Source organism: Apus apus, chromosome 1, assembly GCF_020740795.1.
Source record: "Apus apus isolate bApuApu2 chromosome 1, bApuApu2.pri.cur, whole genome shotgun sequence".
Taxonomy (NCBI): Eukaryota; Metazoa; Chordata; class Aves; order Apodiformes; family Apodidae; genus Apus; species Apus apus.
In genome coordinates, this window is record NC_067282.1 from 108,592,622 (window position 1) to 108,653,569 (window position 60,948).

The window sequence follows — 60,948 nt, forward strand, 5'->3', positions numbered from 1 at the left end:
CCCAGAGTTTTTACAGCTTGTGCTCTGCAATCAACAGCAATTCTAGCACTAGCTGTGAAAAACCTCCAGCTTTACATCACCTCAGAGGACCAGAACTGCCCTAACCTCACCCAAAAGAGAAAGGAACTGAGGCACAGAGTAGCTGTGGAATTTCCCAAAGCTACACTGGGGCTTGTGCCAGAGTCAGTATTAACGCACCGGCTTTTCTGGCCCGAGTCATTATGGCTGTATTTGTCTATCTGTTACCCAATCCTGAGTGGTCCAAACTTTTCACAAGTGCTATTGCTCCTTTAAGAAAAAACAACACCACTGACCAACCAACAATAACACACATAGCTAGGTTCATATATATATATATATATATATATATATATGTGTGTGTGTATATATATAATATATTTATAGCTGTCATTGCATGTGCTGCCCCAGCCAAGGTGTGGCTTCTCTGCAACCAAAGCTGATCCAAGCACAGACTGCTGCAACTCCACCTCTCCCTCCCTCACCAGCTGCACATTCTTAACCCTTCCCAGGAACAACAGATTGTGCAACTGCCTTTTCCTCCATTTCCCAAACTCATTTATGGAACTGATTCACTGAAATCCAGAACCATCAAATTAAAGAGGTCCTCTTTGCTGCACTGCTTCCTTGGAGGAGCTTGCTGTGCAGCTGGAGACTGAGTGGTAGTGGATGCAAGTGAGGGGACAGGAGCCTGCAGCTGGGCAAGGGAGGAGGGATTCAGACAGGCTTAAAGTAAGTGCCATAGAACTGGAACCCTGGAAGTTTTGGGCAATCTGCACTACCTACACCAATTGCTGCATGCTCACTGTGATCCCTACTACTGTGTTTTCCCTCCTTTTTTACTGAACTCTCTTAGTAAATGCAAGAGGTGAGGCTAATAATGAGAGTCTGTGATACTGTCCTGCAGCGGGTTCCAAAATCATCCCCAAATCAACTGTGGAGTGCCCAAGGCCATGACATCCCCCTGCCTGGCTCTGTCTACCAGGGCTGCTCCACCACATCCAGAAAGCAAGGACCACATTTCACCATTCTTCTCTGTGCATGTCAGAGCCGTCACACTCGTACAGAAAGTGCTTTTATCAGAACAACTGCAGAACATTTCTACGTTGGTGTACTCATCAGAGGTTCACCTCTCACCACTAATAACAGACCTCTATGGCTCATCATTAGTAAAAACGCAGAGAAGTCACAGGTCAGAATCTCATTCCACATGACACACAGAGAGGGGAAAGAAAGAGCACTGCTTCAAAGCTCCTGTCAATCCAAGGGAGCAATTACATGCAAGTCACACAGGTCTTTCATACTGAGGTTCCCACTCTAGGGGACTGTAGTGCTGGGAACTGCTTCAGCACTTCCCACTTCCCAGAGAAAAGCTGCCAAGAGGTTTCTACTCAAACCAAAAATTACTAAATTGTTAAATTTACAAAATGATTGTGTTTACCAAGAGCAGCAATGTTTAAAGGGAAGACATTCAGGGTTTGGGGCAATGTCTAGAAAAAAGCAGAACACTCACATGGCTGCTGCAAAATCCGTAAACATCGTTGAGCGAGGAATCCACATGCCAATGCATGAAGTAGTAGCAATCACCTACAGAAAAAGGGAGGGGGGTTCTACAAAGGGCAGTGATAAAACAGGTTCCTGTGGATTTTCAGGGAAACCCTGTTTTCAACTGTAATTTTATCTCTTTTCCATGATGACTTACCGGAGCTGCAGCATTAACCCAAATTATGATTGATCTTTTGGACGTGGGGATTTTTCTGTAGATGTAGACTGCTTCCTCTATAAACACCAGATCAGCAATTAGTGTCATCAGAGTCAAGATTGCGAAGAGAAATCTCCCTGGTAGGTCAAGGCCTGCAGAAAGACAGAATTTTCTGACTCGTTTCATTAGCATTCCAAATGTTTAATGTAAAGGCACCATCTCTGAGGGTCTCCTTAGCCTGTTACTTGCAGTTATCCTTAGCTACATTGATCAATCACTGATTCCATAGGATGATTCAAATACTTACACTTAAGTTCATGACTAAAACTTTCCAGGATCCAGACAGCACAAGGGAAAAATATGCCTTCATGTTCTCAAAGCATTATGCAGAAGCCCCCTTCAGAAGGTGGAATTCCAGAACAAACGCCCTTAGATTAATGTAGGTATGTAACAGAATATAAATAAATACATAACACAAATACATAGAGTAAATACATACTGAGGGAACTTTTCCAAGCAGACTACCTGCAAAAATGTATTTACTCAATTATTTGCTTCCATTGTATGCTCACAGACATGTTTGTCCATAACTTCTTCAGGCATGCAAACTTTTTAGAGTCTCAGTGAAAGTTTGTGGGACACACAGCCAATGTCATGATGAACCCCCGATACACCTAGCCTGAGATAAAAACTTGATGCCTTCACCACATTCTTTTTTACTTCTCCCTTAATTCTGAGTATGGGTATCAACATTTACCTACGGTTGATGGTTTCGTGTCTCCCTTGGCGCTGGGTATGGATATAAACTTTTACCCGTGGCTGATGGGTGAACTTTCTCCCAAAGGAGGTGCTTCCAGAGACAAAAGCAAGCACTGCAGTGGAGTCGTGCTTGATCTAGAATTACGCTCATCACTGGTACTCACTCCCGCTGTGGCTGCAGCCCAACTACAAGCACACCAAGCCGTGCCCGCAAAGGAAAGCCTCTGCCCCGGCCGCTTAACCTCTCAGCAACCCCCATCACGTCCATACGGGGGCTGAGGCAGAGCAGCCCCATCTCAGCGGGCACCTTCACACCACAGACCTCACCCCGGGGAGAGCAGCGGCAGCTCTACCTGCGGGCGCCCTGCCCGCCCCGCCGGGCCCCGCCGCCCGCCCCGCTCCCTCACCCCGCCGCGGCTCCCAGCCGCGGGCCGTGCTCTTCCCCTCTCCCCGAAGCCAGAGGCAGCCGGGACTGAGCGGGGGGTCGGCCTGCCGGGGGTCGGCCCTCCTGCTCCTTTCCCAGCCTGGCGTCTCCCCCCCCGGCCCCGGCCCCGGCCCCGTCCGGCAGCCGCACTCACTCTGCAGAAACTCGTGCGAGTAGGGCGGCTCGCTGACGCCGCAGGGCGAGGGCAGAGTCCCGTTCGCCTCGTCCTCCATGGTGCCCACCCTGGCAGCGCCCAGGAGAGCGGGGACGGGCGGCCGCGGGGCTCGGTGCCCGCCGGCCGGTCCCTGGCGCAGGCGGGAGCCGCGATGCGCAGCCCGGTTGCTCGGGGCTGCCGTGCGACGTTAATGATTAGCCCGGGCCGGGCGGGCAGGGCCCGGGCTCCGCGCTGCCTCCTGGTGCCCAGGGCGGCGGGCAGCGGCGGGGCGGCCGGGCCCGGGGGGCAGCGCCCGCCTCGGTCCCCGCACCGTCTGCAAGGAGCCGCGTCCCGGCGGTCCCCGCAGGCCCAGCCCGGCCGCCGTGCAGGAGCTCTTGCAGCAGCCAGTGAGCCCCTCGCTGTCCCCTTCCTTCACGGGGGTGTCAGGGCACCTGGCGTCAGGTCTCGCACAGGTCAGGGCAGAGGTCAGATGTTCAAAGGACTTTTCCAGGGAGCCCTGCAGCAAACGCTTCCCGATAATCCTGGTGGCAGCGAGGTGAGACGCTGCACCGTCTTTTGCACTGGCTGAAGGAGAGGGTGTCAAGGGTGGGAATACACTGAGGGATTCTTCACTGCCCCACGTATGTGACCTGCTGGAAGGGTCCTTTCTGCAGCCTGGGCCCTTTCAGGCTGTTAACCAGGAAAGGGGAATAAGTAATGAAATGATGGAGTCTGGTGACCCACCGAGTTGTTCTAGATGTTCATCCTGAAAGCTGGCTGCAAGAAGCAGCAGAGTGATGGTTACAGCACGGGGTGACAAAGCAGCAGGTGACATGCAGTTTCAGGGGAAGGACAAGAGCCCTACTACCTATGCAAGGATGAGCTATTGCCACTCAGGAAAAAGCTCTTGAGGCCACAGTGGATAGTTGTCAGAAATGACAGCATGGGAGAAAATACAAAAGAATGCCAGGAGATAGTGGATGAAAAAGGCAAGACAGAAACCAGCTGAAGTAGATATGGAGACCTCCCTTCATTAAAGGAACTTGGACAAACTGAAGGGAGGTGGGGAGTTTAGGGACTCTGAGACATTCGTAGGCACCATGGGCCCCTGCGGTAAAATCTGCCATCTTGCAGTTTCTGCAGGATTCCCAAAGGGTTTATGGGAAGGCCAGGCTGGACATGGAAGCACTGCCAGCAAGAACGCAGGGATGCACAGGAGAGCTGAGCAGCGCGGTGGGGAGCATCAGCGGGTACTGGATTGAGGAAAGGCGATCCCTTCCCGTCTGGCAGGATTTGGGAGCAAGACAGATGAGGCTACTGACAGCCTGCTCTCTTATTCTCAGGAGGGCTGTGGCAGACCAAGGCCATTTGAGTCTTTCTTGGCATTGCTGTAGTTGTTTTGACTGCATTGAAAGGTGAAGAGGAGAGCTTTACAGTTTCACTGGGAGGGATGTGGCAGTAACTGGCTGATAGAAGGTAGTACCTGCCCAGTCTTCACAGGCTACCCAGAGCATCCTCCATCCAGCACACCTTCTGCTGCCCAGCTGTAGAAAGATCAAAAAAAATTCTTGAAACTTGGTTCCAGCTTATTATCTATTTGGAAGCCTGATTATTCATCCTGAAGAAACGGTTGCTAGTAGAGAAGGAAATAGCTTACTACACTATGCATTTTCCATCCAGTTTGCTTGTTTTTTTAAATCAAACTATTTGAAGACTATCACATATTCTGAAATGTGACGAAAACTCAAGTTAGGATTTGCTGAGATGGAAAGATGGCCCAAGGCCTTTGAAGGTTCTTCCTCAGCAGAGAGAACAGGGTTCCCCATCTGTTGCTATTTTGGTTGCCAGCTCCATGTGTTCCCTGAAAGCTAAAAATAAAAATCCATTTCCTGTGAATCCCTTTTTGCGAATGAAGCAGGTTTGTCAATGCTGTTGTTAAAGAAATTCAGATGTTAAGTACAGAAGTGACAAAACTCATGTCTATTTTACTGTATTTAAAAGAAATCCAGAGTCTGCTTAGACTTCAGAACACCTTGAAGAATCCACACAGTAGCAATTTTTTCTTTAAGTCAGATTTTAGTTATTCAGCAATACCAGTTTGGAGCAAATACTGCAGCATACACTGGACACGGTGTTAGAGAATTTTCTGTCTCAAACCTATAGAAAATTAACAGGTTGAGACTGAGCGGTTAAAGATTAATTCTCAGCTGCTGTTGTAGAGATCCATCCTACTCTGTCTTCTGATGGAGGCTCGTGCAAAATATCCTAGAAGCACAACCACAAGCCTACTGCAGTTCCTTTTTTTAGAAACACCATTTGCCATCTCAGTGACAAACATGAGACCCACTTCCTTAAAAGCTGCTGTGCATCTTGGGGGGGTGTGCATCACCCATTCCTCACATTCTGGGCTATTTCTTCACAATAATATCTGCCTGACAGTCTGTGAATTTAATAGATCAAACTGGACGACATGCCATGACCCTTCATCTACCATAGTTGGAGGTCTGCTGCTCTATGCACACTCTTTTTTTTGCCCAGGCTTTTCAGCAGTGCCCCCTCTGCACTGGCATCTACACCAACCCTTTAAATGCCCAGGAGCCTAAGTACATTTTCCGCTTCACTAGTCCAGTTTTTTGGTTTAACCTTTTTAGTCTAAGATTATACTCACCACAAAAACCACTTTCAGCCATAGAAGAGTATTTATAAATGGATCACCTATCCATTTAGATGCATTGAGAGATTTTCACAGTTCCTCAGAATTAAAAATACACCTGTGAACACAGTTCCCTGCCTCTGTTCACTGGAAACTTTGGAGTACTTTGTGATTTAGCCCCCTTCCAGACACTGCTTAGATTTTTTTCTTTTTAAGAAACATGCCTCTTTGCTTCTTCTAGCATGCTCTTCAGAAGCTTATCTGTCTTCCATTTTTATGACGACTACTTTCATTTTCACCTGCCTCACTGAAGGAATAACTGGATCCTCTGAGCTCTGTTGAACAGGGTGTTGAAGAGGTTGTGATCATTGTCCCCCCAGCTGCAGTCCAGAGGAGCTAATGCGATCTCTGCCTCCCTGAAGGAGACATACTGGCCTTCAGAAGGTGACACAGCCTCTCTGTCCCCTATTGGTGGGCCAAGCCGGTAAAAGAGAAATCCTGATGTCGACTCTGGCTCAGAAACTGAACAGCAGGAGATGCTGCAGGCTATCTCAGAAGACAAACTTAAAGCGCCATCCACAGGATATAGAACACAGGCTAACTTATTTTGGTTGTAGGGGAGTCAAGCAGACACCACCATCATCATCATCAGTGCAGATGGGAAATACAGTCAAAGACCTTTCCTGGAGGACAAATTATGTACAGCTGAATTCAAGCTAACAAAAAAAAATCATGTTAGAAGAAGTCGACTGGTTTCAGCGCCGTAGGATGGTACATCAGGTTTCTCATAAGTTTGGATACCTAACCAGTTAGGAAAAGTCAGCCAAAATGGTCAGCTTCCAAAGGCATGTACAAGTTTAATAATAAATTAAATCCTGTTTCTCAGCTATTGCATATTATACAGTTGAACTTGGATGCAATTTGACCTTTTCCATCATAAAGCCATTGACTTTTCACCTGCTGCTGGCAATAAACTACCCATTTCAGAGAAGGTGGCTCATTACTGTAAGAGAAGGAGCATCTATATCAATGTTAAAGAAATTAATAATGGGATCTGCATGTTATTTGGATCCTGGCAGCAACTGTAAAAATAAAGAAATACAGTGACTACAATGAGATAAATTAAGATAACAAAACCAAATTGTAATTTTCATACCTATTCAGATGGACAAATTTCTACATGAAAAAGAATATCAGGTGTGCCAGAAGCTTTACATCTGTGCTTTTAAGACAAAAGCTTAGACAAAGACTCTTATCAGTAGAGAAGCAATAAAAAAGAGAGAAGCTTTCATTAAATCTGACACTAACAAGTTTGATTTTATCTCACTTTCAAAGTAGCAAATCAGTTTCTGGCAGTCAATCCAGGGGAGAAATAAGAAGACGCAGAATCAAACTGTTATTTTTGTAATATATTGTTATCCTTTCATCCAGATATGAGTAATTATTTGCCTTGTCTTACCTTTTCAGAGTAATTTATGAGCAATTGGATGTGGCAGTAGAACAGCAGAAAGGAAACAGTACTTCGTAGTAGAACAAAGAGCTGAAAGAACCTTGTAAAATTAGGGCCCCGAATTGATGGTGAGAGGGGCAGCCAACAATCAGCATCGTGAGGGAGAAGTGAGGCAGGTAGTGCATTTTCTCTGCCATTGCTGTCCTGAAGTACATATATTTGATTGCAGGGCTTTTCAGAAGTGGAAGAAGTTTTTCCCCAAAGGTGTGTTGATGAGCAGTAAGACAAATATGTCTTAAGGACCAAGTAAGTGCCACTTTGTGAGGATCTCATATGTGTCCAAAGGCATTGATGGGCAAAGGCAAGCCTCACAGATCTTCAGCATCAAAAATAATAGATTGGGATTAAGAAGTTCTTTCCCTAGGGTGAATTTCTGTAGATTTTTCCTTCCCAGACTTGAGTTAAGATCCTCAACTTCGAGAGGAGGGCTGTAAAAATTTGGAGATGTTTTTGTGTCAAAAATGCCAGTTTATCTGAACCAAACCTTCTGATAAGAGGGGTAATTTTTAAAAGATTTATTGACAGAACACTATTTCTCAGCTTTGGTTTATGTGGTAACATTTAAATTTGACACTTCCTATGTGAAACATTTTGAAACTCAATAAAACAAAAAACTAAACCTCTTCACGGAATAGAATAAAAAAAGATGAAGACCTTTTCATGGAACAGTGCATATAGAATCAAGACGACTACGCTTGAGATCATGTTTCACAGCTGTTTCCTGAAGGGGAAAGTGGAAGTCTCTGTAGAAATTACTGATGTTATTCTGGCTGCAAGGCAGCATCTCAGGGACACTACTGTTGATGACTAAGTCTGCTTTTTCCACAACAGTCAGGTGCTGGGCAAGACAGATCATGCGTTTCTTCCCACAGGTCATGACATGACAGAAACGTTTTTTGCTCCTTCTGTATTGCTGTTACTGGGAAGGAAAAAAAAACAACCAACACAGCATGCACACACAAGAGTAAAACTGTACTATACTAATACAGTAAAGAAACCAGAACAGAACACCCTCCAAAACTAGAAACACGTTGTTTTGTGTAGCAAGCAGGGAGAAAAGAGCATGGATGTATGAGTGCAAAATGTGGTAAGTGCAGGTTTTAGTCATCATGGCAGCGAGACTGCCTGTGCCAGTAGCCTGGTACAGGCAAAATCTTGGACTGTCTACCTACAAAGTCAGTGCTACAGCCTGAAACTTTACTTTTTACCTTTATATAAACACAGCTTGTGAAATTCCAAAACTCAGCTATGCAAGTAATGTTACAAGCAAAGGCTGGGGAGCTTGGCTTGTGTGCTTATATTATCTGTTTCTTCTGTCTCCAAAGCAAACCTTGTTTCTGGCTGGTCATGCACTCCTAAGGTTTTTTCCTGTAAGTAATTAGTAGAAATTAGATTAAGAAAGTTACAGTCAGTTGTTTTCATATAGGTGTTACTTGAAAGCTGCCTCAATTCTGCAACTCTCCCTACATGTGTGGGAAATTCATGCTTTTAAAAACAGTGAAAAGCCACAGGCAATGTCTGAGTTTGCATTGAGCTGTAAAGGTGAAAGAAGATCACAAACATTCTGCAAATGACATTCAGTTATGAATTTTTGTCCTGAAGTGCATACACAAACAGAGACAACAGGAGCAGTGACGTGATTTTGGTAGAGAAGCAAGACTGTCTGGAGTACAGTTTGGCTGGAAAGGAAAAGCAAAACGCTGCAAACATTAGGCACATGTTTGTAACAGCTGAAAGATACACTGTCTGCAGATGAAAACTGGAAGTTAGGTTTCAGAAAAATAGCACATCTGGGCAGGAATAGCTGGAAGGTCTGAGATGAAATAATATACAGGTCACAGGAAACCAGAAAAACCCTTTGAAACTGCTAGCAAGAGTGAGAGGCTGCATGGCTGCTTCCAGCATGTCTCCCTTTCTTTGAACAAATGCTGTTTGTACCTCTGATCCACGTGTGTTGGACTAATGTGCTCCAGACATAAAACTGCTAAGTTAGGGGCAGCTCTTCTCTTGAGGCTGGGGTGCCCACCCTCTCCAGGATTTACAAACCTTGCTAAAATATTTGTAGTTCTGCAGAGCAGAAAAAATAACTGAAATAGTAACTTTAAAAAGACCCTGTGGCTTTCTTCTGTGCACCCCTGGATGTTTTTACAAAACTTGACAGCTTGTTGCAACCCACGAGGGGTTGGTGTGCTTGGTGTGCCTGCACCCCTGCCCCGGGGAGGTTTCACTGAGTCTCTTCCAGCTCACAGAGACAGGCAGGGGCAGCTCAGGCTGCCAGAGGGAAGGGGGGCATCGGAGAAAGCCATTAGGTCCTTCCCAGGGAGGGGGCCATTTTTTGTGTTTTCCTGTATCTAACAGCTAAATATTCTCATTGTGTTAGTATCACCTTGATAATGAATAACCTCTGCTGTTCTTGGGTTTTATGACATTGTTGTCTTAAAAGTCCAAATGTTTTGTTTCCATTGCATCTGCATTTGGACAGAAATAGGGGTCTTGTGAGCACAGTGAAATACAATCTCACAATAGCTGTGGCATCTTTTTGGTGCTGGCAAGGATTTCCTTCATCCTATTGCAGGAGTCAAGCAACCTGTCTGAGCGTCAGCTTTTCTGTCTGTGCAACGGCAAAACTGCACTTGCTGGCAGAGCAGAGTGGTGGAAGGGTCCCTCTGGCAATGGTGGCAGAAGGTCAAGAAACAGTGAAGTAGTTCTTGATCATCATACAAGTAGTCAAGTGAATTATTCTGATTCTTTTAATATTTGGGAATATATATTTGGAAGGACCTTTCAATGATTCTTTCAAAAGTAGTCACTGAATTCAAATGGTTAGCTTTGCTGGTCAAAACTGCTATTCCAAAATATAGGGTTAATTTACAGAGAAAGGGGGAGACTGCCAGAGACAGGTTCAGGTCAGCTTACTTCTTGACCATAATAAGCTACAAATTACTATAAATATTCACATCCTATCAGCAGCTGTCACATCATCTCAGCAGCTGTCAGGGGGTAGAGCTAGAAACCCGTGACTATCCAAAGAGCAAAGTGGTGTCTGAAGTAATATAAAAAGTTACCACCAAGTAATTGTAAACATGGGCTTGTACCAGCCTCAAGTAAACAGCATCACTCTAGTGAGCATGTATTTATATTTAGAACCTTCATTTTCTGTATGCTTCTGCCCTCTCAAACGTTTGAATGGAATCTGAGAGCTATCTTTTCATTTCTGATGCTTTAAACAAATACGTTACAGAAGTACTGCCTTCTCCTAATGCAGTTCTGCCTAGGCAGCACTGACATACTCCTGACAGCACTAACTCTCCTGATGCACTGATACGGAAGATTACACATTAAGCAAATTTGTGAAGACCTGCCAGAATTGAAAAGCAATTTGAAGTGCAATAGGTGTAATGAGCATTGCCATCTACTCCTGTGTATCTGGATTTGATCTGAATACAGTTTTCTTCCACTCCCCACACACATTCATCCTACTTAATTCAAAGTGTTCATGTGTCATCCCCTGCCATCTGGAGTGAATACACACACGGGACGTAGGCGCGCGTCCTGAGCTGAGAGAGGCTCCTGGGTGACTGAGTTAGGGCTTTCAGGACATTGTACCCAGCTTGACTCAGAAGGGGCTTCTCTGGCAAAGGCTCAATACCTGATTCATTAGGGGAAGCTCAGAGCCTGTCTTTCCATAGGGAAGCAAAAGTAGTATCTCCCAGTAGGCAGCTTGGGAGTCCCTAATTGTGTCTTTCAAGCTAACAGAAACGCCAGCTCTAAGTGTTAAGAGTTTTGGTTCTCCTGCATTTCCATCTGTCCCGGTGGGAGACTGAAGGAAAAAAAAGATTCATTGAGCTGACTTGGCTGTGGGTAGGGAACACCTTGCACATCCCACTTCTGCAGCTTTGGTGGGGGCAGGCTGATCCACCCCAGACACAACCTGGCAGCTCATCCTGATCCAACTGTTGGTGCTACATGTGGCAGAGGACACGGCAGCGAAGCAGTGTCAGCTGGCCACAGGCAGGCTTGTAGCTTGAGAGGTGGATGTCACCCCCACACAACACCTGGTGCTTATAACTATATGAACAGTTACTCTGGCACTTCTCAGCAAAATCAAGAGGGGTAGGAAGGCTGGGGCTGAAGAGCAAGAGAGATACATGCAATGTTTCTGGTGAGGGCTGTGACCTCGAGGGTGCAGGACTTGCTTTGGGCTCTCACCTAAGAGCCAGCAGCTGAGATTTAGTAGACTACCAGCCGTGTCTCTCCAGTTTCCCCACCATCAGGTGGCTCTGAAGTTAGCAAGCTGATTTCTGTGGCATTTCTGCATGACTGACAATAGCTGCAGCAGTGTATCCCAGATGGCCACCTTGTTATAGTATCAGCAAAGCCACTTGTGGTGCCTGTCGCCTGTCTCCCAAACGAACCTGTCAGTGTAAATGAACACACTTTATGAAGGTGAGTTTCATCAGCATCTGTTTCAGGAAGGAAGGAGATGCTTTAGAGCAACTAGGAACTGCACTTCTGGCCACTTTATTTTTTGAACCATTTTCAAAACAACTGTTACATACTCCTCTTACATTTTATAGTCTCAGCTCAGGACATGGAATAGCTATATTCCAGAGTTTCTGAGGGGAAAAAAGATCATAATAAAGAGATCGATAAAGAAAAAATCATAGGAAACGAAAAGAAATCCAGATGTTTTGCATGCTACTGAGGCAATTTTGTAGGAAGATAAAAGGATGGAGCCAGGGTCTTTTCAGTAATTCCCAGTGACATGATGTGGGGCAACAGGCACAAGCTTTACAGTGAGGGTGACAGAGCACTGGAACAGGCTGCCCAGGGAGGTTGTGGAGTCTCCTTCTCTGGAGATAGTCAAGACCCACCTGGATGCAGTCCTGTGTAAAGTGCTCTAGGGGATTCTGCTTTAGCAGGGGAACTGGACTGGATGATCTCTAGAGGTCCCTTCCAGCTCTGACAATTATGTGGTTCTGTCATTTTATTAGCCCGACTTGAGAAAGATGGGAAAAAAAACAGGAAAGCTTTCAAATGTGAGGAACCATCAGAAATAGCAGTGTATCGGTGACATTTTAATAGATATACTTGCTTTCCCAAGAAAATTTGTGACTCAAGTACAGTAACGTTAGGCAGCTTTTTAACTGCAACTAGGCTCAAGAAGGCAAAAGCAATTTTAACATACTATGAAGTAGCCCCTAGACAGATGTTTTCTGCACATCTTTTTCTTGGTTTGATGAATTGACTAAATATTTTTGGATGCTGCTTACATTCCTGCTAACCTCCTTCTCTCTTTGCCTCATTTTTTTGTTTTGTTATTTTGTTAGAATATCTTTTTGTTTTACAGGATAAATTGTCCATGTTAATGTGTAAGTTGCAAGGTGTGTGGTCTATCTGAGACCCAAGCAAGCTTTCCTACTCTTGCTCGGCAGTTCCCATGGCAGCATCTCTTAGCTCGTCCTTACTCTAACATCTTTCTGATTTACCTCCACTTGCCTCTTCTGTTATCTCCTCTTGCCACCAATTTCCTCTTTCCTAGCATTTGACAAGTTGACTAGCACCTTCATATAGCAACTATCACAGCTCCCCCAGCGTCTTTCAGCCCTTGCTGACAGCTGAATAATATGGTATCTGTCCAGTTTCAGAACTGTCATTCCCACATAATGATTTTCAGAGAATAATTTATCTGATGCCCTTTGCTTCTTTTTTTCCTCTGTCTCCCAATTCTGTATAGTCACTTTACAGTTTTGCCAGTATTTACTCCCCAGCAATTCATTCTGACTTTGCAAGTGGAAGCAAGAAGCTGAATAAGTTCTACACGAATGCTGAACTGTTTATTTGGGAGGGGCAAGGTGTTCAAGTCTCACAAGAGAAAATTATTCTCTTGTCTGACCGGCAGGTAATATTTAGGGTCCAGTTTCTGCAGTGCAAACATTTGTATGGTCTGAAAGTAATGCATATATAAACATTTGACAGCAATTGCTTGGAATTTACTGTGCCTGAAAACATTCACATCAGTAAAACTAATCCAGTGAAACACTTGCAAAAACCACATTGTTATCTCCCTGTAAAGTATGGAAAGTCCATAATGCTTGGCATTTTTCTTGAAGCCTCATTTTCTGCAAGAATCTCGGGTTTTGCTCAAAAGAAAAGTCCATTTTTGAAAGATATTTTTATCAGAAAAAATATTGGAAATGTGATCTATATCCTTAAAAGAGGAGAAAAAAACAAACAAACACAGCAAAAAACCCAAACCAAACAAAAAAACCCCAAAAAACAACAACAAAAACCCCCTAACAAAATACAAGAAAAAAGTATGCATCTCTCTAAATCTCATAATTCTGTGGACCAGGCTTGTAACAGCTTAACCCAATACGCTAGAATACTGATGAAAAATTATTTAAACCAAAAGCATGCTTTTAACGATTCTTGAGCTATTTTTGCAACACTTGAAGAACCTGTTCATTTTTTAAAAGTCAGATATAATGCCTCTGGTGTTTAAAAAAAAACAGACAGACACAAAGTGCAGTGTTGTTACATACTCAGTAGGGTTCCCAAATGCATTAATGTGCTTCTGTTTCTTGCAGTTCTGGAAGAAGGGGTGTTTCCTTGCTTTTACTTGCTTTCTGCCTGCATTTCCCAATGCCTGTAGTAGCCTTTGGGAAAGCTATTTCTATCCCACTGGAAAGTTGTTGACCTGTATAAAATTGTGTGGAGCTGATAGTGTCCCTGAGAAGCCATGATGCAGCAAAGTCAGTAACCATTTCAGGAGATATGCCTGTGCCTAAGGAACTCATTACCTCATGTACCAGTGGAAAACATCTCTCCCATCTGTATTCCAGTACTAGTTCTCCATCCATGCCTATGACCCATGTGCAGGACACCATGGGAACAGCAAGTGATGTTGCCTTAGAGAAACATCCCATTGTCATGCTGGATTACACAGAATTGCAGACAGGCTCCTGCTCAGGGCAGAGTCAGTGAGAGCAGGTTTCTCCAGGCCATATCCAGCTGAGGTTATAACATCTCCATGGATGGAGACTTCACAGCCTCTTTGGGCAACCTGTGCCAGGGCTTGATCAGCCTCACAGTGAAGACATATCTTGTCATGTTCAGTGGAACCTCTCATGTTTCAGTTTGTGCCTGTTGCTTCCCATATAACTGAAAAATCAAGAGAAAATTACATTGTATTTTGTGTATTTGATACAACTTCAGTGGCAAAAATCTAAAGTGAAAGTGAACTGCCATCCCTCCCCATTCCCTGCAAGGATTTCAGTGGTGAAGAAAGATAAAAAAAGGAGGGAAGCCCTATTGATACCTCATGGAAAAGAGGGGAGTCTGAAAGAAAAGACCAGAGAACAGGCTTGAGATGTGTGAGTGTGGCTGATGCTGCTTCATTAGGTCTGAGAAGTGCTTCTGTTACGAGTCATCCCTTAAAGTGATGTAGAGCTTTCAATGGCAACAGAGCTCAGGAACTGGGCCAAGTGGCCTGCTGAAATGTCTTCCAATAAATGGATGGGGAGAAGAGCCCCAGCTCTAGGGACAAGCAGTACAGCCTGTCCCAAGGAAGGAGGAGCTGAGGAAGCTCCCCACCTGTGGAAAAGGTGTCCCCACCACCTGTGGGAAAATGCCTGCTTGACCTGCTTCTTCTTATCTGAAAAACAAGAGTGGAGATGAGAGTTTTTGTCTCTGTTTAGGTGAGCAGGAGCAAAGGGTGGCTAATGGCACGAGGGCCAAGAGAAGGTCTCTTTGCACAGCTGGGGTGCCAGCCTAAGGCACAGCACCTAATGGTCCCAAACACTCGGGCTAGGGTTGTTCTGGAGGGCAGGTTGGCAGTTGCCCAACCAGAGGACAGAAGAAGGGAAAAAAGCTAAAACATAAACACAGATAACTTACATTGTCCTTTATGTTGCAAATGTTTTGGGTTTTTTCATCCTCACCTAAAATAATGTTGTAAAGGCAATTGATTTATGTCTGAAAGGAGTTGGGAAAATGAATTCCCTGAGCATAAGGATGGTTAAATGTAACTTTCTTATGGAGGATGAGAAGTGGAGGAAGGGAACCAAATGATCGCATTTAAACATGGCCCTTTGCTCTCCCAACCGAGCCCCAGCAGAGAGGCTAGGCAGGGGAAAAAAAAGGCACCTTTTGATTGCCTCCCTGCAGCTGTTGCCTTGTTTTAACATTGGCTGGTTCTTTGGGTCTTACAGAACAAAACCACTCCCTGCAGTCGAGGTTGTTCTGACATAATCATCCTAAAGCCATTAATTGTACAATCCTGTCTAGCTGCTTCTTTGGGAGCGTTATTTCACTGCACTAAGGGCCCATGAACAAATATTTCCTTTCAATTATGTAACCTGGGTAATGTTCCAAAATGAAAGTTGCTCTGTAAAGGGCGGAGAGGCTCAAACCTAGAGCAAGCTCCTTGCCAGTGACACATGCACCTCTGCCTGTCCCAGTGGGATTAAATCTGGATGAAGGGGAAGTCCCCCTGGGTGAACCTGGCTGAGCTGGCATGGAGCTATGCACACCCTTGAGTTCATGGCCAGGCTGTAGGGCTCTGCCATGACCCCTCATCTGAAGGAGACGTGACTCCAGGAGGCCAAGGCTGTGTCATGAGTACATTTCTGCCATAGCAGAGGCAGCACAAGGACACCTCCTTGCCCAGACTTTATAAAGTGGTGGCCACCACATGCATGCAGGAAAGGCAGAATGCCTCCCCCAGAGGGCATCCATCATGGTGATCATCACTTTCATCACGGTGATTATCATCTGGCATGGTGATCCACCATCATCACATTGATCATCATCCACTGGCAGCAGGAATGGGGTGGGGACAGAAGGAAGCAGGGATTTTGGCACCCTGCCATTCCCAGCTAGTTTGCACACAGGCGTGCACACACATAAAATGCCAGGAAGCTCCTTCTCCTCTCTTTCATCTCCTAGCCTCTGGCACTTGGATCCGAGGGTCCAACACCAGGGGTCTCACTTTTCACTGATGGAAAGACCCTGGGGGGTCTTCTGGGGAACAGAAATGGGGAGACAGGAGGTGCTCACTCCACCTAACCACAGTGAAGCACAATAAATAGCTACACAAAACTTGTCTCTAGAAGATCTCGTTGGGAAACCCAGGTCCAGTTTTCTCCTTTACTGCAATGTCTGTGAAAGTGGGAACACACTTCAACCTGCCAGGGCTTGGGCAAAGCTGTGCTCCCTAGTTAAGGGGTAAACACCTGCTTCTACTCAGGTGCTATCAAAGGTAGTGCCCTGCTTTATCATATGGTATTACCACACTCTGCCTCCCAGTTTTAATTCTGTGTGGGTATTTGCCGAATGGAGAGGGGTACAGTATTTTTTGCGGATGTCACCCATTTTTCCCTCACCTACTTTAATTAATACTTGAGCCTGTTGGCATTTCACACTCCTGTAGCCTTGCTGCACATACTGTTAGTCCTTGAAGAGTGCTTCTGTCTAATCCCATTTAACACATCTCTTTCTTTTCTAATCCAAAATTAGACCTGGACAGTAAGTGATTTCTTCTGTCTCATAAAAATCTTTTTCTATTTAAAAACAAAAATAATAATAATTAAAAAAAGCTTTGGAAAAGAGAGGTCTTTGAAAATAAGGCTGAAGACAAAAAAGCTAGCTAGAGGACAAATGTTGGGGAGAGACAGCATACAGGCTTTGCATAAAGCAGGAGCTCCACTGAAACTGGAAAACAGGGTTGCTTTCATGAAAGGTTTTCATTTTAACAAATATGCCACTTTTCTGATGACAAAATTATGAAGTAAAAAGCCCTAGTCACATGTACTTCCAATTCTCTTCTTTTACAACTATGCGGTACCTTTCTTTCATTTCTCCTCAGAACACCAGTATATTCCTCTGCTTGTTCTCCCTTTCTTAAAAAGAAATTAAGCAGAATAGTATTAATAATTTTGTAAAGAGAATTATTGTTATTCCTGTATTGTTTCTTCATCATCATCATCATCATCACTTTTGATCCTATTCCCTTCCATATTATTTTTGTCAAGGTTAGCCATAAATCATTCTCTCTTGTTGCTTTTCTTCTTTGCAGTGAAGTGGTAAAATGTGGAGTGCTGTGTAGCTAGAAATGTAATTGTCCACAACCATCCTATGGATACTTATCTCAAGATGTGTCTTTGTGTCCTTCAGAGCAATAACTGTAGCAACTGAGAACTGGACCGGGGAGCTTAAATGTTATGATTCATTTCTTTCCAGCAGATGTAATACACTTCAGAGAAACCATATTGGTTGTAACATAAGGGACACTCTAATGCACTGGAGAAGCTTTAAAGCCATTAAAATATAATACAAACCATTAAAGCTGTTCAGGTGTTTTTCAACTTCTTATTTAAGGCACAGACATCTAGATGGCAGTTGTGTTATTCTGATGTCTAGTGACTCTTAAAGAACTAAAAAGGCTGTGCTGTCAGGCTGCCTCTTCCACAGGAATAAGGACAATCAGCATTAAGTTGAGCAAACATTTTTGTGGTGGTGTGGTTTATAATATTTGTGCTGGGTAGTTCAGTTAGGAAGTTAAACACTTTTTACAGGTGAAATAGCAGCATGTTCTTCCCTCTTGCAGCAGAAGGATTTTTACCTGGTACCAAAAGATATACAACCTGTGGAGTAGACTTGAAGATCAGGAGCCCAGAGGTCTTTGCTACAGGAGGACCAGCCAGTGCCCAGTGCAGAAGGGCCAGATCTAGAGAAGGTGATGTTGAGGTGGAGCTGGTGGAGAAGGAGGAGTAGATCCAAGGAACACGAGACAAGAAAAGTGCACCATACATAGTGGGTTTCTGAAAGGTAACTTCTACGGCTCGAGACAGAGAATCAGATGGATTTCCAGTAAAGGAATTTGTTCTTGGAAACTGTGTGTCTGGAAATCAGAGCCCTTTAGGAACATGATGAATGTCTTTCCATGGGTATTTGCTGAGAAATAATGGCTTTGCTTATGTAGCACGGTTTATTGAGAAGAGATTTTTCTAAGGCTGCTGGGCTCCTTTGGCACGTTTCTCCTTTAAGTGTCTTACAATGACAAAACCCTGCATCGGGTATTATTCTTCACTAGAAAGCTATACTGTAGTTTAAATTAGCAAGGTGCTTCTCAGCCCTTGTTTAAAATGTGTTTGCTCTGACATCCAAAGAAAAGAGTTTCTTTATTTAATTGCACTGTCAGTGCGATGCTCTCAGCTCAAGCCATTCGGAGTTAGACCTTTTAATAGAAGGTGACAATTTAAATTGCCACGATAGCAGCATAAACGGTGCTTAAAAGTCACTACTAACCTGATGCTGCAGTTGGCTCCAGACCAGTTTATTAAAGCTAAAGAAAGGTGGAGGGGATAGGGGAGGAGTGGATAAGTGGTGAAATCACCAGTTCCTTTAGTACGAACTCTAACAGCAACAGCTACGATGAACGCACTTCCCTGTACGATGGAGACAACACAAAACCCCATCCAGGCGTTGCATTAACCAACACTCCCCGCCAGCAGCCCCGACCCGAGCTGGCTTTCCCACGGGATGGAGCCGGGGTCTCCCCGCTGCCTGCCGTGGCCCACAGGGTGGGCACCTTTGCTTTGCCCCTGCGCTGGGGGCCGGGCAGGGCACCAACCGCACAGAGCCTGAGCGAGAGCCCCGCGGCGGGGCGGGGCGGGGCGGGGGCCAGCGAAGGGCCCCGCTGGGCGAGGAGAAGGGCCCGCGGTGCCCCCGGGGGCTGGGGGGGGTCTCCCGGCAGCCCGAGGCCAGCGGCCTTATCCGCCACCGCCCCCTGCTGACACGGCCCCGGGGCCGCCACCTCGGCCCCGACCGCGGCCTCCGGGCGAGGAGGGCGGAGGGGAGCGGAGCGGAGGGGAGGGGCTGTGAGGGGCTGCCCGGCCGCAGACGGAGGCGGCGGGCAGGGAGCGGGACAGCGGGCTGAGCGCGGAGGTGGGCAAGGCTCGGGAGAGAGGGAGAGCCCGCCTCAACAGGGTGGCCCCGCACCGCAGCATCCCGGCGGGACTGCCCCGGCCCCTGGGGACGCGCAGAGCCACGCACCGTGGGCGGGAGCTGCCGTCCCGCCTGCAGGATCGTTTCGGCGCCGGCAAGCTGGTGGCTGCGGGGCTTCTGCCAGAAGGTCAGGGAGAGGTGCAGAAGATCATGGCAAAGTTGGCATGAAGGTGGCTCTCCAGCTCCACTGGACAAATTCCTGCTTCTCGCCCCTTCTGGCTCTTGCTCGAACCAGCTTCAAACTGAAAGGGTCTCAGCAGCAGTGGCCTGGCAGGTCCGGAGCACCATAAACTTTCTGAATGCACGTTGACCAAGAAGGGTGCAGACAGAGTCTTCTCTTCATTTGGAGACACCCCTCAACACCTCTCCCCCAAGCTTTCCCAGTGTTTGTGGGGTTGGTTTGGTGTTTAAACCCTGTCTCCGCAGCTGGGAGCTTCACATGCTGATGGGGCCTCCTCTGCAGTCAGAGGAAAAGCCACGCACTCCTCAAAAAGCTGAAGCCATCATTTGGCTGGTCAACAGGGCTGATTGGATGCCATTCAGAAGCACCTGGACAAGCTTGAGAAGTGGGTCCGTGTGAACTGAATGAAGTTCAGTGAGGCCAAATGTAAGGTCCTGCACCTGGGTCAGTGCAATTTCTGGTATCCACACAGGCTGGCAGTGAAGAAAGTGAGAGCAACCCTGCAGAGAAGAACTTTGGGGTACTGCTGGATGAAAAGCTCAACATGAGCCAGCAATGTGCACTCCCAACCCAGAAAGCCAACTGTGTCCCTGGACTGTATCAAAAGAAGCATGGCCAGCAGGTCAAGGGAGGTGATTCTGTCCCTCTGCTTCACTCCTGTGAGACCCCACCTGGAGTGCTGTGTCCAGTTCTGGAGTCCTGAATGCAAGAGGGACATAGAGCTGTTGGAGCGAGTCCAGAGGAGGGCCACAAAGATGATCAGAGGGCTGGAGCTCCTATTCTGCAAAGATGCTGAGAGAGTTGGGGTTGTTCAGCCTGAAGAAGGCTATGGGGAGACTTTATAGTGGCCTTTCAGTACTTTAAAGGGGGGTAATAGGACAGATGGGGTCAAACTTTTTAGCAGGGCCTGTAGTGATAGGACAAGGGGTAATGGTTTTAAACTAAAAGAGGGTAGATCCAGACTAGATATAAGGAAGGCTTTTTTACAGTGAAGGTGGTGAGACACTGGCACAGGTTGCCCAGAGAGGTGGCAGATGCCCCATCCCTGGAAACATCCAAGGTCAGATTGGATGGGGTTCTGAGCAACCTGATCTAGTTGAAGATGTCACTGCTTATTAAAAGGGGTTGGACTAGATAAGCTTTATGGTCACAAACCTTTAAGGCTCACAAACTTCATATGACTAACAAGCAAAGCACCAGCAGGTCTGGTGAAGCTTTGGATACAAGAATTTACTTAATCCTGGGATGGGGGAGGAAAACATGCCTGCAGGGAAACAAGGTGCTTGATGAGGGAATGCTGGCACATGGTGCACCATGCAGCTCAGGGGTTGAAATGGTGTCCCCAGCCCTGCAGAGGGGATGTTGCATCCCAGAAGCAGCCCTGGGCATCCAAACCATACAAAAAACACCAAGATGGCTAATGAGTGGACATTGAGCCCTCAGCATTAACGCTCTTCCTCTACAGGTCTTCTAGCAGTTCTGCCTGCTGGTTAATGTAGGCTGAACCTATGGGACTAGCTGTGTATTACCTGCCATTTGCATTACAACTTGTTGCATATGCTTTAAAAAAATACAAATAAATAAATGGGAAAAAAAAAAAAAGCTATTTTTAGGCACTTGAAACACAAGTTTAAGAGGTTCCTCTGTAATCTGAATTTTTTTGCAAGTTTCAGAGACAAGATCAAAGATGTTTATTTTTCTTTTAAATAAGGCCTGTGACACTCTGAACATGCATCACTTGCCAAATACTAATACCTCTCAAGCACTGCTGCATTTCATGGGCAGGCCTATGTTCTGGGGGACATATCTTACCTTCTCTCATTTGTATTTATTTAAACAGAAATGGCAAATCAAGTCCTTCCCCTCCCTGGGGAGCTGGGGACGTTCTGTCAAAGCACAGGGGTTGTCTTTTCTGGGAATGGGTCTTCTCCATTGGGAAATGTGATGCAGCCAGTGCCTAACTGCTGGTGTCCCCTTCCCAGCTTCCTAGCAAGGAAGCTCAGTGGGTCTGGTTAAGTGTCAGCATTGCTCCAGCTGCCCATGGAGAATTCACGTTGTGGCTTGGCAGAGGCTTCCTAGCAAAACCTATGTGTAGAAAGTCTAACAAGTAAAAAACTGCAGTGTTCTCTTAGTAGGTCCATCATAGACAGGCAAAATTGCATTAATGATACCATAATTACATGTAAAATATAGTAAATGTAGAAAGTACTGTTGCCTTTCGTGAAAGGCGTGACGACCTGGTTCAAGAACAGCACGGCGGCCAACCCCAGGCCGCTCGGTCCATCAGCTCACAGACACCAATGTGGTGGATGGCAAATGGCGTTTATTAGTGTTTACCGTGGTGTTTATATGAGTTAGGTTTGTGATGTCACTTCCATCTGCTTACATCGTGAACTAAGTGCTATTGGCTATTAGGAGAGGGGTCTTATCTTTCCATACAGCGCGAAATCTTCCGGCCGCCGGACCCTAACTACCCACAAAGTACATATCAATTTTCTTAGTTTCAAGTATTTAATTCTTAGCTCTCTCTGCTTTTGCCAGTCATTTGACCTGCTGTAACATCCCAGCTCCCATACCTGTGAGTGCTTGTTCGTTATGATTCATCCTTCCAGGTGGATGCGGTCCTGGCATTCCTTGTTTTCCTGGGCTGTGTCAGGCAAAACGTGTCCCAGACTTCTCAATGCTACCTTTATAGTACCAGCCTCAACAAAACTCTTGATTCATGCCAATGCAAGAGAAAAATTGTGGCTGTGTTAGCTCCTTTTTTGCATGTCACAAAAATGTCTTTTCATCTGTTACTTGTTTCCAAGGATTCATCTTGTCCATTGGGTGCAAGGACGATACCACTACCTCTGCATGGGCTCCAAGCACTGTGAGAGGTGGTCCAGGCACCACACCATCAGGCATGGGTTCCCCCTGGGGCCTATGGAGCACCTGGCAATCCCAAGATGATCACAGGTGGCTTTTGGTGCTTAGATATGAGGAACTGAACTGAGACAGAGTCGTCGAAATAGGATGAGGCAGGGCTTGCAGACCTGTGCCACTGTACTCATAGGTTGACCTCCAAGCTTCTAGCCAACCTGCTAGACTTTCGTTTAAAAGCCTCAGAATGAGCACTTTGTGTGACTTTCTGTTTCCTAAGACACTAACATCTCTTTGGTTTCCATTGGCAATGCCCTCATCAGGGCCGGTGCTCTTTGGTGACTTATTCTGGGCTTTGAGGATCGAGTGTAAGTTTTTCAATCAAAACCCTGATTTCAAGCACTTGACTCCTCAAAAGAGACTCCAGGCTGCTCAGTCAGGCACCTCAGGCCCTGGCCAGCACAGGGGCATTGGCATCCCGGGGCAGTGGGATGGACAGGCAAACCCCCCAGCCAGGGGATAAGTGGAGATGAGCACTCAATGGGAGTCACCTGTCCTGAAGTTTATGACATCTTACACTTGGCTCCACAGTGGAGGTGATTGAAGTCAGCCTCAATCAATGGTTTCACAGCAGCAGAACATGAGGTAAGAGCTAGAGCAGGGGGGGAAGCAGGGGTGGTGGTGCATGGGGCTTGGGTTGTGCTTTCACATCAGGGATGGCTCAGCCTATGGACTCTGCACTGCCTGGGTGTTGAATGAGCTTGTTCAAAGCTACTGCATATGCATATGTCCTGTATCTATAACACAGGGTGTGTTCATTGTGTTTACCTCTTCTCCTGTTCCCTTCAGGTTCTCTACTCGGCCCTAATGGCAGCAATTCTTTATCCTGATAAAGCCTGCACTTGTGCTGAGATGACCTGCTAAGTTTTGTCTTCAACACAACAGTAATGTTTTTCCAGATTTGTAGAGTTTCTGTGGAATCACAGTAAATACTACAAAAGCCTGTATGCTACACGGCCTCCAGATCACCTGTGCATGCAGTTTTTAAAGTGCTCATTGCCCATAAGAGTTACTAGCACTCTTGATTGCCAGAGGTCCAGAAAAAATATCCCCACCCTCCTTCGGTCCTTCTGCCACTTTTAGAATAGAAAAAACAACTAAATCAAAATGCTTGCCTTTTTTTGCACCAGCGTTTCGAGGAAACCAAAACAACCCACCCTTCAAACTTCCCCACCTAGGTTTTTTTGCGTGCCTGCCTTCTATGTATGTTGACAACTACTTCTTTGCTCCTGACCACCCTGCTGACCTGCTTATTGGCTCCAGTCAGCCCCTCCTTGGTCAGTTTTGTACTTGTCACTATGGTTAGTGCATTAATTGCATTCCCTGTTAATGATATATTACTTAATTTGAATTACTCCCTTCAGTAAGCCAGGGGAACTGCAGTGAGCTGCTAGCCAGTTGCTTCTTTTCCTAATGAGTAACACAGCCTTTTGGCTGGCAAATTAGGCTGTCAAAGAACTCTCAGATTGGCATCCAGGCTCTGGGTGCCTTTGCTGCTGTGTCCCAGTGAGAAGGACATCACCCCTGTAGGCTGCAGGCACCTGGGCAGGGCAGGGAGCTTTCAGCAGAGCCTGCCAGTGAAGCTTTCACAGCTCAGGAAACCCAAGAAGGGAGGACACAGATCTAAAGGGAGGGTGGGATTTGCTAGTCTGCTCGAGCTAGAACTGGTAACTGCTCCTGGCTGTTCCTCACAGCAGCCAGAAATGGGTGTATTTGTCCTCTGGTGCCCTGAATTTTTCTGATACTCAATGTGCAGTTTGATGATGAACGGTTGAGGAAGACCAGGTAGATAGAGCAAACAAGAAACAAATCAAATCAAAAGCAGATTGCTGGTCACGCGGCGTGACAGCTTCTTGCTTGCCCAACACCAGTCTGGCTGCATGACGAATGAAGAGGAGGAGTGAATGAGTCAGCATTTCCTAAAGGTATCCAGCAGGAGTGAACAAATTGGACTAACCATCCTGAGGTGCTTGGGCCAGCAGACAGGCAGCCTTCACATTTCACCTCCTCCCTCCTCAGGCAGGCACAGAGGGCAGCGACACGCAGCCGCACCTCTGTCACGAGCTTGGTAGGGGCAGCGCGTTGGCATCAGGTCACAGGCACTGCCAGAGCAGGATGGCCTGTGCCAGATGGACTGCTACCAAATTAGTTCCCACCTGCAGTTTAACCGCGCTGAAGCATTTACAGAGCAGTGGGAAAACCAGCCGTAAGCCTGCTCCATCCCCTTCGCCAGCCCGTGCCAGGGAGCTGGCCAAGGAGCCAGGGCAGGGCTGCGAGGACAGGCAGACACCCAGCCCAGGCGTGCCCTCCTGAGCCCCACAGTGCTCACCCATCCCGGTGGGAGGGGAAGGGAGATGGGCACCCCACCCAGGCAGGGGGTCAGACGCCCAAAGAAGAGGCACCAGGACACGTTTTATTAACTGAGTTTCATCACAGCAGTAAACCTTGTTCAACTCGAGGTTTAGGGGGTGGGGGCTTTTTGGGGCAGTGTAGTAGCACTCAACACCTTGCAGAACAACATGAAGGCATTATAGTAAGTTTCACAGCCCTGAATTCTTTCATATAAAAACAGGCATTAAAATGGGTTTTGAAGACCTGCCACCCCTCCTTGTCTTTTAACTTTTGCAGACTTTCTTGTAAAGGTATGTTCCAACCAAATGAGAGGTTGGATGAGCCACCTCTCGTGCCACGAGCTGTAAAGTGGGGACATAAAAACCAGCTGAAGTGCATTACAGCTGCAGATGACTGTGTCCCTCAAAACAACACCTCATCTCAGTGCTGGCATCAAATAGACTGAACGTTTGTTAACAGGAAAATATTTTGAATTTTATTTTTTCACGTTATTATCAAGTACACAATTACAATAATGTCACACATCCCTATATGATTCTATGTATTTTGTTTTTTTCTTTTGTCTTTTTTACAAAGTGTACAGAGGGAAGGACGTATACAATATTTAACAGGGTATTTTCTACAGAACAATAATTTATATTATGTCCTTGTAAAAATCTGTACCTTTTTTAAACATTAAACTGAAACATCCATTTTATAGCATTTGCTAAGCAAATTTTTTAAGAATTAAAACTAACCTGTAACTAATGTCAGTACATTAACAATAACTATAATTTCATTTTCTCTTTATACAGACAAATACATTTTACAAAATCCACTTGACCAAACCCTTAATTATTAAAAAAAAAGTTTCAACATTGTGCTTGGAAAAAAAAAAAAAAAAAAAGGAACAAAAAAGTGTATGATTCCAGGCTACGCAAGAGAAAGAAAACGTATAAAATTGTGTTCTTTGTCTTTCAGCTTATTTAAAAAAATAAAGTTCGAAATGGCTAAAATCCTCGGCGATGCTCTGGGAATTTATGCTGATTTTGTACACTTCTCAGGTTTCCAGTTAGAAAACACTTGAATGTAAGGGGGGAGGGGAAGTCACAGGAGGGTACTCGGCAAGATGCAAATGGAAAATCTCTACTGGGTTTTACTGCATGTGATTTGGCAATCAGTAGGCAACAGGCAGACAGCTACGGCCATGTGGGAAATCCACTGACTTGCCCAGGGATTTCATGGAAGGCACAGTGCAGCACATCTAGGTATGACACACTAAAGGTTCACGGCCTGTTAGTAGCAATATTGTACAAGAGCAAGTTGGACAAGCCTGGGGGCACTGTCAGGCAGGCATCGTAAGAAAAAAAAAACAAACACATTAGACAATAAAGGTAGTGACATGACATTCGACTGTCCCAAACTGCAAACTAAACACAAGTATTTCATCTTACAGTGAAACAGAAAGGATGAGCAGTAGAGCAGGGCTCAGTAACACAAGAAAATACAAAAGGCTTAGAAGATGCACGTCTGAAAGGAAACCTTCATCCCTTAGTCACCCCAAACCTGAACTCATCACTAAAACTCCAGTTTGATTTCAATAGGAATTTGCCTGCCCAGAAACAAGAGGCAATGCTGAGCCAGGCTCTGCACCCTTTCCATTAGTGAATTGTTGGTTACAAATCTATTTGAGCTGGCAGACAGGTCGAGATTCTACAATCCATTGCCAACCAGTGGCTTCGGTGGGAATTCGGGCAAGGGGAGCAGGGACAGGTCCTAAAATCTGGCATGTAATTAAATGGTTTGGGTTTTTTGCTCCACAGTTGTCATTAAGGTACATGACTTGGTGCTTGGTACATTGATGCCACAATGAGCAAATGATATGGTGCTATTTTATAATAGTCTTCAGGTGGCAAAATTGCATATAGTAATTGTTATGTTCTCCCAGCTGTCTATAAACAGATTAAAAGAACTGGGTTAATTCTGGATACTGTACTAATTAATAAACAGCAGCTCAACACAGCTGCTAATGGCTCAGGAAAAACATTCAGTTTAGAACCAGTTCTGTTACTGTTGTAAGTTAGCTTTCCTATTAAGGATATATACATTAGAACACCTCTACTCCTTAAGAATGCATCTGCTCCACTCCATCCCCCTCTGAAGCTCTCACGGTAAATATCACCTTTCCAAAATGGAGGCACCTCTTGGTCTTAAATTTTATTCTAAAACAACTCACAATAAAAATGTGACTTGAACCACAAACTGTTCTTTCAAAGAAACACTAATATACACAAGAGCATTAAGTCTGAGGTACGTTTACCAGCACGTACAGACAAGCTGTGATCTATTTAACTCTGCAAATGGAACAACAGTATTTTATGTTTCCAACATTAAGACAGAAGTAAATTGAAAAATAAAACCAACTCATTTTTAACACGCAAAAACTTTCAAAGACAAAGAAGCACTGGACAATAAACAAAATATTTGAGCATACTTTTAAATTCACCAAAGAAAGATAACACATGCCCCAAACAATTTTCTTGAAAATTTTTATCTCTGAAACCCAAATTCAAATGCAGAATAATTTTCTGCAACAAAGTTAGATGCGTAACTCCTCAAATGGAAAATAGTTAACCTGCCACAAAGTCTGTATAGTCAAAACAAAACAATCAGGCGGGCCCTAGTGACTTTTATCTTCAACATCACAAATTCCCATTGTATACACACCTCTGACAATTTTACCAAGAGAAATTTCATATTTTTAAAATTCACGACAAAACTGCATTAACATGGACACTGTGAGTATCAACGAGGTCAGTAAGATAAATATACTTAAATAAACTATTACGGTTGAAAAATTCAGTAAGAGACAGGGTTTACTTTATTAAATGCAACTTTATTGTTGCCATCTTTTCTTCATTTATTAAACAAACTGAATAGAATTCAGAACACGCTACTGAACAAAAGGTATAAAAGTCAACTAGAAGCAATAATCCTATTTTTATACAGCAACAAATCAAATGCACAGTATGTTTTTTTTGTTGTGTTTTTTTTGTGTGTGTGTGTGTGTGATCGCAGGTGATTTGCTTTAAAATAAGCTAACTGCCTGAAAGGCAAAATTCCTTTTATAATTCCAGCCGTAAGTCTATGACAGAGACTTTAAGGCAGCCCAACATCTTTATGATGCCGCATAATGTGCTGGTTCTTCTCTGAAGGCCTTCGGAACCCTTTCTTGCAGTACTCACAACGGTGAGGGTAGTCTTTTGTATGAATGGAAATAACATGCCGTTTGAAGCCTGAGGCATCTGTAGTGCTATACTCACAGTACTCGCATTGATAAACTTTCCTGCCACTGTGTGTTTTCATGTGTTTTTTCAGCTCATTCTGCTGCCTAAAGCCCTTCCTACATCTCTTGCACCTGAATGGAAGATCCTTTGTGTGAACTGAGAGTATGTGGCGACTCAGAATGAAGGGATCTGCAATCTTAAAGTCACAATGTCTGCATTGGTGCAATTTTTTACCCTTGTGAGCCGCCACGTGTTTTTTCAGTTCCGAAGGCCTATGAAAGCCTTTATCACACATATCACACTTGTGGGGATAGTCTTTTGTGTGGACTGAGATTATGTGTCGTTTCAGATCACTCGAGTTGGAGCTCTTATGGTCACAATGCAAACACTGATGTGTTTTACTTTCTTGATGCATAAGTGTATGTTGCTGTAGCTCTTTGGTATCTGAGAAAGTCTGGAAACAAATATCACACTTGAGTGGCGTTTCCTTACTGTGTTTAGTCTTTACGTGAGTTTTCAAGTTGGAAGAGTCGGCAGAGCGGTATTCGCAGTATTGGCACTGGTAGGGCTTTTCACCAGTGTGGATCCGCATGTGCTTCTTCAGCTCTGACGGATGGCGGAACCCTTTGCCACACTCCACGCAAATGTGAGGAAAGTTCTTGCTGTGGACAGCTAGAAGGTGGTGACTCAGTAATCCTTGTTCTGCTGTCTCGTAATCGCAGAATTTGCACTTGTGCATTTTATTAACTCCTTTGTCCCTGTGCACCATCTTGTGAGTAAATAAAGTTCCTGCGTGGGAGAAGCTTTTCCCACACTCATCACACTCGATAAGCTTTTCTGATTTGTTGGTCAGCTTATGACTCTCCAAGTGGTTATGTAAACTTATTTTCTTATTCGTAGTGTAATCACAGTCCGTGCATCTGTATTTCTTCTTCGTAAGAAGGTGTTCTGGGTGGTTTTTCATGTGCCTTTTCAAGAAGCCTCTCGATTTAAATTTCTTTCCGCAAATCATGCAGGGGTAGACTGTCAATGGATGACCATCAGGGCCAATGATTATTGCTGAAAAACACAAAAAACCCTTAATCAATACTATACATCAACATTACACTTTATTAAATGTCACATTTCCAACCTTAACAATCAGCTGAATTGTTCAATAAGATCAGAGACAGACATATACACTATATTACTTACTAAACAAGCTTGTTACTGGGTTAGGTAGAAGAAAGTGAGATAATTACTACTTTAATTCATTATTATTAAGAGAAAGGAAATACTGGTTTTGATGGAAACAACCGACGTATTGCCTAGCTGTTCCTCACCTTGAGTAATTCTACTTGGAAGTATTCTGACTGAGTTCACACCTTCAGTACAGAAACTGATGCTGGGGCAAGGAACAGCAGGCAACTTGTTAAACCAAGTATTACATAGTAAGCAGAGCACATGATCTCCTTTGACTTTCCACAAATCAGTAGATAAAGATTAATCTGGCAGTTTAATCACCTACCGCTGACTACAATTCTCATGTCCCCAAACTAACACCTCCTTCTTGTGCCATCTGTCACAGTTACAATCTAAAGAGGTATCAAGCAGGAATCAATGAGAACACATTTTGCACCCATCAGCATGATTTGTTTACCCTGACTTTGTGTAGGCATGCTAAAAAGCTCTCTTTTCCAAAAATGTTTTACGAGGAGAACTGACTAGGTAACTGGAAACAGTAAAAGCAAACTTTGCCTGGTTTACTAACTCAGTGCTAGACAAAACAGAACTCCTACAGTTCAGTCACAATTTGGAAAAAAAACTTTCAGAATCACTTAAGCAAGGCTAATTCAGCTTTGTCAGACCAAATAAAGTATCCAGACCATAATGCAGTAACAGACAGAAACCAAATAATGCCCAAACCACACATCTGTTCTTACAGATGCAAGTAAGAACATTGGCATGAACATCAAAGCAATTTATATCACAATTAAAGGGTACAGAACTTACACTACCTACTGTAACATAAATGTTCAGATCTTCCAGTTACTTATTGAGCTAATACAATTAAATGTATTATTCTAAGTATTTTTAATAAAGACAAAAAGGGTTTTTGAAAAGTGTTATTACAGAATAGTGTTCATCTAACATCATCTTTTTAAAAGTTACATTAAACATTAAAATTGATGTGGCAAGTGAAGTATATAGTTTTTAACCTTTTGCTATTATACTGATTTTTTTCTGCCAGAGATGTTTCCTTTAAAACACCCCTCACAGCCCAAACCAGCTACGAATTTAAAAACTTAAAAATCAAATATGCCCTCATTTATGATGCAGAAGTGTTGTCCAAAAATGAATTTCCAAAGTAATAACTTTTTTTTTTACAAGACTTTGCACAACCTACCAGTAAAGTATATCCACTTATGGGTAAGTGCCTAGAGGAATACAAGTGCAGCCAGCCAGTGAATACTCACCTGTTTGATACTGCCTAGACTCAGGTCTCCTTTTTTTCTTTGGTTTTTGCTTAGCCAGTCTCCCAAGTCCAGCTGACTCATCTATGTGCAAAAGAGCACTTGCAGTGCCATTTCGACTTTCGATGCCATCATTGTTATTACCTATCAAGATAATTTAAGATGTTACATACCACCATCGCTCTACAGATTATTTGAGCAACAAACTCTACAACAAAAGAAATTATCAAGTATTATCTGGACATTTGATCCAACTATAATAATGTGCAGGATGAGCTGCAAAACTTCTCTGTACATAGATTACAAATTTTGGTATTATGAACCTGGAAACACTGTCATTGTTCAACTAATTTTACAGAAGTACACAATTTACAGGAATTAATGGTTTTCCCTTTCACAAAGAGCTCTCCTTTAAATGCAGTGTTTTTTGCCTTTCTTTGCTTGCTAATTATGCCCAAAATGTTTAACCTCAGTCAACATGGTTTAACGTCAGTCACAACATGTACGGTACCCCATTTTCTTCTTGGTCCTGAAAGATATTCATGTGTGAGCCCACATTCCCTTCCTGCTGGGCATCTGAATTCACCTAACTGAAGTTTCTCACACACTAAGTTTCAGAACTGGAACTGCAATCAAAAAATCATTCTGAACAGCCCATCAACTTGCACACAAAGTACACCACTTACTATTTGCACACCTGATGCTTTAAAGCTTAAGAATTCTTTCTACTGGGAACAAAAAGCATGCTCAATATTGTATAATAGAAAGAAGGAAACAATCTTTTCCTTGCAGAGCTTGATGTTTAACACACAAATGTATAACTGGATGTAAAACAAACATGAAAATTACAAGTATATATCTCTATATAATCAGGATGGCATTTATTTGCAATAAGTTTAACACTGGAGATTTAAGGGCGTATGTAAATTTTAATAATAAATGTTGTGGTTAAGTATTTACTTGAATCAATAGGACGCAACAGTTCCAAGTGAAAGCCAAGAACATGAATAAGTTAGGAAGACTGAAGAGGACAAAAGTGCAAGATGCTCAATGGCTGTTCCATTTGTAGAGTGCTGAGAATGAATATTCATTATTAACATAGGAAGGCACAAAGCCAGCAACAGGCATGTGCAGAGCCTGAAGATTCTGATCTATATGACAGCTCAAGCGTTGAACAGCAAATGTGGCAAGCGACAAAAGTTGAAAACAAAAACACATTTCACATCTTACACATAGAAAGTTTGTAGCAAGAGCATGAAGTGTCCTTTTAAAGTATAACCTAAAACAGGCTTCATAGTTTTCCTAATATTCAAATAAAACTGTGGAAACTTTCTGGAATGTAAAGCACTGTGGGACTGGACCTTGCTACAATGCAGCAACAAACCAAATTTAACATTTTAAGATGCCATTGTTAGCAGCTTTTAAACCCTCTTTAAGTAGAGATCTGAGAAGTGCAGATGACAAACCTCTGCCACTGTCATGCCTTTATGCTTCATCGTATCTTCCCTTGTCACCTTTCACCCTGCATGCTAGGTTGCTTACTGCTGACAGTGCAATGATTCCAGTCTTTCTCACATTCTTAAATTCTCAATTCCATCTCTCTGTTCTTAATACACTCTGCTCAATTTTCTCCTCCTCCAAAATTAATGCATGTTCAGTCTACAACTGCTGTTTCAAGTTCACTTAATTTCATTTTTAAATCCCACTCAACCTGGCTCCTGCCCTTTCCTCTCCACTGGAACTGTGCTCACCAAGTATATGGCCAAAGATAAGGCTCTGAGCGCACAAACCGCCCATCTCCTAAGCAACTTTTAGCACATGCTGTCCCTGAAATCTTGCCCTCCCTTGACTTAGGTCTGTGATTCCAGACCCCATCTGCATTCTCAGCACTCCCCTGCCTTTTTTTGCTGGCACCATCACCACAATCCACATCATGCAGACATATAAACTAAGTTTCGTATTCTACTCCAATATTTCTTCTGCTTTGTTTACTCGAGGTACCTTTAGAAGGAGAACAGGGTGATATGGAAACATTTCCAAAACAAGATTTTGGTCTACCAGCTTATGTACATCTTGGAAATCAGTTTGTGCACAAGCTGGTGCTCAGATACTAGCATTCAAGAAACATGGTTCTGCAGGCTGAAAATATTCTCAAGTTTCTGCTGTAACTTTACAATGTCTCCTTCCAGCTTCTTTTTTGTTAATCAATTAATAATTTCCATTAGTGAAATTGCATATTTATATGTTCCTTCTAGAAAGCATTTAAATCAGGCTAGAGGTCAGTGTTGCTTTCCACTGTTACACTGAATCTTACATACTCCCATCTGCTTTCCCCTCCCCCCAAATAAAAAATACTCAGTTCTACTAGTTCTACTCCAAAGCCAGCTGTGTCCTAAAACTGTGAAGGAGATGTACTTGAGATGCAATTTTTTAGCCAAAAGCTCATGTACTTCTCCTTCTATATAATGAAAACTTAACTGAAAATGTCTGTTAAAATAGGAATAAGAAGAAGCTTGCCTTACAGCATCTTTCCCCCCCACACCCCTCCGTTTTAAGGCTCATTATGCCAAGAAACCATTCTTAAAACTAAACCTTTAAAAACAAACACAAAAGCACATATATTCCACTACCCTCCAAAAACCAATCCCCAACACTTGGCTACAGACATTGTTTCCAAGAAGAATCCTTTGAGTATTACCTACCATAAGCTGCTGCCCAAGCTATGGGCATGAAAGTTTTAATTTCAGTGTCATCAATTTGCTGTTCATGGGCCACTGCTGCATCCTCCTCTCCTACAATCACTTCCATATAAACCTCATCAGCTATTTCTGCAACATCTAAGAAGAAAAAAAAAAAATCAAGAAAAAATTAATAGGAACACTGCATTGCTGAAAGTGAAAATCCCTGTTCCCAAATGAAAGCCACCTACTTACTTAAGTCTTCATCTTCGTGCTGAGAATCATTTACAGTCATGTAAACCATTTTCTCCCTTGGAATACGAATACTGCTATTTTGCTCAAGTAATCCAACTGCATGGTCATTCTCCGGTTCACTCTCCACTATGTCTACTGTGCCACCTAATTAGGAAAATCAGAGCAAAATACTTTAAATACACTTTGTTCATATTTTATGCTGAACTGCAGAAAACTGAAATTTGTAACTTTTCAAAATTAGACCCACAACTTTTTACAGATGACTTGAGAGAAATCACAGTCTCTAATTACGTAGTATTTCAAATGTCAGCTTGGAGTATTCTAAAATGAGCATATTTTACCTAAATCATCTTCTCCAGGATCTGCTTTGAATATATAGACCTTGATGACTTCTGGACAAATGCCATCCACTTTACATGAGCCACTTTCTGACTCTGCTTCCATGGTAATTTCAGCAGAACCTTCATGTTCTATCTTACCAGCATCATCCACTACAAAAACAAGTTATTACAATTATCCAGTCATATACAGACAGACATATATAAGAGACTTCATTACTTTATTACTCAAATTTGGAAGCAGATTATGTTGTGATAAAGCACCTACCCATAAATATTTTTTTTCATATCCTTGAACACACCAACAATAAAGACAGAAATAAATTCAAGCCGTATCTTCTGTTTTAGGGGAAACTACGAGAGCGCTGCAGTGATATGACTGAGGCACAAGCACCACATCAAGCAATACTACTAGGGAAATAATGGTCTGCAGCAAGATGATGGTAGGAAGAAACTGTGTACTGTACTGTACCTGTTCTGTGGCATAATTCCACTCATTCTGAGTTTTAACTGCTTTCTCCTTCACTAATAGGTAATCAGCTATTTTTCTCACAAGCATGATCTGTTGCTTAACCCTCTCTCTAATGGAGGCAGTACCGGTGCTGCCAGTCAGACCTGGTTCCTTGCAAAGTGGCATTATTGATGCCTCTCCAGTGGACTAGAGAATGAAAACTACAGGGAGCAGAACTTCCACTTGCCTCATCCACTCAACAGAGGGATCAAGCACAGTGTCAAAGTGCAGCCCTGAAACTACAGCACCGGTGAACCTATTCAGCTGACTGTTCATGGTGCCCTTACTGAAAGGGACTTGCACTGAATTTTGTGCTGTAGCCCTATATGCTCTCCTTACTTTCATCTCTAATTGTGTTCCCTTCCTTTCAGAGGTGCACTGACACCACGCTTCAGTTTGAGCTGCCACAGCTTGCTTAGGCCTCCCACATAAACATGGCTAACAGCCAGCTTTATGAGGAACATGTTTCTGATTTTGAAGACGTACTCTACACAGGCACATGCACACAGAAACCATCTTACTCTACCAACTGTGGATTTGCAAGAAAAAAAATGCTAAATACATGTTCAGAAAAATCAAATCTGGCATCTCAAGGCCTTCACAGACTCTCCCAATTTCAGAAGCCCCCAGAGTTTCTCAAGTGCTGAGATAATTTAAGAATTCTTAACATGATGGCATACTTTTGAAATTTGTTCATAAAAGTCACTTTTGGAGGCTGACAAGGCTCCCTCAGAGCCATGCTTAACTTTAATTCAAAACAACAAAACATGAAATTTATACTAAAGGAAGTGTAAGGACTGTCCCATAAATGCTGTGGAATTTTTAACTACCATGTCGAGCACATACAAAATACTTAATAACCTATGCTCATTTTACTGGCACTCATTAAATTACTCTTGTAACTAAATGATGGCTTTACTAATCACTAGCTGCAACTCCTCCATTTACTTTAAGATCTACCTAAAAAAACCCAAACCTCAAAACTTTACTACTATTTTTTTCCTGCCATGAAGTCAATAAATTAGCCTTTACATTAGATAAACTGTATCTAAGTACAATTTCGCAATCAGGCATCATTATTCACAAAGAAATATTAATAACATTAAGTTATGAAGCACTGAAACGCATTAGTCTATCTCTCTCCGCATGAAAAGAGCAGCACAAAACCATTAAATAGTCTTAGACCAAGTTCATGATCAATGGCCGCCACATGGAACGTTCCAAGCAGTACCATGTTTTAAAAATGATTTTGTGTCATGGGACAACAAAACATCTTGTAGCTGAAACCCCAGAGAATTTAAAAAGTAAAAACCATAAGATGTTCTTTTGAACCATGTTGAGAACACCCCTCCACGGTATGTACATTGTTACTGAGCAGATTTAGTGAATTCTTTGGCCTATGTAGGAAATATCAAACATCACTGGAATTCTGACAAAAAGAAAACTTGCTGTCATTCCTACACTAGATTTATGTAGTTGTTCTCCTTTTAACTTGGCTGTTTCCATTGTCACGCATGTGTACTTGGAAGGCTTTCAACCCAGTGTAGACTGTTTTCACACTGCTGAAGCCAAAGGGGAAGTCTTCCACTAAGCTCAACTGATGCTGGAACATACTCAAGGAAGGAAAATTATGGCTGAAGCAATCAAAGAAAAAGCAAATCTACATGCACCAATGCGAAACAGGCTGGATTCTTTTAACCAAAACACAGTTTTTTTACTTCAGTAATTACATGGAAGCATCCACTGATAACATTCACACAACAGAAGAATTCTAGATCTTAAAAATATGCTCCACTTACTTTTTGAAATAAGTTATCCAAGGTTCAAAGTAATCTTTTACACAACAAGATTTAAAAAAATTGTTATACAATTTAGAGTTTGTTTACCCCCGATTTCCCTCTACATTCAAGTGTTTTCGAAATGTAATAGCTGGTTTAAGTATTTTTACCAGCACCATTAAACTGTAAAGAAACTGGTGTGTAGGAATACCAGGCCAACTTGTCTCATCCAAAAGAAAAAAATTTCACTTTGACAGGCAGTAATACTTGAAAAACTGAAGTCCCTGAAGGGCTTGTAAAGTAATAGTATTTGCAGTATAATAGCAAACTGCTAACAGGAAAGGTAGGGTGGAAAGAAAAAGGTAAAATAAAAATAAATGAAAAGAGACAAACAAGGCAAAAGACAATGGTTACCTATTGCAAAAACCACCATTTCCATGGTATTCTGTCCTATGGATACATAAGCATTTATCTGAACTGATTCACTGATGCTCTGGCAGCATTTATGAAATCTGATTTCTGTTTAACACTTTCCCTAAGTTTCTGCATTCTCCACATACCTCAGTCTCACAATCAGAGAAAATTATTTTCATAAATACTTGACTGATCAATGTTCGAAGTTGGAACTCTGATGATATTTGAAATTTTAATTCAAATTCACAGCCCATCAAGAGATCCCACAAATACCATGTATGACTAATCTTCACTCACATTGTTCCTCTTTGAAAGCACAAAAAACACGCTCACAACCCCAAAATTCACAAAGTAGCATTAGTTAAGATTGCAAGAGACCACTTCCTTTCAAGTAGACAGTGGGCAGTTATTAAACGAGTCACAAGTCCCATGCTAGAAAAAAGTTCAGACTAGCATTATTCCAATGCTGTCATACCTTATGCCTTAATTTAATTAGACTTAACAGAACACTAAAAACTTCTAATGTATGATTTTTTTTTTGCTCTACTAGCTAGTAGCTTGACTTCAATAAACAAGCCAATTCAGATGAATTCTCCAAGTTAAAAAGAAGAAAGAAGAAGAAAAAGCGAACAAAAATTGTAGACGTTATTTTACGTAAGTAGCAAGAATGCATCCTATGGCTGTCTGCTGATGTTCTTCAGACTTCACTAATTACACTTTGCATACTATGAGCTATAAGAAAAAACAAAAAAATAAGCACTTTTCCAATGTTGCAATAATTGCTTCTATATAAAGATAATGCTTGAATTTTTATTAAAAGCATAGATGAGAAAGATGTTATACAACATGAAGGATGTAGCCTTTTTAAAACGTTCTAGTTATCATTTACAGTACAAGAAAATCGACAAAAAGAAACAAAGATATAAAAAAGGAATAAAAAATAAAGCAAAAAAAAAATGCAGGCAACATTAACAGATTGCTTGTTTAATATGTGTTCTATCATGATGACATTTGTCTCCTAGAAAATATTACATCTAATTTTAAAAAAATCATATAAAGCCATAAACTGTAATGTCCAACCAATAATTCACCTCCTGTGTCTTTACCCTCCTATTAAAACATGTCCAGTGATTTTTTGGGACAGAAACAAGCTCCTGTGCCTTCATAATAGAAACAACATTTAAAAGCCAACCAAGACCAGTTCCCCCACATAGGAGCATAAACAGCCCAAGATACTGCATTTGCTTGAATGGTACATACATCTTTTGTTTAACCATGACATATACATGAAGAAGCTGGTTTTTGTTTTTTATTTAATGTATACAGACTTTGTAGCCTTGCAGTCTTTTACTCCTAACTAGAAAAATGCAAATATCTGTAACTGTCTTATTTTTAAAAATTCTTTCTATAAGCTTTTACATTTATTCTTTCCTGTCATTTGTCCTTTACATGGAATTAAACGAGGAACATAAAAAGGACTGTAAAAGAGAAAACTAAAGCACTAAGAAACCATTCCTCTTTTCACGTACACGCTGCCCATTGCTAAACAACACACTGAAACAATTCATACAGACATTCTAAGAAAAAGTCTGTCTCTACACCAGTTCAACAGATTTTAAAATCTGTCTATGGAACAATTAGACAAGAATAATCTGTTCTGTCAGACTTCATGTTCCCAAATTATACTCTTTGCTGTTAAAAATATAAGTATCATACTTGCCTGCTTATAAAACAATCATATTTAATTATTCTTAATGAAAAAGACCACTGCTAACTATTCTGTTTTCTCTAAAATAGATTAAAAGCATGCTGTACTCCCCAGACTTTGTTCTGTTATCTGTGAACAGAAACATTTTACTTCACTTGAGAGCAAAGAATTCCTAGTCCGCTGCAGAAGTTGTTTTTACCATTCAGTTTTTTCTTAAATGGCAAAGCAGGTTTCCTAACCTGTGAAAAACCACAAATCTGTTCTGTTTTGATTTCAATACCACTGCCATCACACATGAGCAACAGTATGTGCCCTATGCTTCTGAAACTCCCCTCAGGGTAGTAATCCAGCAGAGGATTGTTCGTGCCACTCCAGTGGTCATGCAAGAAGCACGGCAGCAAGCTTTACGTCACAGAAACAAAAATGTTATTTCCTGCATTTTTAAGAATCTCCAGTGAAATAGAGGGAAGCACCTATTTAAGCTAAAAAAGCAAATAAAAGCATTTTACTTTCTTCACTGTAAGTGACAGCATAAAGAAGGCATGAAGTTTATGGCTTTGTTGATCAGATCCATTGTTTTCAACTTGAACACCCAACAAGGATGAGAAAAGATGCAACCGTTATTCTCTCTGAACCCTGGGTTCTCACTCCTGTTTATTCAGACACAACAATCAAAAGATGTGTCTAACTCAGAGCAAAGGAAGGATACGGATAGACATAAGACAGACCCTTTATTTGCAAACATTGTACAACTATCTAAAATTGCAGCTTCAAATTTGTGAGGCTATGCTTCCCTCTCTACCCAGACTCCCCTTGTCAAACCTTCCTTGTGCTTCACGATTTAAAAGCGTACCAGAGGACAACTTTTTGTCTTATGGAATGAGTTCCTGGCAGAGGATGTGTCTTACTCAGCAAATTGAATAAAATCAGAGAAGCAAAAATCTTAATTTCCATCTTATTGCCAGGTGTAAGGCACTACCTTCCTCAGTAAATGCAACAAAAAATGCTTTTTTTTGTTGCTTTGACAAACACTAGCTAATCTCAGCATTACTGTTTGACTTAAAAAGAAATTATTTTTGAAGTCTTAAAATTTGCTACCAAATAATTACTATCAGTGTGAGCTGGAACAAAATTTATCCTTTCCTGACCAAACTCATGAACTGGATTGTTGTGGCATACACGAAAGAAAAAATGATTTATCAAACCTCCTTAAAGCTGCTAACTGGTAGCAGTTTTCATTCTTTGCTGAATGAGTGTCCAATTCTGCTCTTCCATAAGTGCCTCAAATCTAGCATGGACAAAAAATGAACATTGAGGGCAAAGACAAAGTATTCAAGAAAAAAGGTGATCACATCAAAAGGTAAATGATAATATAAGCTGTTCCAAGAAGCTCTATCTTGGAAATTAAAAAAAACAACAAAGGCATATCAATGCAGAAGCTAAATTAAATGTACATGGAAAAATAAATATTAAAATACTGAGTTTATTGAAGCAAAGTCACAGAATAAAACCCATAGGGACTGTACTCTTTGAAAAGACAAACCAGTCTGAAACCACAAAAAAAGGTAGAAACACAGTATTAAGAAAGTACAATACTTATTTCAAAGCAGGTGTTTTCAGGATAAAGAAAATTATCTTAGTTTAAGAAGAATCTAGGTAGATTCAATTCACTAGAAACAAAAATGGAAACACTTAAAAGGGAGCCACAAGATAGGATGAAGACAACAAAAAGATTTTGCCAATAACTTCCACTGAAATATAGACTGAGAAACCTACAACAGAAAGAAATGCAAAGTGTCATCCCCTGTTCGGCAAGTGACTAGATAAAAAACTACAGACAAAAGCATCCTCAAGAACACAGGCTATCTCCCAGATCTGGGAAGCAACTACATTTGGCTACTGTAATGGCAGACAAAATTGCATTTCAACATCTGCTCCAGCAGTTCAAGGAGGTTTGCCAGAATCAAGCACCAATTTACAGGTTAGCATGAAAAATCAAAACTAGGCTAACACTGATACCTTTTAAAAGCCACTAAGTTCAACTGAAGAACTGAGACTGTCAACAGATCAATAAACACATATACTGCCAATGCAAAAAAAAAAAAAGATATGGAAATTAATTCAAATCATATTTTCCATACAGTGGAGAGACTGTTTGGAAAGATAAGTCTTTACTTGATGGAAAAGCACTAGACTCTGACTTCACAACCAGAAGAACTTGTTATGCTGGCTCTAAACACATCAGGTGGTAATAGGGAACTTCGCTTTAAAATGAACTGTAAAGCCGACTTAACATTTTAAACACAAAGGATGCATGTTTTGTAGCATAATGATTGCTTTAAACGTTGGCTTATTTAAGGTTCTGAATCTAAACAAAGTACACTGCAAGACTATCAATAGCCATTTAATATTAAATAAGAGTATGAAACTATAAAAAAATATGACTGAAAACAGAGAATATGCCAGCACAACTAAGCAATTAAACTCCTGTGTTTTCTGCCAGTTACCAGCACAACTGGTACATCTAAGAAGACTTCCTAGGTGGGTGGGTATTTTAGGGATCATGCAATATGGCATCTACTAAGACATTCTGTCTTCATTCAGCCACTGGCAATGGTTGAATGGGACACGTATCTACCCACCCCTCTCAATTGAATTTACACAGTTTGCAGCATGCTCCTGCAGTCATAGAAGCCTCATTCCACTGCCCCTGTTGCAGGACCACTAAGCTGCTGGGAGCAGGCAGTAGTCCTGCAGAGAGGGCAGGAGCAACAGCATCTTAAAGAGCTACAGTGAAGGATAAGAAACAGGTTAAGGATCACCACCAGAGCCTCTACACAGTCAGGCCTCAAGTATCCATAGATGGATTATCCACTTTGTTGCAGGCACAGAAGCATTTTAACTGCTTTCATCTGATCTTACTTGGGTCCAGAATCAGAAAGTTGTATCTGTACCATAATGCACAGAGTGCATTTATTAGTTTGGATAAATCCTATTTCAGAGAGCAGCATCCCTGATCTATTTTGCCTCAGTACGATCTTGCAGATTAATTTTAAAATATTTTGCATTATCCCATTTCATTGTTTTCCCAGATAATAGAGAATTAACTGTACCTCATATAAACTCAAAACATGGCTGCACAAGGTTATTCAAGGAACTCAAGAGATGATAAATTAAGAAATGCAGTGATCCTAGGTAAGGAGAAGGAACATTAAAATCCACGAGTACAGAATATAAAATTAAAACAAATCATTATACAATTCAAAAGTGTCCAAAGGGGAAAAAAAAGAAAAAAAAGGTAACTGAAGCATGCCTCATCAATGGAGTTATTTAATGATAGACAAAATTGAAGTGCCTCAAATGGCAATTAAACAAACGAGCCTAAAAAGCTTTTCTATTTCTACTACAAACAAATGTTCAGCACTGACATTGATGTTCCTAGGTGCTGCACTGAGTAAGCACTATAGTAAGGAACATACTTAAGAGTAACCTCTAGTTTCCACAAATGGCTATCCTTAGTAGAAAAAAGATTGACGATATGCTGTTTTTCTCCACCCTCTACTTTTAAGACTTTTGAAATACAATTCAAGTGGCTTGTGCCACTGTTCCTAAGGGAGATTAAGATACCCAAGGTTGCTTCTCAGATATAAGCAGCAATAGCTACTCTTTTTGTTGTCAGCACACCTTCATCCCTTGCTTAATCAAGAGAAGAAAACATATTAACAGCCAAGAAAACCACATTGTTGCCTGTATCTAATCATCAATGAGGTGGAAGGGGTGGGGGGGGCCTAGCAAAAAACAAGACAAGGATAACTAATGGCCATTTGGACTTCCAACCTCAGTTTTTTTACTTTCCCTTTTCCATCAAATAATTTTGTTTTCTCAATGTCTTGGCAGTAATCCTAGTAACCTGCACTAACAAACGAGTTTTTCAAACAATGTCACCTTTATTTTCTTTCAGTTCTTACTAAGTGTATGGCATCTAGCTTAATGGAATTCTTAATATTTTGTCTATGTGCTATAAAATGCTACAGAAATAATTTATAATCAGACATGCAATTGCCAGAATTTGTCTCCATTAGGTTCACCACAATTTTTAGCCAGTACATGTTCCTAAAAGTACCCCCATATGAGTACACTTTTGAGATCTGCGTTTCATTAGATAATACAAAAAATCTGGTTTGGGTACTGTTGCAAGCCCTTCCTCAGGTGTTTCAAGCACCACCCAGGCCCATCTAATAGGAATTCTGACAGCTTTAACCAGACACTTACAGGAAATCATAAGGTAATCCTCACAGTTGCCCTTCTCATCTTGATGTTCCACAGGGATTCCATTGGCATCAATCACTGCCTCTGATGCACAGTCTGCCACTAAGACTTCTTCAGAAACAACATCTGTTCCCAGAGTGTCGGTGACAATATCTGCTTCTTCGACACTATCATGAACTACATGTTCTACATGTCCAACTTCAGGTACATGCATTGACTCACTTGTCAGTACATGTTCTGGTATAGACATTGCTTCTGCTGTTATGTCAGAAGCTAAAACATCATCTGGGACAGTGCAATGAGCCAAAGAAACCTCTTCAGCTACGTCTGTGTCCAGCACTTGCTCAGGAATAATGACAGTTTCAGATACATCTGGCTCCTCCATGATATCTGGGCACTGAACATCCTCGATAACAACATCCTCAATGACATCTTGGATAACTACAGAATCTGGATCGTCAGGAACAAAATTATGCACAGTTATATCTGAGTCGACTACATCTGAAACGAACACTGTTTCCTGTACTTCCACAACAATCTGATCTCCATCCATATGTCCTGCATCAGCTCCTGAAAAACATAATTAAAATAGTGGTTAAATTGTATAACTCACTCAGACGAAGTGGTAAATAATTGAAATTACTTCTATTTTACTTCAACTTTTACACTATGATGCAATTTACTAAAACAGGCCTAACGGCCTATAAGCAACTAAGACAGGCAGATACATGGGGAACTCATAAAGCAAGTAGGTGCTAACAGAACTAAGACAATGTTTTGTCTCCTGGAAAAGGTTACCAATTTTTAGACTCTCCCCCAATATCCAAACAACTACTACTTGACAGAACAGTAACTCATTCATATTGCTCTCAGTAATAAAAACAAATGAAAACCAAAAGCAACTACTCTATATAAAGGCACTGATGCTGCACAGCACTTTTAAGAAAAGACAAAATAAATAAAAGCTGTCCATAGCATCTAATGTGAACACCCTTATTTACTTATTATCCCCTGACAGACCTGTTGGATCAAAAAATGCATTTGGCTCATGTGGCTGCAATTCAAGCCCATCTTCATCCATGGCCTTTAACTCTCATCAGTCACAGTGCCTGCAGAAGGTAAAGAAGAAAGGTTATTTAACTCGTATCACGCTATAAAGGTTGCTTCTGCTTGAGCACTGAAAAGCAGGAGTTTTAGGTGCATAGAAGTTAACAGAAGTTGGCACCTCTGGACTTTATGATGGACCAGATTTCACTCAGGGTCCCTGTTTTGGATTCCAGAACTACTACTCTAGAACCCTAAATACCCAGGATCTGAACAAGAGGAGTGTGAGCTTCAACATTCCAGGCCCATTTCTCAAAACCCCACAGCTCCACAAACACAGAAGAAGCTGACAAAAGGATATGAAAAGTATTACTTTACGTTAATCTTACAAAGTCAGACAAAGCCCAGGCAAATTCACACTCAAGTCTTTTTTGAACTGTAAGGAGCATTGTCAAATCAGTAAAGGTCAATAAGGCAAATTGAAGGTAGACAGCTAATAATCTGACATGCACATGGCTTTTGATGTCCCTGTGTTCATACTTGCACAGCCAGGAGGAAGTTACTCTTATGTCATTTCAGGAATTGAAATCATCAACGTAAACTGCTTCCAGAACAGAACACCAGATGCTTTCTAACTCCAGATGCGTGTATATTTTAAAAACTCTCTCTCCAAGACAAAGTACTTATTTGCTTTTTTTTTTGGTATTAAAAAATATCACTCTTAAGTTCTTAAAAATTACCAAACATCATATTCCGCCAAATTTCTTTGAACAGAGTATCAACATTTCTTCAATGCATAACAACTTAATCTTTCAATCTTAACAAAAGAACCAAAGACCACAAAGTCAAATACTTAGTAAAATCTGAAGCTGCAATCTAAATTTTGCTGCGTATATTATGTTATAAATTGATGCAAACCTAGTTGGGTAAAAAATTATCTAACATAAACCCATACAGTTGCACTTAGTTGAACTAGTTTCCTGGGTGGAACCAAGAAGAGGCAACAGAACATTGCTACACATTTCTGCTTGTGTTTCTGTGCAAGTGGAAGATGCGATTCTGCTTCCTCTGAATGTTTTTTCAGATACAGGCAGAAATCTCCCCATTCCTGTGATACTTGCACAATAGACGTAAGGGAATATTAAGATTCTGCACAAGGTTTCTCTAAGTATCATAGTCTTTCTGAATTACATCAACTAACATCTACATTCATTAAGTCTTCATGGAGGAAATCGCTATACTAAAGAAAAAATCAGTAACTACTCCAGAACACAAACCTACAATTGTAATTGGTAGGAAGTATTTTCTAGACTTCACCACTTTTCTAGCTCAACTTTTCTCAACTCTTCACAGCTAGCCACCTAATTTTTAGATATTCATAAAAAGTTTTTTTACAAGTTGATAGGAGAAATACAGCCAGAAATCGAACTGGAGGAAAAGCAACAGCAGCCTAATAATTTTCCAAGGGGTCCCATATTTGTGTGATGTTCAGTTGGAAGCTCCTATAAAGACAGCTGTGCTAACATATCGTGGTGTCCAGCTGGACATAAATCACCTCACAATTATTGTGACAGTCAAGCATTTTTGTTAGAAACACCCACTGTTAGGAGGAACAGCTCATGACAGATTCTTTTTTCCGAATCATGAGCAGAAGAAAAGCATTTCTGAGCCTCAAACACAAGACTTAGCTTGACTGATGGCAACCAACTTCTGCTGTGCCACAGAAACAAGAACAGAATAACCAGGTTTCATACAGTCATTTAAGAATTATTCATACCCAAGCTGGTTTGCTTCCATCTACTCAGTATAAACCTAGCCAGTCTATTACAAACGCCTTCCCTATTCATCTTGTCATCTTTTTATGTGTTGTTTTCAGTGTTTAGTTTCTTCTTCCCTGTTGCTTCTTCAGCTTATTGTGTACCTACATTATGTACACCACCTCCTCACCCACTCGTCTCATCTCTCCAGCTTATAACCACAGCACATTCCCATCATTCACACAAAGCCACGCTATTCTTCAATTAGTAGCAAAGATTGTACTGGCAATTTAGAGATTTTATTTTTTGGAGGGCACAGCTGGGATTAAGGGTTGGAGGAAATAAAATGCCTCTCTCCTTGAGCAACACAAACATTAAGAAGCTGGCACTCACAGACCAACTCTTTGGGAACATTCAAGACGCTGTTTCTGCCTGTGCTTTTGAGGACTTTATTATAATACACATTAGCCTTTGACCAGCTGGGACACAACCAGCTTGAAGTGTCAGTTCACCACCAGCTACTGGAAGAACTGGCATTCGTTTTCTCCACTTCCTGCTTTCATCACCCACCTGACCACCACTTCACCACAAATTCCTGCTTTTCATATGATTCATGCACGTACTTTCTCTATCCTATCCTCTCCCCAAATTCCTCTCACTTTCTCTCTGAGTGAAGCTGCCCTTCATGGTCCTTCTGTCTATCCTCTTCACCCACGAGACCCAGAGGCTGCCACCACTACTTCCCGTTGATGCCATCTCTCTGCTGCCGCTTACTGCTGCCCAGATTCCAAGAGACAGGTGCAAAAAACGACAGTGCAGTTTCATAAAAACACTGCTACAAGCTGTGACAGCCCAGCAGACCTTCCACTGCATACTCTGCATAACAGCATGGCTTCTTCTGTACCAGTGAGGTCGTTTCACCTATGGGGGCCTAATATGCTGCAAAACAAAGGCCCAGGTTCTGCCTAAATTCAAGAAGTTTCTGGGACCTGTGGTTTTTGAAGACTGAATCTTAACAAGGCCACAGATTTATGCTTTGCTACTTGTTCCAAAGAAGAAGAAAAAAAACCCTACCCTTCCACGGAATGAGTTTCTTCCTAAATAAGGTTTCCCATAAAGCACCTCTGCCCCCAGACCCAGCCAAAAAATTCGTGTACAGGAATCCTTACCCCTGTGCAGGACCATAAAGACGTCAAAAGTGCTTCACTAGGGCAGAGATCCTATCTCCACAGACATTTGCTGCAGAAAGTGGACCAGAAGAGGATGCAGGCATTTCAAACAGCATTTCACTAAACTATCTAAAATTATAAAGGTGCCTAAATCAAATCTGCTGTCCAAAAAGGTATCAAGGCACTTGTCCATATATGGGGAAAAAACTAAAACAAGATTTCCTGAAATTGTTTCAGGGTTTGAGCATTCTAACCAGTAAATGAGAAAATACTGTTTCTTGCTGCTGCCTCTCCTAAGCAGTGGGCCAGCACAGAGGCCCAAGATTTAGCCACACAAAAGAAGGTATGCCACATGGTTCTCTACCAACCAGCAGCTCAATAATGAAGACACTGTTCTGAGACACAAGAAATACCAGAGCTTCCTGTTGCGAGCACACTGAACACCTTCAAATTCCTTGGCAAACAGCCCAAGCTCTGTGGTACCACAAGGCTAAGAAGCAATTCCAGCAGTTCATTTTTCTGCAAGATTTCAAGAAGGGCAGAAAGTCTCCTCCATTCTTTCAAAATATTCCAGTTGACACTTCATTCGGGAGCAGGTTCTGGCACTGAAGTAGACAGAATCAATTTTCAGTTCTGGTGTGGGAACCTAAACTCCCAAGGAGAAGACACCTGGACTCCCAGGTGTCCAGCCATTTTACTGAACTCAGTCCTTCTCAACACCCATATCCACATGGTTATTTGGTCAAATCTCACTAATTCAGAAACTGCTCTTCTACCACAACAGAAAAAGCCTGCGAACTTAAAACAAGGTTTTTATACCTTTGAAAGAACTAAATATCTACATCTTTTACTTAGCTTGGGTCTATACCAGCTCCATATGAAAAAGTTAGTTATTCCAAATTGATTTTTACCCATTTCAGGAGCTTGCCTGTATTTGGTTTTGTGAGAGTCAAGGCATTATTTTCAAGTTGAAAGACTGACAGAAAATCATACATTAATGGAAGAAATGGCATTAAATGGCATTTAAGCTATAAGCAATAAAATTATCTCCCAAAATAAAAATGAGTATTTTCTATAGATCTGATCTGGAGTATAATCAGTCAAGAGAAGCAACACAGGCATTGCACCAGCCTTGCCACATTACAAATCCTTGACTCAGTAGACCTAGCAAGGTAACAAAGATGAAATAAATAGACAAGCTGTCACGTAAAGAGAGAGCAACTTCAAAAATAGAGCTCCTTAGAAGAGCTTTACTATGTCACAGGATCAGCCAGTTTCTCTGCTCTGACAAAAAAAAAAAAAAAAAAAAAAAGGAAAAAGATAAAAAGAGGAAACCTCAGAAAAGCTATCCTTATAAAAAGAAATGTGTAACATAGTCCTTTGCTTACTCCTAAGGAAAGAACAGTATATCTGTTTCTCTGGCGTTAGGGGCAAAAATCAAATACTTGTGCAGCAAAATCCTGACCCTTCCCCCAAAATTAAAGGCATGAACAGCAAAATTCCCCACGTCCAAGTCCTGGCCTCTACCCACGCTAAGATGGCTTGGTGCTCAACGATAGCCAAGCTCCCGTCGTGCCTTGCCTACATCACACTACAAACTGCAGCACGCCTCGCGTGTCCCAGCTGGGCCAGAGCCTCGAGGTAACCCAAGCTGCGCTGTGGTTATGAGACGACCATGGGTTCAGCCTATCCTACTGCTGCAGTGTCCTAACTCTCCCTATGTGACCCACTTATGGAGAAGCTGATGTACATACACGCTTTCAATCACACACACGGGAGGCTAGAAAAAAAAAAATTATAGTTCTATAGCATCTAATTCTTAGAAACGAGCCCCACAATTATTAGGTGACTAAATGGAAGAATAAAAACAATGTTACCAATGTGACAGTGTAATCATTTAGCTGTTTATTTCTTGATTAATCTCCCTCAGTTTTGGCAGGAGAATCAACACTGCTGTTTTCACTGCGATTTTGTAAAAAAATCTCAAGTCTCGTCCTCTTTGTTGTAGCTCCATGATGTGGTTATTTCCAGAGGCGGCTAAAAAAAAATGGGCTTTCTCCAGATTTCATAGGGATGTTGTGCATCAGACGACACCTAAGCTAACTCTTAACGAAACCTAAATTGGGAAAACAACCAGACCCGGGCGCCCCTTCGAAACTTTCCACTCAGCCGGGGGCCTCCGCAGGAACGGGGACAGCCAGCGGGGAGCAGAAGCCAGCACCAAGGGGCAGCCCCCGGGGGGTTGCCGGGCACCGCACCCGGCTCCTCGGGCGGCAGCCGGGCGAACGAGGCTGCGGACGAACCTCCCGCCGCTGCCCAGATTCCCGGCCGGCCGGCGCCCGGAGAGCGCGGGGCTGGCGAGGCGGGCGCCGCCGCAGCAGGGGGCACGGCTGGCAGCCCCGGCGCGGCCGCACAGGAAGCCGCCACGGGCCGGAAAGCGCCGAGCTCCCCTGCGACTCGCTGGCTGGCAGGCGCCGAGGCAGGGAGGAGGGAGAGACGAGGGAGAAGGGGGGGAGAAGCGGGGATAGGGAGTCTACGGGTTCTCCCTCTCCGGAGCCCGCGGCCCGGAGCCGCGATGAGCGGGGCCAGGGGCTCCCCCCTCCGGCCCGGCCCGGCCTGGCCTGCGCGGTGGCTCGGGCTGGGGAGAGCGATTAATTCAAGATGGCGCCCGGCGCCCTCCGCCTCCCCCCCCCCGCGCGCCGCCATTTTGTCTCCTCCTCCAGACACTCTCCGAACCCCCCTCGGCCGGGCCCGGGGCCTGGCACCGACCTCGCCCGCCCCCCCCGGGGCCCGCAACCACCCCCCTCCGCTTCCGCTCCCCTCACACCGTCGTCCCTGCTGCCCAGGGCCGCGCCGGGCGTGCGGAACCCGCCAGCCCGGGCCCTGCGGCCCGCTCTTTTGCCGAAGCCCTGGCGCGGCCTAGCTGCGGCCTCCTCGGGGCCTGCGCTGCGGCCTGGTGCGGGCAGGGGAAGGCCCGGGCCGGGCCGGGCGGCGGGGCCCAGCCCCGGGGCTGCTTACCGTGCAGGTGGCGGGCGGCGGCGCTCGCCTCGGCGCGGCCTCTCAGCGAGACTGGGCCGAGCGCGGCGGCGGCGGCGGCGGCTGCGGCGGGGCGGGCGGGCGGGAGGGGAGGGAGGGGCCGAGCTCGGAGCTGAGTGGAAGCGGCCAAGCTCCCCGGGCCGGGCCCGCCGTCAGCACGTCACGTCACTGCCCGAGAGAGACCCAGGAAAAGGCGGAAGGGAGCGCGCCGCCGCCGCTGCCCGCCGCCTCGGGCCAGCCGCCCGCCGGGACCGGGGCCGCCGGCTGGGCCAGGGGCCGCTGCCGAGCGAGGCGAGCCGGCGCGGGTAGGGGTGGCGGCGGCGCGGGGTGGGGGAGGCGCGGTGGCGCTCGGCTCCCCGCGGCTCCTCCTGCAACCGCCTCCGCCGCAGCTCGGCCGTGAAGCGCCGCTCGGGGCTCGGCGTGCGCCCCCGAAGCGGAGCTGCTGCCTCGGGGACCCCCCTCCCCTCCCGGCCCCTCCATGCTGGCGCCGCCCGGGCTAGCCTCCCCCGCCCTTCGCCTCCCGCCGCCATCCCGCGGCGCCGGCCGCTTAGGCCTGCGGCCCCGCCGGGCCCGGCCCCGCTGCGGGCCGGTGGTCGCCGCGCTCTAGCCGGGATGTTTAAGTCGCGTCGGCGCACCGGGAGATGGGGTCTGTATGTGGGTGTTTGGGGTGCCGGAGCTCCGCGCTGGCACGGCCGCGGGCTTTGTGCCGGGGCGTCCGTGGCCTCGGGTCACCCCGTGGCGGGGCGCGGCTGCCAGCGGGAATTCCTGCGGGGAACAAAAACAAAGAATGGGGCAGAGGGGCTCGGGAGGGGGTCAGCTTCGAGGGATGGTTGAAAGTTTGAGATCATGCACCATCGAAGTCCTGGCTAGCATGTCTTCTCATCCTCCTCCGGAAAGCTATTCAGATTTTTTAAATTTGTTTTTTTCTTTTCTTTTTTTTTTTTTTTTTTTTTAGAAAAGAATTTGTGTTGATCCATGAAGGATGCATCGGAAAGTTCATGCCATGAGTAACCTCATGGAGATGAAGAGGTACATCCAGTTTGGTTGAAGTTCCTGTGGGGTCAGGGCTCGAGGAGGCTACTTCATAGACTCTTCTTAGCATTTACTTAAACTGGAAGGCAACTGGGTGTTGCACTTACCGAATTATGCAAATATGACTTATCTGGCCATGAACAGCATATGTGCACTGTTTATGTTGTGAATGTGCCTTTCAGTTCCACTTTGACTCAACTTTAATTTTATGCACTAGTCTTTTCTATCTTAACACACAGGCTTAAAAATGTAATTTGGGCGATGCCTGTAGTTTTTTTCCGTATAACATATGGTAAACATGTAGCCTGCACCACACAGATTTTAACAAGGACACTGAGAATAGAAGAGAAACTATAGTACTCCAAAATTTAATTGCTTCTGTTTAATTCCATGAAGGTTGTAGTTAAACTTTTGTAGAACGAACCTGGACCTGTACAGTAGGAGGGGGTCCTAAAATATTTAAGAACTGCTGAGCTTGACCATACTTGTGATACTAAGATAAAATAGTCTTAAGTAAATATTCTTGTCAGGATGGAAGAGGCTAAAGGAACAAGAGCAGGGATGAATGGTTGTAGATTCGTAATCAACAGCAAGTTAGATCTATATGGAAAAGTAAAAAAAATGGTCAAACTACTGGTTTATGCATCGATAAGATCGTTGATTGGAATATGTCTTTTAATAGCTTGTATTTTACAATGCTTTCATAGAAGCTAGGCCATTAAAATGGTTAAGGGACTGGAGCATCTGATGTATGAGGAGAAGCTGAGAGAGCTGGGACTGCTTAGCCTGGAAAAGAGAAGGCTCAGGGGGATTTATCCATGTCTATAAGTATCAGGTAGGGGAAGTAAAGATGGCAGGGCCAGACTCTTCTCAATGTTGTCAAATGAAAGGACAAGGTGATAGCACAAACATGGGAAATTAAATTTAAATGTAAGGGAAAAAAAAAAAAAGACTGAATTTGTTCCAACACAGGAATAGGTGTCCCAGAGAGATTGTGAAGATAATCAAAACCCAACTGAACACAGCCTTGAGTAACCTGCTATAGGTGCTCCTGCTTGGAGCAGGAGGGTTGAAATAGATGATCTGCAGAGGTACCTTCCAACTTGAATGATTCTGTGATTTTCAAACCATTTTTTCCAACAAATCTAAAGCTCAGAAAAATGCTATGAACAGCAGCACATCCTAAAAGGTCTTTGGTTCCCAGGATATATTATTAATCAATCTGTCATTCACATAGGGAATGGAAAGCCCTTCCAACCTAATGCCTTTTATGATTCTATGAATACAGGGCACATGACCCTCAAAGACTGAGCATATCCAAATGTTCTGTCATTGCAAGGGAAGATCTCAGAAAAGCTGTGATGCTGTTGAAAGGCAAATGGCTAGATGTTTTGTGAAGACCTGAATCTTTACTTCTTGTCTGGTTGGCCCTTCGCCCTGTCTGCATATAACTGTTTCACCTTCATCCCCTTCTTCTTTTACTACTTGGGAGCCAGCTACCAGCAGCTTTTGAGACATTTTGTCCCAATGCAGCCATCACCTTCCTAGGTGTTGTCCCCAGACACTATGGTTTCCAGTAAGCTGCAAACACCCTGATATGGTGAGGAACAGGGTAACTCCCATCAGTGGAGCTGCCAGAAAGGAATTCATGTTTACAACTGATACAGCCTTTCCGCTCTCACAGCTGATGGAGGAGTCCCAGGGCAGAGCGCACTTGAAAACTGCAGATGCAGTAGATGTGCTTGTACCACTTAGTAAAAACAGGTTAACTTCTTTGCACAAATGTTTTTGTAACTTGCGTTTGGAGTGGAGCAGGAAAATGGTAAAAATACGTTGTAAGCAATAGGATTTCTGACTTTAAATGGTGATTAGGTTGGGTCAGATTTAATACACCAGACACTGAATATAGCTTGTGCATATAAGGTTATAGCTCAGTAGTTCAGTCTGTGAACAGAGTCCTACCTTCTAACACTGATTTTACCTGTGATCCAGTGTTTCCTTATGTTCTTCCCCAGAGCTTGTTTTAGTGTCATTCAGCAGTAGGTGCCATTCTCTATCTGACTTCACCCTTGCAATAAGCAATTAAGATAGTGGCTTTTGCTAATGTATTCTTACATACTCGTACTTAGCAGTCATGGAGTTCATTCTGAAGATACATGCTGTTAATTTCTTACTTGAACACTTAATTATCACATTGGTTATTATGATGTCATGATTAGTTTCAGTTTAGGTTTTGTTAAAAAGTGTGTCCTTCAAATCATAAAAAATTGGTACGGCTGTAAGTCAGTATGGCTGATAACATTTGCATCCATCTCACTGGTGATATACATGTTGAATAAATTGTAAAAATTAGTAAAGAGCCATTTTCAGTCAGTTCCTTTCTGGTTTTCTTGTGTCTTATTTAGATCCCATTACAGGTGTTGGTAACGTGCTTGGTGAAGAGCAGTGTGCTGAGTAACACTGCCAAAATTCTTAAGCTCTTGCTTCTGTGCTGCTAACGGCCCTAAGTTATAAGATACTAAGTTGAGAGTTGTCAGCTCAGTGTTGACTGGTTTGAAGGCCTTCATGTAATAATGTGTTTGTTTCTTTATCTACAACCAAACTTGAGTTATTTTATCATCTAGTGACATTCTCCTCTTTCCTTAACAGTATGAATTTTTCTACCTTGACAACCCCACCAACTGGTGATAGGTGGTCATTCTGAGTTCAGTCAAAGTTACTTCACTGTAAACATACTGAGCCTTCTGAAGTGATCTGTTCATGTTTTTCCCATACAGCCAGAGTGATGAAAGGAAGGTAGAGGCTGGGTAGGGAATGAAGTGTGTGGGGGGTGTTTTTTAATTTCTCCCAGAACAGTCTTAGTTAATATATTTTCATGGAAATTCTACAAATAATTTTTCTGCCTTTCAGCTTCTATTTGAAACTTGTCTATAAAAAGAAAATACTGTCATCCAAGGATCTAAAGTCTTCCATGACTTTTTTTCTATTTTAGTTACTAGTAAGTCACTTTAGTCTAGAGAAAGACATGACTGAAATTGGTAGCTAAAGTTTGAACTAGATGGATTCTATTTAAGAGCTTAGAGTTGACTTTCTAAGTGGTGACCACCCATGAGCAAAACATGAGGCAGGATGGGTTCTCCTCACCTTGATGCCTTCAGCTCAAGACTGGATGGTGTTCTGGCATTTTTTCCTGAGTCAATGCTCTTTGCCTCACAAAGGAGTGAGTGGAATTTAGTGGCTTATACCAGAGAGACTCGTGTTAGGTCATCTGTGCCAGTTGTCCCCTGCCCTTTCAGAAGTGGAAGGAAGTACAGGTGTCTAGAGAAATATAATGTCTTTAAGTAATATTTTTTAGTATTCTGATGTTTTCTATTTAATAATAGTTTCAAGTCATTCCTTTTGCTCTGGCAAGACATGCCCAGGTCTGGTTGCTTTGAAGTAGACAGTAAAATCTTGTCTCTCTTTGTAGTCTCCATAAGACTGTTCAGAATTTCTAAATAATTGTGTGAACGTCCATTTGCATTTGTAAGTTAAACTAGTGTGTTTACTTAATATGAGCCTATGGAGACATTCATTCTGTAGAGTGCTCTAATGTGTGTGGTTGGGTGCTTGCACTCTGCAACTGTGTCTGTTTCTCTCCTCTCTCCAGTCTCAGGTATTGCAGGATCAGCATTTCTAGATACTACCAAGCCTTTTACTGCCAGACTGAGACCCTATTCCTATCCTTTGCTGACTGCTTTAGGAAGGAGTCTTTCTGTTGCTGCCACAAGATAATGTTGCTACCAGGTTGCCATCACTAGCCCTTCTTTATCCCCTGGCAATCTCTTGGTCCTTCACCAAAAATGTCCTGGGCTACATGGTGAAGTGCTTCTGTGCAGGACCTGGGAAACATCCAGTGAAGAATGGCCTGCGACTCACAGAAGGAAATGCATCAGAGATTATTTGATCCCAGTCAGTGTGCCCAAAATGGGCCTGAAGAGGAGGTGCTTTAACTCCTTTCACTTGGGGCAACAATCCTGGCAAGAAAATGGTTGCTGGAACCTCCCAGAGCAGCACTGGTTATTGCTGACTGCTGTGACGAGCATATGGCCATGCACAAGATCTCTATGGATGAAGCAAAATTCCTTGAAATTGCTTAAAGAAAAGTGAAGACAGCTCAAGTCATCTGTGATAGGCATGATGTTTTATCCACAGTATGAAATGTTGAATCCTATTATGACCAAGGAACCAACATCATCAAATTCAGAGAAATCACAGCATAAGACAGATGCAATTAGACAAAAAGGATACAAGATACTGCAAGGTATGAAGTGATGTTATGTTGAGTCAGTTCTTGACATTCCTGCTGGGCAGGGGAATGAGACGTATATATGGTAATTTTTGCAGGTGGGTGATGACAAGCATATAAAACTCTCCAGATTTCACTATGGATATGTGATCCATCGGCACCAAAGGGCAAGTGCTTTATAACCTTGCATTCCTCTACCATAATGTGGTTTGACTTTGGCACTACATTGGTCACAGGCTGCTCAGAAGAAGAGACCTCCCTGCTCTCCGGGCGGCTCTGTTAGTTACCTGTCTCATTAAACAAAGAATAAAAGCAGAACTCCAGGGAAGCCACTGCTATATCCTCTAGCTTCAGCAACTAGCAGTCCTGGGTTTGCTGCATTGACCTGCTCCCACTAGGCAGAATCCTCACCACTGAGCTGGAAGACCAGCTGAATGCTGTGGGTTGCTGTGCTGCCCATTGCACAAGAATGTGGGAAGGGCTTTGACCAAGCCATTCATACTTCTGCAATCACCTCTGGTTTTCAGGGTGCTCCTTGGAGAGACCAAAAAGCAGAACTGGCTTGGTGGTGGTGGGAAGCTTCACATAACTTCTGATAAACAAGGCTTGGAAGGTGCAATGTGGACTGGAAAGGTTCCCAGACTGTCACAGTGCCCAGGTTTCAGGTAGTATCTGGTCTGGTATTTGTCAGGAGGAATGGGTAGACCACTGAGACAGGCACATTGCAGCCCATACCAACAGATGCAGCATGAAGCCACCAACTTGCTTCAACCCATGGAGCTTAGAGACAAAAGTGCCAAACACACTTGAAGATACTGAGCCACGCCATGGCATAGTTCCGTAGTCACCTCTAAGACCATAAATACCCTCTTGTTTTATTCAGCAGTGTGTCTGAATTTGACTATGTCTACCAGTCTCCAAATCTAGGACAAGCAAAGTTGTGATGCTGACTGAACTGCCTGTGTGTACAGGCAGCCAAAATGCTTGGGAGCCAAAGGCTTGAGTACAAAGGAAGATGAATGAAGCTGTAAGAGAAAAATATTTTCTTTTGATGAGAAAACAAGTTGCAGTGAGTTAAGTAATGAAAAAAGATTGAGCTGAACTGTTCTGTGTTAGTACACAAAATTCCTTTGAAGAAATTGCCATTAAAAATGCTTATCAAATAAAAAGTCTTTCCAGGAAGGTTTTCATGGCATTATAAAACATTTTTTCCAAGTCCATATGTAGATGATGCTGAGATGTGTGTAATGCAGAAAAACAAGGTAGGTGGGGAAAATACATGAAAGAAGCATGACAACGTGTTTATTTATAGGAAGTTCATCATGGTAAGGCTGGAATATTGAATAGCAAAGGAGTGGGAAACGCACAGGCTGAACAGGGAAACGTGATCTGAGAATATCTTGTCAGTGTCACTTGGGGTCTGGATTTAGGCAGTCATTCTAAAGGTTCCTACTTAGTAATTAGAAAATCTGTTCAGATACACCAGGCTGACAACTGACTGTCATGTTTTTTATCCAAGTATTATCATGCACCTTGAGGAACTCTGTCCAGTGTAAAGAACCTCCTGGCTGTTTGGACCCAAAAGAGGAATGCAAAGGGCTCATGTTCAGTCTGCTATGCTATGCAAGATAGTTGTGGAGAAAGATGAGAAGAAGGTCCACATGTTTATGGTCTTATGGTGGTGTTAGACAGTCAGTAGCTTTGAACTCACTTAAAAAGTTTAAATTGGTGAAAATGTTGTAAGGCCAATATGAAATCTCTACGCTTGCATATGTCTCGAATAACTTCTCTATTTAAAAATATTAGCAGTGTGCAGCGTGATGTCACTTACTTGGAAGCTGTCTGACATTTTGGATTATACAGGTTTTTAGTTTTGCCAGCTTTTCAAGTCCAAAATTTTCCATAAGGGGTATTTGCTGCAAACAGAATTTTTGGGGAAGATTCCAGACACAGTTTTTTCAGCTGCCTGAAATACACTTTTTTTTTTTTGCCTTCCTAAAAAAAAACCCAAACCACCAAAGCAAAACAAAAAAACAAGCAACCTGAAAAGTTATAGAAAGAAACTAAATTTGAAGAAAGTAACCTAATTTAAATAGCAGGGTGGTCCTTGTGTTGAGCAGGGGCTCCTGGCATCCTCTGGAGAGCTGACAAGTTATTTGGCTGCATTAAAATCTTTGAAAGATCTTGGTTTACAAATTTTCAGTAGACTTCTTAGTTGTTAAAGGTAGGGTTTCCCAAGCAATTTTACTTCTTGCACTTCCTTTTTAAGTGCTGTGCAAGCTTGAAGGAATTTTTAACTGGGTAAGGAAGTTAGTTATTTATTCTACCATTTCAAATAACATCTTATTGATTTAAATGGTTAGGGGGGAAAAGGTAAGCAAAACAAAACAAATCAAAGATTTACCTCATAATTCTGTAGGCTCACATTTCATTTGCCTTAATTGTCCACCCTCCTCCAAAGTTGTTCGTGATTACATGTAATGAAGGTGAAAGGACGAGTAAATATTCAACCTGATACGTTGCTGGAAGTCAGCACAGATTTATCTTGAAAACAAAAGGCTAGAACAAATTTGAAGAGTTAAAAGGTATTTCCGTTTTCTCTTCTTGGTTAAAAAAGTTGTAACTGGCCCCGAGGGCTATCTGCTTCAGTGACTACATGAGCATTGTATTTTGAAATAGGACTGTGCCAGCCCCTCCCAGTTTCTCTAACAAATAGCTTAACAAGACAGCAGGGCATTACAAAACAAACCATTACATTGAGGGTGAAACCTTCTATTCAGTGAGACTTGAATAGGAACAGAATTTGCTGCTAGAGTAGCATTAAAGGCGACGATCATTTTTAGGGATTATTTGTCAGTTGAGAAGCAAAACTTCTGTAGCTCCATTAGCTGTGCTCTGGGTGAGCCACGAGGCTACTTTGAAACACTCAGGTCAAAGATCCTACATAAAACTGGAAACAGTTCCTCTGGCATAGAAATGAGGAATCTTTTTTTCTAATCTTTACACAAAAGTATATGTTACGACTCAAAAATGTCATACAGGATTGGACCAACAGGACTCAAATGAAGAGTGGAGCAAAAGTAAGAAGCAAAACGAAGGAAAACTTAAATCTGAACTCTTAAAAAGAAAGGCTTCTCTGAAGAAGCCTCTCATCTCTCCCTGTCCTCACCTGGCTGGAGGTGTGGTGTCTGCCCTCTACTGAAATTGATAGGAGTTTGCAATCTGCTTAATTGTAGCAGCTTTCCAACCATCTGTAAGCTGCCAGGTTGCATTGATAAGTAGCTAGAGTCCATTTTTCTGTGACATTAGGTGTCAAAACAGACACCTTCCCATAAAGCTTAAAATCCTTTCAGAAGCAAATGTGAAGTCTTACCTGCAAAAATAAATTCCCAACATGAAAACACAAATCGCTAGAATAGCAACAGCGTGAAGTAGCAAGTGATGTAAAGGAAAAATTAGGCCTTCAGGAAAATGGAAGTAATTTAAGATCACCATTTCCAAAACACTTATAGCACAAGCCTACCTTAAAGTGCATAATGGTCCCACTGGTGTTCACCAGGACACTTTGTGTGCCTGAAGTGTACATGGTTTTCAGGGTGTACTGGTGTTCAGTGGCTCAGCGTGTGTAACACACATATTATCAGACAACAAGGCAAGAGGCAAGAAGCCAAAACCACATGGAGAATATGTGAATACCTGCAATTCTGTGCAGGGACTAATTACACTCTCATACTTTTTTTTAATGATAATACGGAGTAAGTTGTAAACAATTACTGTCAAAGGAATCAATGGGAGACAATTTAAAGAAAGAAAAGTACTTGTTGCTAAACTTTGTGTTATCAACAGCGTTTTGGCTGTAGCCAGGAAAAAGTAAAAAAAAGAAGTGTTATACTTCTGCTACAGGTCAAAAAAGCCTCTAGAATGAAAATTTGCAAAAGCTGGGACTGTTAATTCTGTATGTGTAGTAGTTAGGACTACACTGCAAATGAAATATCTTGAGATTTGTAATAGATTACATAATCAAATAAATTATTAAGTAAAAACAGGAAGAAAAATTAATCAGAGAACCTTAAGGCACATTTGAAGGAGAAAACGCTTTTTGGGTCTTCATCGTAAACAAAATACACTGAAGTAAATAAACATAGGATGGTGTCATGTTTGGCAGGGGAAGAGGCTTTTTAAATAATGTACTGAATCCTGTGTAGTATGTTAGACTCCTTTACAAACGTCCACACAGAGGCAATAAAGAAGAGTTGTTACCCTGATTCATTTGAATCCTTAGGATTGTGGAACATGAGACTTGATTTGTGAACCTTAATTTTTTTTGCAAATGAACTGAAATACTAGAAAATGTGTACTAGGCTTTAGAAAGAAACTGCTTGGACTGAAAAGTTAGTGTTTTATAAATTCATACCCTCTGATTTTTTAATGAAGCCTGAGGTAATTCCTTACACCAGATGCCTGTTGGCACCAAAATTATCTTGCCTCTTCCTTCTTCTTGTGTGCTGCCCAAATTAGGAGATAATGTTTGTTTGTTTTGGGTGTTAATCTTTTTGAGGTAAGAAAGAAGGAGAAATTACATACTCATATCACTTATATACAGTTTTTGACTGCCACAGCTGAAATATTACTCACTGGATATGAAAAACTCTGGAAAAAATGTTTATTCTACCTGGGATGTGAAAGAACTATGCTAGTAAGATGGAGTGGAGATGTACAGGACATTAGATGTGCACATACAGCTGCAGCTTTACAAAAACAAGAGCAGCAACATGAAGCCAGAGCACATTTGTAATTTTAACATCATGGTAAGCGAACATCAGCTCTGAAGCCAGCTGTGCCAAAATAATGATGGCAGTAGAAGAACTGAAGAGTGACAAGCCCGGGGCCTGGGGATTGCAATGCGAAGTGACTTTATGATTCACGCACAGGCGCCATCGCGTGGCCAGGAGGTGACAGGGTCTGGAAACCAGCAGTTTGTGCAATGTTGTTTTTATTATTCTTACTATTCAGGGAGGGCAACTGTTGGAAGTTTTGTAACTGTTGAGCCCCAGCCCTGCAGCAAGAAGTGCCCCAGAGCAGATGAGGAGCGTGTAGCCGGGTATTGCGCCGGCAGAAGCATTGCTGGGAGACCAGCATGGGAACAGGACACGGGCAGAAGTTTTGAGTCTTTCCTGTAGGCAATCTGAGCCTATCGCCAAGCTGACTCAGCACAGAAAAACAGCACAAACTCCTTTTCCAGCAGTGAGCTCGGAGGAGCTTTTGAAAGTGCTACAAAACTCATGCAACAAAACCCCTATGATTTCAAAATCCTTTCAGATTTTGTACACACTAGAGCAAAATCAGCAAATACGTTAATTGAAAACTGATGCTTCACCCTTTCAGAAAAAAACTGGAGATATGGCTGGAAATGGCAACTCCCAAGTGGATACTGAAGTCTCAGAAATAATTATTGACCCAGTGCCTTAACTTTGTACCATTGCACAAAGTGCCTACTTCTTTGTATTACAGAAACGGGACGTATTACATCATGTATTACATCATATTGCCTTCCTAAAGATTGAAGTAATGCAGCCTGGCACAGCAATGACTTCACTCAGCTTTGTACCCTTTAATGATGCTTTAGTTCAACTTGAGCCAATACAAAATACTGTAAGACAGGTCAAACCTCCTTCCCTGTTACACTGTTCAAAACCACTCAGTGCCTCAGCAGGAGAACAGGGTGAGACAGAAGATCATAAAGTGACTGTTAAACTAGCAGACCCACTCATCACCCTCATCTTTTTCCCTCACCACATTTTATTTTGGCTATTTTTAAGAGAGCTCCCCATAAGTCACTGGGAGAGCGCTCTTTGAAAAAGAGTGCTAGAAAACAGTCCTCTCACATGTTCCACCATTAGGTAAATTTAACTCCTACAACAACAAACTTCATACGTCAGTATTTAACCACAGGGCTCTGATGATTACACAGAGCTTAAAGTTTTACTTGCAAGAACTAGACCTGCATGTTAGAGCCAAGGTGGTTAAAGCAGCAATGTCTTTTTGCCTTTATAGGTATGATTACAAGTATTTTCCTAAAACCTCTTCTTTTTACTGTATACAATGCAACAAATTAAAACATCATCATACATTTTTGTTGAGTCTAAGTGTAACCATCCTTTTAAGACTTCATATCTTTCTCAGTGTTTTACAGCTCTTTCTCCAAAGAATGAACCTCAATAAGTATCATGCACAAATACAAGCTCTGAGCCTTATCTCTTTTCTGCAC

General features: G+C 42.8%; 2 protein-coding genes and 1 long non-coding RNA gene across 6 annotated transcripts in view; 1 reads left to right on the forward strand and 2 right to left on the reverse strand.

Moving 5' to 3' along the window:
• LOC127379794 (organic solute transporter subunit alpha-like) overlaps nucleotides 1-3,250 on the reverse strand; it is an 11,494-nt gene extending 8,244 nt beyond the window's left edge. Inside the window, exons 1-3 of the mRNA XM_051607923.1 lie at nucleotides 3,058-3,250; nucleotides 1,721-1,872; nucleotides 1,532-1,605 (exon numbers count right to left, since the gene is read on the reverse strand). Of these exons, the coding sequence (XP_051463883.1) occupies nucleotides 1,532-1,605; nucleotides 1,721-1,872; nucleotides 3,058-3,136 (305 nt within the window). The 5' untranslated portion in view covers nucleotides 3,137-3,250. The remainder of the gene's footprint in view (nucleotides 1-1,531; nucleotides 1,606-1,720; nucleotides 1,873-3,057) is intronic.
• Nucleotides 3,251-25,132: 21,882 nt separating this feature from the next.
• Nucleotides 25,133-49,503, reverse strand: ZFX (zinc finger protein X-linked). 3 transcript variants are annotated; one of them, XM_051607932.1, is made up of 8 exons: nucleotides 49,343-49,503; nucleotides 43,375-43,463; nucleotides 42,358-42,924; nucleotides 33,678-33,827; nucleotides 33,337-33,480; nucleotides 33,106-33,240; nucleotides 30,407-30,547; nucleotides 25,133-29,009 (listed from the first exon to the last, which is right to left on the reverse strand). In XM_051607932.1, exons 2-8 carry the CDS (start codon nucleotides 43,433-43,435, stop codon nucleotides 27,823-27,825), a joined length of 2,385 nt encoding a protein of 794 aa, XP_051463892.1. In that variant the 5' UTR covers nucleotides 43,436-43,463; nucleotides 49,343-49,503; the 3' UTR covers nucleotides 25,133-27,822. The 3 variants fall into 3 exon arrangements, with proteins under 3 accessions (XP_051463892.1, XP_051463893.1, XP_051463894.1); XM_051607933.1 differs by lacking the exon at nucleotides 49,343-49,503 and adding an exon at nucleotides 48,202-48,217; XM_051607934.1 differs by lacking the exon at nucleotides 33,678-33,827.
• A 12-nt stretch (nucleotides 49,504-49,515) lies between these two features.
• Nucleotides 49,516-56,491, forward strand: LOC127379800 (uncharacterized). 2 transcript variants are annotated; one of them, XR_007888362.1, is made up of 3 exons: nucleotides 49,516-50,006; nucleotides 50,316-50,389; nucleotides 54,042-56,491. It is a non-coding gene; the product is annotated as an uncharacterized LOC127379800 (long non-coding RNA). The 2 variants fall into 2 exon arrangements; XR_007888363.1 differs by having other exon boundaries at nucleotides 49,516-49,665.
• The last annotated feature ends 4,457 nt before the right edge of the window (nucleotides 56,492-60,948 follow it).

Bases quoted from the DNA above. Each gene is read 5' to 3' on its own strand.
- ZFX (XM_051607932.1), bottom strand. From the start codon at position 43,435: ATGGATGAAGATGGGCTTGAATTGCAGCCACATGAGCCAAATGCATTT. The intron at 42,925-43,374 runs GTCTGTCAGGGG...TATGTTTTTCAG, and splicing joins TGCATTTTTTGATCCAACAG to GAGCTGATGCAGGACATATG. The intron at 29,010-30,406 runs GTGAGTATTCAC...TGTGTTTTTCAG, and splicing joins GTCTAGGCAGTATCAAACAG to CAATAATCATTGGCCCTGAT.